This window comes from Cervus elaphus, chromosome 1, assembly GCF_910594005.1.
Source record: "Cervus elaphus chromosome 1, mCerEla1.1, whole genome shotgun sequence".
Lineage (NCBI taxonomy): Eukaryota > Metazoa > Chordata > Mammalia > Artiodactyla > Cervidae > Cervus > Cervus elaphus.
This window is the reverse complement of record NC_057815.1, coordinates 2,894,586-2,966,393: the sequence shown is the minus strand read 5'-3', so window position 1 is coordinate 2,966,393 and position 71,808 is coordinate 2,894,586.

Below are 71,808 nucleotides of genomic sequence, written 5' to 3'. Positions count from 1 at the left end.
GTCCTGATGTCGCTGAACAAACACGGATGTGGAAGGGCAATCCCCGTCGTAACTCGAGAATATACCCCAGGTTCCCGCCGCAACTCGAGAAAAACCATGAGAATTCCCCCTCGCCGCGAGATGAGGCCCGATTCCCCTGCACTGCGTGCAGAGCAATGCCGTGTTGCACATCACACAGGAAAGGAGCCTTAATTTCCTTGATGGCACCCCAGAAAAACCTCAAGAACACTGTTTCAAGGCTAGAGGGATCCTGAGGTCATTGTAGCAAGACGAAAAACCTCCATGGACCAAAAATCAACTCGAGATGAGAGGTTAGTCCCTGGCTTCGACTCCAGAGGAATACCACCTTACCACAAGCACCTCAAGAGGAGGCTTCTCTCAGCTCTATGTATGTGAGAGGGACCCTGAGTTTGCGGCCTCAAGTGGAATGGACACCGCGATGCCCTGACTCGAAATAAGGCCGGATTTCCCTGCAGTGACTTGAATGCAGGGTCGTCTTGCATCTCGCAAGACGAAAGGATGTCTGAATCCCCTGTGGAGCCCTCAGAGAAAGACCTAGTTCCCCACCTCATCGTGACCGGAGGCCTCACATCCTTTGAAAACTCCAGAGGGACGCGGAGATCAGTGCCTCCAAAGGAGACGATGCCTGACTCCTCGTGAAACTTGATAGGAGTCGCAGGATTCCTGTGGCACGTGGAAAGGGACCCTTGGTCTCCCGCCTCAGCTGGAGAGGCATCCCAATTGCCCTGCCAAGCCTCGAGGAGAATCCCTAGTTGTCCCTCGCAACTAGGCAGGAGTCCTGATGTCGCTGAACAAACACGTGTGTGGAAGGGCCATCCCCGTCGTAACTCGAGAATATACCCCAGGTTCCCGCCGCAACTCGAGAAAAACCATGAGAATTCCGCCTCTCCGCGAAATGAGGCCCGATTCCCCTGCATTGCGTGCAGAGCTTTGCCGTGTTGCACATCACCAAGGAAAGGAACCTTGATTTCCTTGATGGCACTCCAGAGAAAGCCCAAGAACACTGTTTCAAGGCTAGAGGGATCCTGAGGTCACTGTAGCAAGACGAAAAACCTCCGTGGACCAAAAATCAACTCGAGATGAGAGGTTAGTCCCTGGCTTCGACTCCAGAGGAATACCACCTTACCACAAGCACCTCAAGAGGAGGCTTCTCTCAGCTCTAGGTATGTGAGAGGAACCCTGAGTTTGCGGCCTCAAGTGGAATGGACACCGCAATGCCCTGACTCGAAATAAGGCCGGATATGCCTGCAGTGACTTGAATGCAGGCTCGTCTTGCATCTCGCAAGATGAAAGGGTGTCTGAATCCCCTGTGGAGACCACAGAGAAAGACCTAGTTCCCCACCTCATCGCGACCGGAGGCCTCACATCCTTTGAAAACTCCAGAGGGACGCGGGGATCAGTGCCTCCAAAGGAGACGATGCCTGACTCCTCGTGAAACTTGATAGGAGTCCCAGGATTCCTGTGGCACGTGGAAAGGGACCCTTGGTCTCCCGCCTCAGCTGGAGAGGCGTCCCAATTGCCCTGCCAAGCCTCGAGGAGAATCCCGAGTTGTCCCTCGCAACTAGGCAGGAGTCCTGACGTCGCTGAACAAACACGTGTGTGGAAGGGCCATCCCCGTCGTAACTCGAGAATATACTCCAGGTTCCCGCCGCAACTTGAGAAAAACCAAGAGACTTTCCCCTCGCCGCGAGATGAGGCCCGATTCCCCTGCACTGCATGCAGAGCAATGCCGTGTTGCACATCACACAGGAAAGGAGCCTTGATTTCCTTGATGGCACTCCACAGAAACCCCAAGAACACTGTTTCAAGGCTAGAGGGATCCTGAGGTCACTGTAGCAACAAGAAAGAGCAGCATGGACCACAAATCAACTCGAGATGCGAGGTTAGTCCCTGGCTTCGACTCCAGAGGAATACCACCTTACCAGAAGCACCTCAAGAGGAGGCTTCTCTCAGCTCTAGGTATGTGAGAGGGACCCTGAGTTTGCGGCCTCAAGTGGAATGGACACCGCGATGCCCTGACTCGAAATAAGGCCGGATATGCCTGCAGTGACTTGAATGCAGGCTCGTCTTGCATCTCGCAAGACGAAAGGATGTCTGAATCCCCTGTGGAGACCACAGAGAAAGACCTAGTTCCCCACCTCATCGCGACCGGAGGCCTCACATCCTTTGAAAACTCCAGAGGGACGCGGAGATCAGTGCCTCCAAAGGAGACGATGCCTGACTCCTCGTGAAACTTGATAGGAGTCCCAGGATTCCTGTGGCACGGGCAAAGGGAACCTTGGTCTCCCGCCTCAGCTGGAGAGTCGTCCCAATTGCCCTGCCAAGCCTCGAGGAGAATCCCGAGTTGTCCCTCGCAACTAGGCAGGAGTCCTGACGTCGCTGAACAAACACGTGTGTGGAAGGGCCATCCCCGTCGTAACTCGAGAATATACCCCAGGTTCCCGCCGCAACTCGAGAAAAACCATGAGAATTCCGCCTCTCCGCGAAATGAGGCCCGATTCCCCTGCACTGTGTGCAGAGCAATGCCGTGTTGCACATCACCAAGGAAAGGAACCTTGATTTCCTTGATGGCACTCCAGAGAAAGCCCAAGAACACTGTTTCAAGGCTAGAGGCATCCTGAGGTCACTGTAGCAAGACGAAAAACCTCCGTGGACCAAAAATCAACTCGAGATGAGAGGTTAGTCCCTGCCTTCGACTCCAGAGGAATACCACCTTACCACAAGCACCTCAAGAGGAGGCTTCTCTCAGCTCTATGTATATGAGAGGGACCCTGAGTTTGCGGCCTCTAGTGGAATGGACACCGCGATGCCCTGACTCGAAATAAGGCCGGATTTCCCTGCAGTGACTTGAATGCAGGCTCGTCTTGCATCTCGCAAGACGAAAGGATGTCTGAATCCCCTGTGGAAACCACAAAGAAAGACCTAGTTCCCCACCTCATTGCGACCGGATGCCTCACACCCTTAGAAAACTCCAGAGGGACGCGGAGATCAGTGCCTCCAAAGGAGACGATGCCGGACGCCTCGTGAAACTTAATAGGATTCCCAGGATTCCTGTGGCACGTGGAAAGGGACCCTTCGTCTCCCGCCTCAGCTGGAGAGGCGTCCCAATTGCCCTGCCAAGCCTCGAGGAGAATCCCGAGTTGTCCCTCGCAACTAGGCAGGACTCCTGACGTCGCTGAACAAACACGTGTGTGGAAGGGCCATCCCCGTCGTAACTCGAGAATATACCCCAGGTTCCCGCCGCAACTCGAGAAAAACCATGAGACTTCCCCCGCGCCGCGAGATGAGGCCCGATTGCCCTGCACTGCGTGCAGAGCAATGCCGTGTTGCACATCACACAGGAAAGGAGCCTTGATTTCCTTGATGGCACTCCAGAGAAACCCCAAGAACACTGTTTCATGGCTAGAGGGATCCTGAGGTCACTGTAGCAAGACGAAAAAGCTCCGTGGACCACAAATCAACTCGAGATGAGAGGTTAGTGCCTGGCTTCGACTCCAGAGGAATACCACCTTAACACAAGCACATCAAGAGGAGGCTACTCTCAGCTCTAGGTATGTGAGAGGGACCCTGAGTTTGCGGCCTCAAGTGGAATGGACATTGCGATGCCCTGACTCGAAATAAGGCCGGATATGCCTGCAGTGACTTGAATGCAGGCTCGTCTTGCATCTCGCAAGACGAAAGGATGTCTGAATCCCCTGTGGAGACCACAGAGAAAGACCTAGTTCCCCACCTCATCGCGACCGGAGGCCTCACATCCTTTGAAAACTCCAGAGGGACGCGGAGATCAGTAACTCCAAAGGAGACGATGCCTGACTCCTCGTGAAACTTGATAGGAGTCCCAGGATTCCTGTGGCACGTGGAAAGGGACCCTTGGTCTCCCGCCTCAGCTGGAGAGGTGTCTCAATTGACCTGCCAAGCCTCGAGGAGAATCCCGAGTTGTCCCTCGCAACTAGGCAGGAGTCCTGACGTCGCTGAACAAACACGTGTGTGGAAGGGCCATCCCCGTCGTAACTCGAGAATATACCCCAGGTTCCCGCCGCAACTCGAGAAAAACCATGAGACTTCCCCCTCGCCGCTAGATGAGGCCCAATTCCCCTGCACTGCGTGCAGAGCAATGCCGTGTTGCACTTCACACAGGAAAGGAGCCTTGATTTCCTTGATGGCACTCCAGAGAAAGCCCAAGAACACTGTTTCAAGGATAGAGGGATGCTGAGGTCACTGTAGCAACACGAAAGAGCTCCATGGACCAAAAATCAACTCGAGATGAGAGGTTAGTCCCTGGCTTCGACTCCAGAGGAATACCACCTTACCACAAGCACCTCAAGAGGAGGCTTCTCTCAGCTCTAGGTATGTGAGAGGGACCCTGAGTTTGCGGCCTCAAGTGGAAAGGACCCCGCTATGCCCTGACTCAAAATAAGGCCGGATATCCCTGCAGTGTCTTGAATGCAGGCTCGTCTTTCATCTCCCAAGACGAAAGGATGTCTGAATCCCCTATGGAGACCACAGAGAAAGACCTAGTTCCCCACCTCATCGCGACCGGAGGCCTCACATCCTTTGAAAACTCCAGAGGGACGCGGAGATCAGTGCCTCCAAAGGAGACGATGCCTGACTCCTCGTGAAACTTGATAGGAGTCCCAGGATTCCTGTGGCACGTGGAAAGGGACACTTGGTCTCCACCCTCAGCTGGAGATGCGTCCCAATTTCCCTGCCAAGCCTCGAGGAGAATCCCGAGTTGTCCCTCTCAACTAGGCAGGAGTCCTGACGTCGCTGAACAAACACATGTGTGGAAGGGCCATCCCCGTCGTAACTCGAGAATATACCGCAGGTTTCCGCCGCAACTCGAGAAAAACCATGAGACTCCCCCCTCGCCGCGAGATGAGGTCCGATTCCCCTGCACTGCGTGCAGAGCAATGCCGTGCTGCACATCACACAGGAAAGAAGCCTTGATTACCTTGATGGCACTCCAGAGAAAGCCGAAGAACACTGTTTCAAGGCTAGAGTGATCCTGAGGTCACTGTAGCAACACGAAAGAACTCAGTGGACCAAAACAACTCGATATGAGAGGTTAGTCCCTGGCTTCGACTCCAGAGGAATACCACCTTACCACAAGCACCTCAAGAGGAAGCTTCTCTCAGCTCTAGGTATGTGGGAGGGAAGCTGAGATTGCGGCCTCAAGTGAAATGGACACCACGATGCCCTGACTCGAAATAAGGCTGGATATCCCTGCAGTGACTTGAATGCAGGCTCGTCTTGCATCTCCCAAGACGAAAGGATGGCTGAATCCCCTGTGGAGACCACAGAGAAAGACCTAGTTCCCCACCTCATCGCGACCGGAGGCCTCACATTCTTTGAAAACTCCAGAGGGATGCGGAGATCAGTGCCTCCAAAGGAGACGATGCCTGACTCCTCGTGAAACTTGATAGGAGGCCCAGGATTCCTGTGGCACGTGGAAAGAGACACTTGGTCTCCCGCCTCAGCTGGAGAGTCGTCCCAATTGCCCTGCCAAGCCTCGAGGAGAATCCCGAGTTGTCCCTCGCAACTAGGCAGGAGTCCTTACGTCGCTGAACAAACACGTGTGTGGAAGGGCCATCCCCGTCGTAACTCGAGAATATACCCTAGGTTCCCGCCGCAACTCGAGAAAAACCATGAGACTTCCCCCTCGCCGCGAGATGAGGCCCGATTCCCCTGCACTGCGTGCAGAGCAATGCCGTGCTGCACATCACACAGGAAAGGAGCCTTGATTTCCTTGATGGCACTCCAGAGAAAGCCCAAGAACACTGTTTCAAGGCTAGAGGGATCCTGAGGTCACTGTAGCAACACGAAAGAGCTCCGTGGACCAAAAATCAACTCGAGATGAAAGGTTAGTCCCTGTCTTCGACTCCAGAGGAATACCACCTTACCACAAGCACCTCAAGAGGAGGCTTCTCTCAGCTCTAGGTATGTGAGAGGGGCCCTGAGTTTGCGGCCTCAAGTGGAATGGACACCGCGATGCCCTGACTCGAAATAAGGCCGGATATGCCTGCACTGACTTGAATGCAGGCTCGTCTTGCATCTCCCAAGACGAAAGGATGTCTGAATCCCCTGTGGAGACCACAGAGAAAGACCAAGTTCCCCACCTCATCACGACCGGAGGCCTCACATCCTTTGAAAACTCCAGAGGGACGCAGAGATCAGTGCCTCCAAAGGAGACGATGCCTGACTCCTCGTGAAACTGGATAGCAGTCCCAGGATTCCTGTGGCACTTGGAAAGGGACACTTGGTCTCCCGCCTCAGCTGGAGAGGCGTCCCAATTGCCCTGCCAAGCCTCGAGGAGAATCCCGAGTTGTCCCTCGCAACTAGGCAGGAGTCCTGACGGCGCTGAACAAACACGTGTGTGGAAGGGCCATCTATGTCGTAACTCGAGAATATACCCCAGGTTCCCGCCGCAACTCGAGAAAAACCATGACACTTCCCCCTCGCCGCGAGATGAGGCCCGATTCCCCTGCACTGCGTGCAGAGCAATGCCGTGTTGCACATCACACAGGAAAGGAGCCTTGATTTCCTTGATGGCACTCCAGAGAAAACCCAAGAACACTGTTTCAAGGCTAGAGGGATACTGAGGTCACTGTAGCAAGACGAAAAAGCTCCGTGGACCAAAATTCAACTCGAGATGAGAGGTTAGTCCCTGGCTTCGACTTCATAGGAATACCACCTTACCACAAGCACCTCAAGAGGAGGCTTCTCTCAGCTCTAGGTATGTGAGAGGGACCCTGAGTTTGCGGCCTCAAGTGGAATGGACACCGCGATGCCCTGACTCGAAAAAAGGCCGGATATCCCTGCAGTGACTTGAATGAAGGCTCGTCTTGCATCTCCCAAGACGAAAGGATGTCTGAATCCCCTGTGGAGACCACAGGGAAAGACCTAGTTCCCCACCTCATCGCGACCGGAGGCCTCACATACTTTGAAAACTCCAGAGGGATGCGGAGATCAGTGCCTCCAAAGGAGACGATGCCTGACTCCTCGTGAAACTTTATAGGAGTCCCAGGATTCCTGTGGCACGTGGAAAGGGACCCTTGGTCTCCCGCCTCAGCTGGAGAGGCGTCCCAATTGCCCTGCCAAGCCTCGAGGAGAATCCCGAGTTGTCCCTCGCAACAAGGAAGGAGTCCTGACGTCGCTGAAGAAACACGTGTGTGGAAGGGCCATCCCCGTCGTAACTCGAGAATATACCCCAGGTTGACGCCGCAACTCGAGAAAAACCATGAGACTAGCCCCTTACCCCGAGATGAGGCCCGATTCCCCTGCACTGCGTGCAGAGCTATGCCTCGTTGCACATCACACAGGAAAGGAGCCTTGATTTCCTTGATGGCACTCCAGAGAAAGCCTAAGAACACTGTTTCACGGCTAGAGGGATCCTGAGGTCACGGTAGCAACACGAAAGAGCTCCGTGGACCACAAATCAACTCGAGATGAGAGGTTAGTCCCTGGCTTCGACTCCAGAAGAATACCACCTTACCACAAGCACCTCAAGAGGAGGCTTCTCTCAGCTCTAGGTATGTGAGAGGGACCCTGAGTTTGCAGCCTCAAGTGGAATGGACACCGCCATGCCCTGACTCAAAATAAGGCCGGATATCCCTGCAGTGACTTGAATGCAGGCTCGTCTTGCATCTCCCAAGACGAAAGGATGTCTGAATCCCCTGTGGAGACCACAGAGAAAGACCTAGTTCCCCACCTCATCGCGACCGGAGGCCTCACATCCTTTGAAAACTCCAGAGGGATGCAGAGATCAGTGCCTCCAAAGGAGACGATGCCTGACTCCTCGTGAAACTTGATAGGAGGCCCAGGATTCCTGTGGCACGTGGAAATGGACCCTTGGTCTCCCGCCTCAGCTGGAGAGGCATCCCAATTGCATTGCCAAGCCTCGAGGAGAATCCCGAGTTGTCCCTCGCAACTAGGTAGGAGTCCTGACGTCGATGAACAAACACGTGTGTGGAAGGGCCATCCCCGTTGTAACTCGAGAATATACACCAGGTTCCCACCGCAACTCGAGAAAAACCATGAGACTTCCCCCTCGGCGCGAGATGAGGCCCGATTCCCCTGCACTGCATGCAGAGCAATGCCGTGTTGCTCATCACAGAGGAAAGTAGACTTGATTTCCTTGATGGCACTCCAGAAAAACCCCAAGAACACTGTTTCAAGGATAGAGAGATCCTGAGGTCACTGTAGCAGCACGAAAGAGCTCCGTGGACCCCAAATCAACTCGACATGAGAGGTTAGTCCCTGGCTCCGACTCCAGAGGAATACCACCTTTCCAAAAGCACCTCAAGAGGAGGCTTCTCTCAGCTCTAGGTATGTGAGAGGGACCCTGAGTTTGCGGCCTCAAGTGGAAAGGACCCCGCTATGCCCTGACTCAAAATAAGGCCGGATATCCCTGCAGTGTCTTGAATGCAGGCTCGTCTTTCATCTCCCAAGACGAAAGGATGTCTGAATCCCCTGTGGAGACCACAGAGAAAGACCTAGTTCCCCACCTCATCGCGATCGGAGGCCTCATATCCTTTGAAAACTCCAGAGGGATGCGGAGATCAGTGCCTCCAAAGGAGACGATGCCTGACTCCTCGTGAAACTTGATAGGAGTCCCAGGATTCCTGTGGCACGTGGAAAGGGACACTTGGTCTCCCCCCTCAGCTGGAGATGCGTCCCAATTGCCCTGCCAAGCCTCGAGTAGAATCCCGAGTTGTCCCTCGCAACTAGGCAGGAGTCCTGACGTCGCTGAACAAACACGTGTGTGGAAGGGCCATCTATGTCGTAACTCGAGAATATACCCCAGGTTCCCGCCGCAACTCGAGAAAAACCATGAGACTCCCCCCTCGCCGCGAGATGAGGCCCGATTCCCCTGCACTGCGTGCAGAGCAATGCCGTGTTGCACATCACACAGGAAAGGAGCCTTGATTTCCTTGATGGCACTCCAGAGAAACCCCATGAACACTGTTTCAAGGCTAGAGTGATCCTGAGGTCACTGTAGCAACACGAAAGAACTCAGTGGACCAAAAGTCAACTCGATATGAGAGGTTAGTCCCTGGCTTCGACTCCAGAGGAATACCACCTTACCACAAGCACCTCAAGAGGAGGCTTCTCTCAGCTCTAGGTATGTGAGAGGGACCCTGAGTTTGCGGCATCAGGTGGAATGGACACCGCGATGCCCTGACTCGAAATAAGGCCGGATATCCCTGCAGTGACTTGAATGCAGGCTCGTCTTGCATCTCCCAAGAAGAAAGGATGTCTGAATCCCCTGTGGAGGCCACAGAGAAAGACCTAGTTCCCCACCTCATCGCGACCGGAGGCCTCACATTCTTTGAAAACTTCAGAGGGACGCGAAGATCAGTGCCTCCAAAGGAGAAGATGCCTGACTCCTCGTGAAACTTGATAGGAGGCCCAGGATTCCTGTGGCACGTGGAAAGAGAAACTTGGTCTCCCGCCTCAGCTGGAGAGTCGTCCCAATTGCCCTGCCAAGCCTCGAGGAGAATCCCGAGTTGTCCCTCGCAACTAGGCAGGAGTCCTTACGTCGCTGAAAAAACACGTGTGTGGAAGGGCCATCCCCGTCGTAACTCGAGAATATACCCTAGGTTCCCGCCGCAACTCGAGAAAAACCATGAGACGTCCCCCTCGCCGCGAGATGAGGCCCGATTCCCCTGCACTGCGTGCAGAGCAATGCCGTGCTGCACATCACACAGGAAAGGAGCCTTGATTTCCTTGATGGCACTCCAGAGAAAGCCCAAGAACACTGTTTCAAGGCTAGAGGGATCCTGAGGTCACTGTAGCAACACGAAAGAGCTCCGTGGACCAAAAATCAACTCGAGATGAAAGGTTAGTCCCTGTCTTCGACTCCAGAGGAATACCACCTTACCACAAGCACCTCAAGAGGAGGCTTCTCTCAGCTCTAGGTATGTGAGAGGGGCCCTGAGTTTGCGGCCTCAAGTGGAATGGACACCGCGATGCCCTGACTCGAAATAAGGCCGGATATGCCTGCACTGACTTGAATGCAGGCTCGTCTTGCATCTCCCAAGACGAAAGGATGTCTGAATCCCCTGTGGAGACCACAGAGAAAGACCAAGTTCCCCACCTCATCGCGACCGGAGGCCTCACATCCTTTGAAAACTCCAGAGGGACGCAGAGATCAGTGCCTCCAAAGGAGACGATGCCTGACTCCTCGTGAAACTGGATAGCAGTCCCAGGATTCCTGTGGCACTTGGAAAGGGACACTTGGTCTCCCGCCTCAGCTGGAGAGGCGTCCCAATTGCCCTGCCAAGCCTCGAGGAGAATCCCGAGTTGTCCCTCGCAACTAGGCAGGAGTCCTGACGGCGCTGAACAAACACGTGTGTGGAAGGGCCATCTATGTCGTAACTCGAGAATATACCCCAGGTTCCCGCCGCAACTCGAGAAAAACCATGACACTTCCCCCTCGCCGCGAGATGAGGCCCGATTCCCCTGCACTGCGTGCAGAGCAATGCCGTGTTGCACATCACACAGGAAAGGAGCCTTGATTTCCTTGATGGCACTCCAGAGAAAACCCAAGAACACTGTTTCAAGGCTAGAGGGATACTGAGGTCACTGTAGCAAGACGAAAAAGCTCCGTGGACCAAAATTCAACTCGAGATGAGAGGTTAGTCCCTGGCTTCGACTTCATAGGAATACCACCTTACCACAAGCACCTCAAGAGGAGGCTTCTCTCAGCTCTAGGTATGTGAGAGGGACCCTGAGTTTGCGGCCTCAAGTGGAATGGACACCGCGATGCCCTGACTCGAAAAAAGGCCGGATATCCCTGCAGTGACTTGAATGAAGGCTCGTCTTGCATCTCCCAAGACGAAAGGATGTCTGAATCCCCTGTGGAGACCACAGGGAAAGACCTAGTTCCCCACCTCATCGCGACCGGAGGCCTCACATACTTTGAAAACTCCAGAGGGATGCGGAGATCAGTGCCTCCAAAGGAGACGATGCCTGACTCCTCGTGAAACTTTATAGGAGTCCCAGGATTCCTGTGGCACGTGGAAAGGGACCCTTGGTCTCCCGCCTCAGCTGGAGAGGCGTCCCAATTGCCCTGCCAAGCCTCGAGGAGAATCCCGAGTTGTCCCTCGCAACAAGGAAGGAGTCCTGACGTCGCTGAAGAAACACGTGTGTGGAAGGGCCATCCCCGTCGTAACTCGAGAATATACCCCAGGTTGACGCCGCAACTCGAGAAAAACCATGAGACTAGCCCCTTGCCCCGAGATGAGGCCCGATTCCCCTGCACTGCGTGCAGAGCTATGCCTCGTTGCACATCACACAGGAAAGGAGCCTTGATTTCCTTGATGGCACTCCAGAGAAAGCCCAAGAACACTGTTTCAAGGCTAGAGGGATCCTGAGGTCACGGTAGCAACACGAAAGAGCTCCGTGGACCACAAATCAACTCGAGATGAGAGGTTAGTCCCTGGCTTCGACTCCAGAAGAATACCACCTTACCACAAGCACCTCAAGAGGAGGCTTCTCTCAGCTCTAGGTATGTGAGAGGGACCCTGAGTTTGCAGCCTCAAGTGGAATGGACACCGCCATGCCCTGACTCAAAATAAGGCCGGATATCCCTGCAGTGACTTGAATGCAGGCTCGTCTTGCATCTCCCAAGACGAAAGGATGTCTGAATCCCCTGTGGAGACCACAGAGAAAGACCTAGTTCCCCACCTCATCGCGACCGGAGGCCTCACATCCTTTGAAAACTCCAGAGGGATGCAGAGATCAGTGCCTCCAAAGGAGACGATGCCTGACTCCTCGTGAAACTTGATAGGAGGCCCAGGATTCCTGTGGCACGTGGAAATGGAACCTTGGTCTCCCGCCTCAGCTGGAGAGGCATCCCAATTGCATTGCCAAGCCTCGAGGAGAATCCCGAGTTGTCCCTCACAACTAGGCAGGAGTCCTGACGTCGATGAACAAACACGTGTGTGGAAGGGCCATCCCCGTTGTAACTCGAGAATATACCCCAGGTTCCCGCCGCAACTCGAGCAAAACCATGAGACTTCCCCCTCGGCGCGAGATGAGGCCCGATTCCCCTGCACTGCGTGCAGAGCAATGCCGTGTTGCTCATCACAGAGGAAAGTAGACTTGATTTCCTTGATGGCACTCCAGAAAAACCCCAAGAACACTGTTTCAAGGATAGAGAGATCCTGAGGTCACTGTAGCAGCACGAAAGAGCTCCGTGGACCCCAAATCAACTCGACATGAGAGGTTAGTCCCTGGCTCCGACTCCAGAGGAATACCACCTTACCAAAAGCACCTCAAGAGGAGGCTTCTCTCAGCTCTAGGTATGTGAGAGGGACCCTGAGTTTGCGGCCTCAAGTGGAAAGGACCCCGCTATGCCCTGACTCAAAATAAGGCCGGATATCCCTGCAGTGTCTTGAATGCAGGCTCGTCTTTCATCTCCCAAGACGAAAGGATGTCTGAATCCCCTGTGGAGACCACAGAGAAAGACCTAGTTCCCCACCTCATCGCGATCGGAGGCCTCATATCCTTTGAAAACTCCAGAGGGATGCGGAGATCAGTGCCTCCAAAGGAGACGATGCCTGACTCCTCGTGAAACTTGATAGGAGTCCCAGGATTCCTGTGGCACGTGGAAAGGGACACTTGGTCTCCCCCCTCAGCTGGAGATGCGTCCCAATTGCCCTGCCAAGCCTCGAGTAGAATCCCGAGTTGTCCCTCGCAACTAGGCAGGAGTCCTGACGTCGCTGAACAAACACGTGTGTGGAAGGGCCATCTATGTCGTAACTCGAGAATATACCCCAGGTTCCCGCCGCAACTCGAGAAAAACCATGAGACTCCCCCCTCGCCGCGAGATGAGGCCCGATTCCCCTGCACTGCGTGCAGAGCAATGCCGTGTTGCACATCACACAGGAAAGGAGCCTTAATTTCCTTGATGGCACTCCAGAGAAACCCCATGAACACTGTTTCAAGGCTAGAGTGATCCTGAGGTCACTGTAGCAACACGAAAGAACTCAGTGGACCAAAAGTCAACTCGATATGAGAGGTTAGTCCCTGGCTTCGACTCCAGAGGAATACCACCTTACCACAAGCACCTCAAGAGGAGGCTTCTCTCAGCTCTAGGTATGTGAGAGGGACCCTGAGTTTGCGGCATCAGGTGGAATGGACACCGCGATGCCCTGACTCGAAATAAGGCCGGATATCCCTGCAGTGACTTGAATGCAGGCTCGTCTTGCATCTCCCAAGAAGAAAGGATGTCTGAATCCCCTGTGGAGGCCACAGAGAAAGACCTAGTTCCCCACCTCATTGCGACCGGAGGCCTCACATTCTTTGAAAACTCCAGAGGGACGCGAAGATCAGTGCCTCCAAAGGAGAAGATGCCTGACTCCTCGTGAAACTTGATAGGAGGCCCAGGATTCCTGTGGCACGTGGAAAGAGAAACTTGGTCTCCCGCCTCAGCTGGAGAGTCGTCCCAATTGCCCTGCCAAGCCTCGAGGAGAATCCCGAGTTGTCCCTCGCAACTAGGCAGGAGTCCTTACGTCGCTGAAAAAACACGTGTGTGGAAGGGCCATCCCCGTCGTAACTCGAGAATATACCCTAGGTTCCCGCCGCAACTCGAGAAAAACCATGAGACGTCCCCCTCGCCGCGAGATGAGGCCCGATTCCCCTGCACTGCATGCAGAGCAATGCCGTGCTGCACATCACACAGGAAAGGAGCCTTGATTTCCTTGATGGCACTCCAGAGAAAGCCCAAGAACACTGTTTCAAGGCTAGAGGGATCCTGAGGTCACTGTAGCAACACGAAAGAGCTCCGTGGACCAAAAATCAACTCGAGATGAAAGGTTAGTCCCTGTCTTCGACTCCAGAGGAATACCACCTTACCACAAGCACCTCAAGAGGAGGCTTCTCTCAGCTCTAGGTATGTGAGAGGGGCCCTGAGTTTGCGGCCTCAAGTGGAATGGACACCGCGATGCCCTGACTCGAAATAAGGCCGGATATGCCTGCACTGACTTGAATGCAGGCTCGTCTTGCATCTCCCAAGACGAAAGGATGTCTGAATCCCCTGTGGAGACCACAGAGAAAGACCTAGTTCCCCACCTCATCGCGACCGGAGGCCTCACATCCTTTGAAAACTCCAGAGGGACGCAGAGATCAGTGCCTCCAAAGGAGACGATGCCTGACTCCTCGTGAAACTTGATAGGAGTCCCAGGATTCCTGTGGCACGTGGAAAGGGAAACTTGGTCTCCCGCCTCAGCTGGAGAGGCGTCCCAATTGCCCTGCCAAGCCTCGAGGAGAATCCCGAGGTCTCCCTCGCAACGAGGCAGGAGTCCTGACGTCGGTGAACAAACAAGTGTGTGAAAGGTCCATCCCCGTCGTAACTCGAGAATATACCCCAGGTTCCCACCGCAACTCGAGAAAAACCATGAGACTTCCCCCTCGCCACAAGATGAGGCCCGATTCCCCTGCACTGCGTGCAGAGCAATGCCGTGTTGCACATCACACAGAAAAGGAGCCTTGACTTCCTTGATGGCACTCCAGAGAAAGCCCAAGAACACTGTTTCAAGGCTAGAGGGATCCTGAGGTCACTGTAGCAACAAGAAAGAGCCCCGTGGACCAAAAATCAGCTCTAGATGAGAGGTTAGTCCCTCGCTTCGACTCCAGAGGAATACCATCTTTCCAGAAGCACCTCAAGAGGAGGCTTCTCTCAGCTCTAGGTATGTGAGAGGGACGCTGTGTTTGCGGCCTCAAGTGGAATGGACACCGTGATGCCCTGACTCGAAATAAGGCCGGATATGGCTGCAGTGACTTGAATGCAGGCTCGTCTTGCATCTCCCAAGACGAAAGGATGTCTGAATCCCCTGTGGAGACCACAGAGAAAGACCTAGTTCCCCACCTCATCGCGACCTGAGGCCTCACATCCTTTGCAAACTCCAGAGGGACGCGGAGATCAGTGCCTCCAAAGGAGACGATGCCTGACTCCTCGTGAAACTTGATAGGAGTCCCAGGATTCCTGTGGCACGTGGAAAGGGACACTTGGTCTCCCGCCTCAGATAGAGAGGCGTCCCAATTGCCCTGCCAAGCCTCGAGGAGAATCCCGAGTTGTCCCTCGCAACTAGGCAGGAGTCCTGACGTCGCTGAACAAACACTTGTGTGGAAGGGCCATCCCCGTCGTAACTCGAGAATATACCAAAGGTTCCCGCCGCAACTCGAGAAAAACCATGAGACTTCCCCCTCGCCGCAAGATGAGGCCCGATTCCCCTGCACTGCGTGCAGAGCAATGCCGTGTTGCTCATCACAGAGGAAAGTAGCCTTGATTTCCTTGATGGCACTCCAGAAAAACCCCAAGAACACTGTTTCAAGGATAGAGGGATCCTGAGGTCACTGTAGCAGCACGAAAGAGCTCCGTGGACCCCAAATCAACTCGACATGAGAGGTTAGTCCCTGGCTTCGACTCCAGAGGAATACCACCTTACCACAAGGACCTCAAGAGGAGGCTTCTCTCAGCTCTAGGTATGTGAGAGGGACCCTGAGTTTGCGGCCTCAAGTGGAATGGACACCGCGATGCGCTGACTCGAAATAAGGCCGGATATCCCTGCAGTGACTTGAATGCAGGCTCGTCTTGCATCTCCCAAGACGAAAGGATGTCTGAATCCCCTGTGGAGACCACAGAGAAAGACCTAGTTCCCCACCTCATCGCGACCGGAGGCCTCACATCCTTTGAAAACTCCAGAGGGACGCGGAGATCAGTGCCTCCAAAGGAGACGATGCCTGACTCCTCGTGAAACTTGATAGGAGTCCCTGGATTCCTTCGGTACGTGAAAAGGGGCCCTTGGTCTCCCGCCTCAGCTGGAGAGGCGTCCCAATTGCCCTGCCAAGCCTCGAGGAGAATCCCGAGTTGTCCCTCGCAACTAGGCAGGAGTCCTGACGTCGCTGAACAAACACGTGTGTGGAAGGGCCATCCCCGTCGTAACTCGAGAATATACCCCAGGTTCCCGCCGCAACTCAAGAAAAACCATGACACTTCCCCCTAGCCGAGAGATGAGGCCCGATTCCCCTGCACTGCGTGCAGAGCAATGCCGTGTTGCCCATCACAAAGGAAAGGAGCCTTTATTTCCTTGATGGCACTCCAGAGAAACCCCAAGAACACTGTTTCAAGGCTAGAGGCATCCTGAGGTCACTGTAGCAAGACGAAAAAGCTCCGTGGACCAAAAATCAACTCGAGATGAGAGGTTAGTCCCTGGCTTCGACTCCATAGGAATACCACATTACCACAAGCACCTCAAGAGGAGGCTTCTCTCAGCTCTAGGTATGTGAGAGGGACCCTGAGTATGCGGCCTCAAGTGGAATGGACCCCGCGATGCCGTGACTCGAAATAAAGCCGGATATCCCTGCAGTGACTTGAATGCAGGCTCGTCTTGCATCTCCCAAGAAGAAAGAATGTCTGAATCCCGTGCAGAGACCACAGAGAAAGACCTAGTTCCCCACCTCATCGCGACCGGAGGCCTCACATCCTTTGAAAACCTCAGAGGGACGCGGAGATCAGTGCCTCCAAAGGAGACGATGCCTGACTCGTCGTGAAACTTGATAGGAGTCCCAGGATTCCTGTGGCACGTGGAAAGAGAAACTTGGTCTCCCGCCTCAGCTGGAGAGGCGTCCCAATTGCCCTGCCAAGCCTCGAGGAGAATCCCGAGTTGTCCCTCGCAACTAGGCAGGAGTCCTGACTTCGCTGAACAAACACGTGTGTGGAAGGGCCATCACCGTCGTAACTCGAGAATATACCCCAGGTTCCCGCCACAACTCGAGAAAAACCATGAGGCTTTCCCCTCGCCGTGAAATGAGGCCCGATTCTCCTGCACTGCGTGCAGAGCAATGCTGTGTGGCACATCACACAGGAAAGGAGCCTTGATTTCCTTGATGGCACTACAGAGAAACCCCAAGAACACTGTTTCAAGGCTAGAGGGATCCTGAGGTCATTGTAGCAAGACGAAAAACCACCATGGACCAAAAATCAACTCGAGATGAGAGGTTAGTCCCTGGCTTCGACTCCAGAGGAATACCACCTTACCACAAGCACCTCAAGAGGAGGCTTCTCTCAGCTCTATGTATGTGAGAGGGACCCTGAGTTTGCGTCCTCAAGTGGAATGGACACCGCGATGCCCTGACTCGAAATAAGGCCGGATTTCCCTGCAGTGACTTGAATGCAGGCTCGTCTTGCATCTCCCAAGACGAAAGGATGTCTGAATCCCCTGTGGAGCCCTCAGAGAAAGACCTAGTTCCCCACCTCATCGTGACCGGAGGCCTCACATCCTTTGAAAACTCCAGAGGGACGCGGAGATCAGTGCCTCCAAAGGAGACGATGCCTGACTCCTCGTGAAACTTGATAGGAGTCGCAGGATTCCTGTGGCACGTGGAAAGGGACCCTTGGTCTCCCGCCTCAGCTGGAGAGGCATCCCAATTGCCCTGCCAAGCCTCGAGGAGAATCCCTAGTTGTCCCTCGCAACTAGGCAGGAGTCCTGATGTCGCTGAACAAACACGTGTGTGGAAGGGCCATCCCCGTCGTAACTCGAGAATATACCCCAGGTTCCCGCCGCAACTCGAGAAAAACCATGAGAATTCCGCCTCTCCGCGAAATGAGGCCCGATTCCCCTGCACTGCGTGCAGAGCTTTGCCGTGTTGCACATCACCAAGGAAAGGAACCTTGATTTCCTTGATGGCACTCCAGAGAAAGCCCAAGAACACTGTTTCAAGGCTAGAGGGATCCTGAGGTCACTGTAGCAAGACGAAAAACCTCCGTGGACCAAAAATCAACTCGAGATGAGAGGTTAGTCCCTGGCTTCGACTCCAGAGGAATACCACCTTACCAGAAGCACCTCAAGAGGAGGCTTCTCTCAGCTCTAGGTATGTGAGAGGGACCCTGAGTTTGCGGCCTCAAGTGGAATGGACACCGCGATGCCCTGACTCGAAATAAGGCCGGATATGCCTGCAGTGACTTGAATGCAGGCTCGTCTTGCATCTCGCAAGACGAAAGGATGTCTGAATCCCCTGTGGAGACCACAGAGAAAGACCTAGTTCCCCACCTCATCGCGACCGGAGGCCTCACATCCTTTGAAAACTCCAGAGGGACGCGGAGATCAGTGCCTCCAAAGGAGACGATGCCTGACTCGTCGTGAAACTTGATAGGAGTCCCAGGATTCCTGTGGCACGTGGAAAGGGACCCTTGGTCTCCCGCCTCAGCTGGAGAGGCGTCCCAATTGCCCTGCCAAGCCTCGAGGAGAATCCCGAGTTGTCCCTCGCAACTAGGCAGGAGTCCTGACGTCGCTGAACAAACACGTGTGTGGAAGGGCCATCCCCGTCGTAACTCGAGAATATACCCCAGGTTCCCGCCGCAACTCGAGAAAAACCATGAGACTTCCCCCTCGCCGCTAGATGAGGCCCGATTCCCCTGCACTGCGTGCAGAGCAATGCCATGTTACACTTCACACAGGAAAGGAGCCTTGATGTCCTTGATGGCACTCCAGAGAAAGCCGAAGAACACTGTTTCAAGGCTAGAGGGATCCTGAGGTCACGGTAGCAACACGAAAGAGCTCCATGGACCAAAAATCAACTCGAGATGAGAGGGTAGTCCCTGGCTTCGACTCCAGAGGAATACCACCTTACCACAAGCACCTCAAGAGGAGGCTTCTCTCAGCTCTAGGTATGTGAGAGGGACCCTGAGTTTGCGGCCTCAAGTGGAAAGGACCCCGCTATGCCCTGACTCAAAATAAGGCCGGATATCCCTGCAGTGTTTTGAATGCTGGCTCGTCTTTCATCTCCCAAGACAAAAGGATGTCTGAATCCCCTATGGAGACCACAGAGAAAGACCTAGTTCCCCACCTCATCACGACCGGAGGCCTCACATCCTTTGAAAACTCCAGAGGGACGCGGAGATCAGTGCCTCCAAAGGAGACGATGCCTGACTCCTCGTGAAACTTGATAGGAGTCCCAGGATTCCTGTGGCACGTGGAAAGGGACACTTGGTCTCCCCCCTCAGCTGGAGATGCGTCCCAATTGCCCTGCCAAGCCTCGAGGAGAATCCCGAGTTGTCCCTCTCAACTAGGCAGGAGTCCTGACGTCGCTAAACAAACACATGTGTGGAAGGGCCATCCCCGTCGTAACTCGAGAATATACCCCAGGTTTCCGCCGCAACTCGAGAAAAACCATGAGACTCCCCCCTCGCCGCGAGATGAGGCCCGATTCCCCTGCACTGCGTGCAGAGCAATGCCGTGCTGCACATCACACAGGAAAGGAGCCTTGATTACCTTGATGGCACTCCAGAGAAAGCCGAAGAACACTGTTTCAAGGCTAGAGGGATCCTGAGGTCACTGTAGCAACACGAAAGAACTCAGTGGACCAAAAGTCAACTCGATATGAGAGGTTAGTCCCTGGCTTCGACTCCAGAGGAATACCACCTTACCACAAGCACCTCAAGAGGAAGCTTCTCTCAGCTCTAGGTATGTGGGAGGGAAGCTGAGATTGCGGCCTCAAGTGAAATGGACACCACGATGCCCTGACTCGAAATAAGGCCGGATATGCCTGCAGTGACTTGAATGCAGGCTCGTCTTGCATCTCCCAAGACGAAAGGATGTCTGAATCCCCTGTGGAGACCACAGAGAAAGACCTAGTTCCCCAGCTCATCGCGACCGGAGGCCTCACATCCTTTGAAAACTCCAGAGGTACGCGGAGATCAGTGCCTCCAAAGGAGACGATGCGTGACTCCTCGTGAAACTTGATAGCAGTCCCAGGATTCCTGTGGCACGTGGAAAGAGAAACTTGGTCTCCCGCCTCAGCTGGAGAGTCGTCCCAATTGCCCTGCCAAGCCTCGAGGAGAATCCCGAGTTGTCCCTCGCAACTAGGCAGGAGTCCTTACGTCGCTGAAAAAACACGTGTGTGGAAGGGCCATCCCCGTCGTAACTCGAGAATATACCCTAGGTTCCCGCCGCAACTCGAGAAAAACCATGAGACGTCCCCCTCGCCGCGAAATGAGGCCCGATTCCCCTGCACTGCGTGCAGAGCAATGCCGTGCTGCACATCACACAGGAAAGGAGCCTTGATTTCCTTGATGGCACTCCAGAGAAAGCCCAAGAACACTGTTTCAAGGCTAGAGGGATCCTGAGGTCACTGTAGCAACACGAAAGAGCTCCGTGGACCAAAAATCAACTCGAGATGAAAGGTTAGTCCCTGGCTTCGACTCCAGAGGAATACCACCTTACCACAAGCACCTCAAGAGGAGGCTTCTCTCAGCTCTAGGTATGTGAGAGGGGCCCTGAGTTTGCGGCCTCAAGTGGAATGGACACCGCGATGCCCTGACTCGAAATAAGGCCGGATATGCCTGCAGTGACTTGAATGCAGGCTCGTCTTGCATCTCCCAAGAAGAAAGGATGTCTGAATCCTCTGTGGAGACCACAGAGAAAGACCTAGTTCCCCACCTCATCGCGACCGGAGGCCTCACATCCTTTGAAAACTCCAGAGGGACGCGGAGATCAGTGCCTCCAAAGGAGACGATGCCTGACTCCTCGTGAAACTTGATAGGAGTCCCAGGATTCCTGTGGCACGTGGAAAGGGACCCTTGGTCTCCCGCCTCAGCTGGAGAGGCGTCCCAATTGCCCTGCCAAGCCTCGAGGAGAATCCCGAGGTGTCCCTTGCAACTAGGCAGGAGTCCTGACGTCGCTGAACAAACACGTGTGTGGAAGGGCCATCCCCGTCGTAACTCGAGAATATACCCCAGGTTCCTGCCGCAACTCGAGAAAAACCATGAGAATTCCGCCTCTCCGCGAGATGAGGCCCGATTCCCCTGCACTGCGTGCAGAGCAATTCTGTGTTGCACATCACACAGGAAAGGAGCCTTGATTTCCTTGATGGCACTCCAGAAAAACCCCAAGAACACTGTTTCAAGGCTAGAGGGATCCTGAGGTTACTGTAGCAAGACGAAAAACCTCCGTGAACCAAAAATCAACTCGAGATGAGAGGTTAGTCCCTGGCTTCAACTCCAGAGGAATACCACCTTACCGCAAGCACCTCAAGAGGAGGCTTCTCTCAGCTCTAGGTATGTGAGAGGGACCCTGAGTTTGCGGCCTCAAGTGGAATGGACACCGCGATGCCCTGACTCGAAATAAGGCCGGATATGCCTGCAGTGACTTGAATGCAGGCTCGTCTTGCATCTCCCAAGACGAAAGGATGTCTGAATCCCCTGTGGAGACCACAGAGAAAGACCTAGTTCCCCACCTCATCACGACCAGAGGCCTCACATCCTTGGAAAACTCCAGAGGGACGCGGAGATCAGTGCCTCCAAAGGAGACGATGCCTGACTCCTCGTGAAACTTGATAGGAGTCCCAGGATTTCTGTGGCACGTGGAAAGGGACCCTTGGTCTCCCGCCTCAGCTGGAGAGTCGTCCCAATTGCCCTGCCAAGCCTCGAGGAGAATCCCGAATTGTCCCTCGCAACTAGGCAGGAGTCCTAACTTCGCTGAACAAACACGTGTGTGGAAGGGCCATCCCCGTCGTAACTCGAGAATATACCCCAGGTTCCCGCCGCAACTCGAGAAACACCATGAGACTTCCCCCTCGCCGCGAGATGAGGCCGGATTCCCCTGCCCTGCGTGCAGAGCTATGCCGTGTTGCACATCACACAGGAAAGGAGTCTTGATTTCCTTGATGGCACTCCAGAGAAACCCCAAGAACACTGTTTCAAGGCTAGAGGGATCCTGAGGTCACTGTAGCAAGACGAAAAAGCTCCGTGGACCAAAAATCAACTCGAGATGAGAGGTTAGGCCCTGGCTTCGACTCCAGAGGAATACCACCTTACCACAAGCACCTCAAGAGGAGGCTTCTCTCAGCTCTAGGTGTGTGGGAGGGACCCTGAGTTTGCGGCCTCAAGTGGAATGGACACCTCGATGCCCTGACTCGAAATAAGGCCGGATATGCCTGCAGTGACTTGAATGCAGGCTCGTCTTGCATCTCCCAAGACGAAAGGATGTCTGAATCCCCTGTGGAGACCACAGAGAAAGACCTAGTTCCCCACCTCATCGCGACCGGAGGCCTCACATCCTTTGAAAACTCCAGAGGGACGCGGAGATCAGTGCCTCCAAAGGAGACGATGCCTGACTCCTCGTGAAACTTGATAGCAGTCCCAGGATTCCTGTGGCACGTGGAAAGGGACACTTGGTCTCCGCCTCAGCTGGAGAGGCGTCCCAATTGCCCTGCCAAGCCTCGAGGAGAATCCCGAGTTGTCCCTCGCAACTAGGCAGGAGTCCTGACGTTGCTGAACAAACACGTGTGTGGAAGGGCCATCCCCGTCGTAACTCGAGTATATACCGCAGGTTCCCGCCGCAACTCGAGAAAAACCATGAGACTTTCCCCTCGCCGTGAGATGAGGCCCGATTTCCCTGCACTGCGTGCAGAGCAATGCAGTGTTGCACATCACACAGGAAAGGAGCCTTGATTTCCTTGATGGCACTCCAGAGAAAGCCCAAGAACACTGTTTCAAGGCTAGAGGGATCCTGAGGTCACTGTAGCAACACGAAAGAGCGCCGTGGACCAAAAGTCAACTCGAGGAGAGAGGTTAGTCCCTGGCTTCGACTCCAGAGGAATACCACCTTACCACAAGCACCTCAAGAGGAGGCTTCTCTCAGCTCTAGGTATGTGAGAGGGACCCTGAGTTTGCGGCCTCAAGTGGAATGGACACCGCGATGCCCTGACTCGAAATAAGGCCGGATATCCCTGCAGTAACTTGAATGCAGGTTCGTCTTGCATCTCCCAAGACGAAAGGATGTCTGAATCCCCTGTGGAGACCACAGAGAAAGACCTAGTTCCCCACCTCATCGCGACCGGAGGCCTCACATCCTTTGAAAACTCCAGAGGGAAGCGGAGATCAGTGCCTCCAAAGGAGACGATGCCTGACTCCTCGTGAAACTTTATAGGAGTCCCAGGATTCCTGTGGCACGTGGAAAGGGACACTTGGTCTCCCGCCTCAGCTGGAGAGGCGTCCCAATTACCCTGCCAAGCCTCGAGGAGAATCCCGAGTTGTCCCTCGTAACTAGGCAGGAGTCCTGACGTCGCTGAACAAACACGTGTGTGGAAGGGCCATCCCCGTCGTAACTCGATAATATACCCCAGGTTCCCGCCGCATCTCGAGAAACACCATGAGACTTCCCCCTCGCCGCGAGATGAGGCCCGATTCCCCTGCCCTGCGTGCAGAGCAATGCGGTGTTTCACATCACACAGGAAAGGAGCCTTGATTTCCTTGATGGCACTCCAGAGAAACCCCAAAAACACTGTTTCAAGGCTAGACGGATCCTGAGGTCACTGTAGCAACACGAAAGAGCTCCGTGGACCACAAATCAACTCGAGATGAGAGTTTAGTCCCTGGCTTCGACTCCAGAGGAATACCACCTTACCACAAGCACCTCAAGAGGAGGCTTCTCTCAGCTCTATGTATGTGAGAGGGACCCTGAGTTTGCGGCCTCAAGTGGAATGGACACCGCGATGCCCTGACTTGAAATAAGGCCGGATATCCCTGAAGTGACTTGAATGCAGGCTCGTCTTGCATCTCCCAAGACGAAAGGATGTCTGAATCCCCTGTGGAGACCACAGAGAACGACCTAGTTCCCCACCTCATCATGACCAGAGGCCTCACATCCTTGGAAAACTCCAGAGGGACGCGGAGATCAGTGCCTCCAAAGGAGACGATGCCTGACTCCTCGTGAAACTTGATAGGAGTCCCAGGATTTCTGTGGCACGTGGAAAGGGACCCTTGGTCTCCCGCCTCAGCTGGAGAGGCGTCCCAATTGCCCTGCCAAGCCTCGAGGAGAATCCCGAATTGTCCCTCGCAACTAGGCAGGAGTCCTGACTTCGCTGAACAAACACGTGTGTGGAAGGGCCATCCCCGTCGTAACTCGAGAATATACCCCAGGTTCCCGCCGCAACTAGAGAAACACCATGAGACTTCCCCCTCGCCCCGAGATGAGGCCGGATTCCCCTGCCCTGCGTGCAGAGCTATGCCGGGTTGCACATCACACAGGAAAGGAGTCTTGATTTCCTTGATGGCACTCCAGAGAAACCCCAAGAACACTGTTTCAAGGCTAGAGAGATCCTGAGGTCACTGTAGCAAGACGAAAAAGCTCCGTGGACCAAAAATCAACTCGAGATGAGAGGTTAGGCCCTGGCTTCGACTCCAGAGGAATACCACCTTACCACAAGCACCTCAAGAGGAGGCTTCTCTCAGCTCTAGGTGTGTGGGAGGGACCCTGAGTTTGCGGCCTCAAGTGGAATGGACACCGCGATGCCCTGACTCGAAATAAGGCCAGATATCCCTGCAGTGACTTGAATGCAGGCTCGTCTTGCATCTCCCAAGACGAAAGGATGTCTGAATCCCCTGTGGAGACCACAGAGAAAGACCTAGTTCCCCACCTCATCGCGACCGGAGGCCTCACATCCTTTGAAAACTCCAGAGGGACGCGGAGATCAGTGCCTCCAAAGGAGACGATGCCTGACTCCTCGTGAAACTTGATAGGAGTCCCAGGATTCCTGTGGCACGTGGAAAGGGACACTTGGTCTCCCGCCTCAGCTGGAGAGGCGTCCCAATTGCCCTGCCAAGCCTCGAGGAGAATCCCGAGTTGTCCCTCGTAACTAGGCAGGAGTCCTGACGTCGCTGAACAAACACGTGTGTGGAAGGGCCATCCCCGTCGTAACTCGATAATATACCCCAGGTTCCCGCCGCAGCTCGAGAAACACCATGAGACTTCCCCCTCGCCGCGAGATGAGTCCCAATTCCCCTGCACAGAGTGCAGAGCAATGCGGTGTTTCACATCACACAGGAAAGGAGCCTTGATTTCCTTGATGGCACTCCAGAGAAAGCCCAAGAACACTGTTTCAAGGCTAGAGGGATCCTGAGGTCACTGTAGCAACACGAAAGAGCTCCGTGGACAACAAATCAACTCGAGATCAGAGGTTAGTCCCTGGATTCGACTCCAGAGGAATACCACCTTACCAAAAGCACCTCAAGAGGAGGCTTCTCTCAGCTCTAGGTATGTGAGAGGGACCCTGAGTTTGCGGCCTCAAGTGGAATGGACACCGCGATGCCCTGTCTCGAAATAAGGCCGGATATCCCTGCAGTGACTTGAATGCAGGCTCATCTTGCATCTCCCAAGACGAAAGGATGTCTGAATCCCCTGTGGAGACCACAGAGAAAGACCTAGTTCCCCACCTCATTGCGAACGGAGGCCTCACAGCCTTTGAAAACTCCAGAGGGACGCAGAGATCAATGCCTCCAAAGGAGAAGATGCCTGAGTCCTCGTGAAACTTGATAGGAGTCCCAGGATTCCTGTGGCACGTGGAAAGGGAACCTTGTTATCCCGCCTCAGCTGGAGAGGCGTCCCAATTGCCCTGCCAAGCCTCGAGGAGAATCCCGAGTTGTCCCTCGCAACTAGGCAGGAGTCCTGACGTCGCTGAACAAACACGTGTGTGGAAGGGCCATCCCCGTCGTAACTCGAGAATATACCCCAGGTTCCCGCCGCAACTCGAGAAAAACCATGAGACTCCCCCCTCGCCGCGAGATGAGGCCCGATTCCCCTGCACTGCGTGCAGAGCAATGCCGTGTTGCACATCACACAGGAAAGGAGCCTTGATTTCCTTGATGGCACTCCAGAGAAAGCCGAAGAACACTGTTTCAAGGCTAGAGTGATCCTGAGGTCACTGTAGCAACACGAAAGAACTCAGTGGACCAAAAGTCAACTCGATATGAGAGGTTAGTCCCTGGCTTCGACTCCAGAGGAATACCACCTTACCACAAGCACCTCAAGAGGAAGCTTCTCTCAGCTCTAGGTATGTGGGAGGGAAGCTGAGGTTGCGGCCTCAAGTGGAATGGACACCACGATGCCCTGACTCGTAATAAGGCCGGATATGCCTGCAGTGACTTGAATGCAGGCTCGTCTTGCATCTCCCAAGACGAAAGGATGTCTGAATCCCCTGTGGAGACCACAGAGAAAGACCTAGTTCCACACCTCATCGCGACCGGAGGCCTCACATTCTTTGAAAACTCCAGAGGGACGCGAAGATCAGTGCCTCCAAAGGAGACGATGCCTGACTCCTCGTGAAACTTGATAGGAGTCCCAGGATTCCTGTGGCACGTGGAAAGGGACCCTTGGTCTCCCGCCTCAGCTGGAGAGGCGTCCCAATTGCCCTGCCAAGCCTCGAGGAGAATCCCGAGGTGTCCCTTGCAACTAGGCAGGAGTCCTGACGTCGCTGAACAAACACGTGTGTGGAAGGGCCATCCCCGTCGTAACTCGAGAATATACCCCAGGTTCCTGCCGCAACTCGAGAAAAACCATGAGAATTCCGCCTCTCCGCGAGATGAGGCCCGATTCCCCTGCACTGCGTGCAGAGCAATTCTGTGTTGCACATCACACAGGAAAGGAGCCTTGATTTCCTTGATGGCACTCCAGAAAAACCCCAAGAACACTGTTTCAAGGCTAGAGGGATCCTGAGGTTACTGTAGCAAGACGAAAAACCTCCGTGAACCAAAAATCAACTCGAGATGAGAGGTTAGTCCCTGGCTTCAACTCCAGAGGAATACCACCTTACCGCAAGCACCTCAAGAGGAGGCTTCTCTCAGCTCTAGGTATGTGAGAGGGACCCTGAGTTTGCGGCCTCAAGTGGAATGGACACCGCGATGCCCTGACTCGAAATAAGGCCGGATATGCCTGCAGTGACTTGAATGCAGGCTCGTCTTGCATCTCCCAAGACGAAAGGATGTCTGAATCCCCTGTGGAGACCACAGAGAAAGACCTAGTTCCCCACCTCATCACGACCAGAGGCCTCACATCCTTGGAAAACTCCAGAGGGACGCGGAGATCAGTGCCTCCAAAGGAGACGATGCCTGACTCCTCGTGAAACTTGATAGGAGTCCCAGGATTTCTGTGGCACGTGGAAAGGGACCCTTGGTCTCCCGCCTCAGCTGGAGAGTCGTCCCAATTGCCCTGCCAAGCCTCGAGGAGAATCCCGAATTGTCCCTCGCAACTAGGCAGGAGTCCTAACTTCGCTGAACAAACACGTGTGTGGAAGGGCCATCCCCGTCGTAACTCGAGAATATACCCCAGGTTCCCGCCGCAACTCGAGAAACACCATGAGACTTCCCCCTCGCCGCGAGATGAGGCCGGATTCCCCTGCCCTGCGTGCAGAGCTATGCCGTGTTGCACATCACACAGGAAAGGAGTCTTGATTTCCTTGATGGCACTCCAGAGAAACCCCAAGAACACTGTTTCAAGGCTAGAGGGATCCTGAGGTCACTGTAGCAAGACGAAAAAGCTCCGTGGACCAAAAATCAACTCGAGATGAGAGGTTAGGCCCTGGCTTCGACTCCAGAGGAATACCACCTTACCACAAGCACCTCAAGAGGAGGCTTCTCTCAGCTCTAGGTGTGTGGGAGGGACCCTGAGTTTGCGGCCTCAAGTGGAATGGACACCTCGATGCCCTGACTCGAAATAAGGCCGGATATGCCTGCAGTGACTTGAATGCAGGCTCGTCTTGCATCTCCCAAGACGAAAGGATGTCTGAATCCCCTGTGGAGACCACAGAGAAAGACCTAGTTCCCCACCTCATCGCGACCGGAGGCCTCACATCCTTTGAAAACTCCAGAGGGACGCGGAGATCAGTGCCTCCAAAGGAGACGATGCCTGACTCCTCGTGAAACTTGATAGCAGTCCCAGGATTCCTGTGGCACGTGGAAAGGGACACTTGGTCTCCGCCTCAGCTGGAGAGGCGTCCCAATTGCCCTGCCAAGCCTCGAGGAGAATCCCGAGTTGTCCCTCGCAACTAGGCAGGAGTCCTGACGTTGCTGAACAAACACGTGTGTGGAAGGGCCATCCCCGTCGTAACTCGAGTATATACCGCAGGTTCCCGCCGCAACTCGAGAAAAACCATGAGACTTTCCCCTCGCCGTGAGATGAGGCCCGATTTCCCTGCACTGCGTGCAGAGCAATGCAGTGTTGCACATCACACAGGAAAGGAGCCTTGATTTCCTTGATGGCACTCCAGAGAAAGCCCAAGAACACTGTTTCAAGGCTAGAGGGATCCTGAGGTCACTGTAGCAACACGAAAGAGCGCCGTGGACCAAAAGTCAACTCGAGGAGAGAGGTTAGTCCCTGGCTTCGACTCCAGAGGAATACCACCTTACCACAAGCACCTCAAGAGGAGGCTTCTCTCAGCTCTAGGTATGTGAGAGGGACCCTGAGTTTGCGGCCTCAAGTGGAATGGACACCGCGATGCCCTGACTCGAAATAAGGCCGGATATCCCTGCAGTAACTTGAATGCAGGTTCGTCTTGCATCTCCCAAGACGAAAGGATGTCTGAATCCCCTGTGGAGACCACAGAGAAAGACCTAGTTCCCCACCTCATCGCGACCGGAGGCCTCACATCCTTTGAAAACTCCAGAGGGAAGCGGAGATCAGTGCCTCCAAAGGAGACGATGCCTGACTCCTCGTGAAACTTTATAGGAGTCCCAGGATTCCTGTGGCACGTGGAAAGGGACACTTGGTCTCCCGCCTCAGCTGGAGAGGCGTCCCAATTGCCCTGCCAAGCCTCGAGGAGAATCCCGAGTTGTCCCTCGTAACTAGGCAGGAGTCCTGACGTCGCTGAACAAACACGTGTGTGGAAGGGCCATCCCCGTCGTAACTCGATAATATACCCCAGGTTCCCGCCGCATCTCGAGAAACACCATGAGACTTCCCCCTCGCCGCGAGATGAGGCCCGATTCCCCTGCCCTGCGTGCAGAGCAATGCGGTGTTTCACATCACACAGGAAAGGAGCCTTGATTTCCTTGATGGCACTCCAGAGAAACCCCAAAAACACTGTTTCAAGGCTAGACGGATCCTGAGGTCACTGTAGCAACACGAAAGAGCTCCGTGGACCACAAATCAACTCGAGATGAGAGTTTAGTCCCTGGCTTCGACTCCAGAGGAATACCACCTTACCACAAGCACCTCAAGAGGAGGCTTCTCTCAGCTCTATGTATGTGAGAGGGACCCTGAGTTTGCGGCCTCAAGTGGAATGGACACCGCGATGCCCTGACTTGAAATAAGGCCGGATATCCCTGAAGTGACTTGAATGCAGGCTCGTCTTGCATCTCCCAAGACGAAAGGATGTCTGAATCCCCTGTGGAGACCACAGAGAACGACCTAGTTCCCCACCTCATCATGACCAGAGGCCTCACATCCTTGGAAAACTCCAGAGGGACGCGGAGATCAGTGCCTCCAAAGGAGACGATGCCTGACTCCTCGTGAAACTTGATAGGAGTCCCAGGATTTCTGTGGCACGTGGAAAGGGACCCTTGGTCTCCCGCCTCAGCTGGAGAGGCGTCCCAATTGCCCTGCCAAGCCTCGAGGAGAATCCCGAATTGTCCCTCGCAACTAGGCAGGAGTCCTGACTTCGCTGAACAAACACGTGTGTGGAAGGGCCATCCCCGTCGTAACTCGAGAATATACCCCAGGTTCCCGCCGCAACTAGAGAAACACCATGAGACTTCCCCCTCGCCCCGAGATGAGGCCGGATTCCCCTGCCCTGCGTGCAGAGCTATGCCGGGTTGCACATCACACAGGAAAGGAGTCTTGATTTCCTTGATGGCACTCCAGAGAAACCCCAAGAACACTGTTTCAAGGCTAGAGGGATCCTGAGGTCACTGTAGCAAGACGAAAAAGCTCCGTGGACCAAAAATCAACTCGAGATGAGAGGTTAGGCCCTGGCTTCGACTCCAGAGGAATACCACCTTACCACAAGCACCTCAAGAGGAGGCTTCTCTCAGCTCTAGGTGTGTGGGAGGGACCCTGAGTTTGCGGCCTCAAGTGGAATGGACACCGCGATGCCCTGACTCGAAATAAGGCCAGATATCCCTGCAGTGACTTGAATGCAGGCTCGTCTTGCATCTCCCAAGACGAAAGGATGTCTGAATCCCCTGTGGAGACCACAGAGAAAGACCTAGTTCCCCACCTCATCGCGACCGGAGGCCTCACATCCTTTGAAAACTCCAGAGGGACGCGGAGATCAGTGCCTCCAAAGGAGACGATGCCTGACTCCTCGTGAAACTTGATAGGAGTCCCAGGATTCCTGTGGCACGTGGAAAGGGACACTTGGTCTCCCGCCTCAGCTGGAGAGGCGTCCCAATTGCCCTGCCAAGCCTCGAGGAGAATCCCGAGTTGTCCCTCGTAACTAGGCAGGAGTCCTGACGTCGCTGAACAAACACGTGTGTGGAAGGGCCATCCCCGTCGTAACTCGATAATATACCCCAGGTTCCCGCCGCAGCTCGAGAAACACCATGAGACTTCCCCCTCGCCGCGAGATGAGTCCCAATTCCCCTGCACAGAGTGCAGAGCAATGCGGTGTTTCACATCACACAGGAAAGGAGCCTTGATTTCCTTGATGGCACTCCAGAGAAAGCCCAAGAACACTGTTTCAAGGCTAGAGGGATCCTGAGGTCACTGTAGCAACACGAAAGAGCTCCGTGGACAACAAATCAACTCGAGATCAGAGGTTAGTCCCTGGATTCGACTCCAGAGGAATACCACCTTACCAAAAGCACCTCAAGAGGAGGCTTCTCTCAGCTCTAGGTATGTGAGAGGGACCCTGAGTTTGCGGCCTCAAGTGGAATGGACACCGCGATGCCCTGTCTCGAAATAAGGCCGGATATCCCTGCAGTGACTTGAATGCAGGCTCATCTTGCATCTCCCAAGACGAAAGGATGTCTGAATCCCCTGTGGAGACCACAGAGAAAGACCTAGTTCCCCACCTCATTGCGAACGGAGGCCTCACAGCCTTTGAAAACTCCAGAGGGACGCAGAGATCAATGCCTCCAAAGGAGAAGATGCCTGAGTCCTCGTGAAACTTGATAGGAGTCCCAGGATTCCTGTGGCACGTGGAAAGGGAACCTTGTTATCCCGCCTCAGCTGGAGAGGCGTCCCAATTGCCCTGCCAAGCCTCGAGGAGAATCCCGAGTTGTCCCTCGCAACTAGGCAGGAGTCCTGACGTCGCTGAACAAACACGTGTGTGGAAGGGCCATCCCCGTCGTAACTCGAGAATATACCCCAGGTTCCCGCCGCAACTCGAGAAAAACCATGAGACTCCCCCCTCGCCGCGAGATGAGGCCCGATTCCCCTGCACTGCGTGCAGAGCAATGCCGTGTTGCACATCACACAGGAAAGGAGCCTTGATTTCCTTGATGGCACTCCAGAGAAAGCCGAAGAACACTGTTTCAAGGCTAGAGTGATCCTGAGGTCACTGTAGCAACACGAAAGAACTCAGTGGACCAAAAGTCAACTCGATATGAGAGGTTAGTCCCTGGCTTCGACTCCAGAGGAATACCACCTTACCACAAGCACCTCAAGAGGAAGCTTCTCTCAGCTCTAGGTATGTGGGAGGGAAGCTGAGGTTGCGGCCTCAAGTGGAATGGACACCACGATGCCCTGACTCGTAATAAGGCCGGATATGCCTGCAGTGACTTGAATGCAGGCTCGTCTTGCATCTCCCAAGACGAAAGGATGTCTGAATCCCCTGTGGAGACCACAGAGAAAGACCTAGTTCCACACCTCATCGCGACCGGAGGCCTCACATTCTTTGAAAACTCCAGAGGGACGCGAAGATCAGTGCCTCCAAAGGAGAAGATGCCTGACTCCTCGTGAAACTTGATAGGAGTCCCAGGATTCCTGTGGCACGTGGAAAGAGAAACTTGGTCTCCCGCCTCAGCTGGAGAGTCGTCCCAATTGCCCTGCCAAGCCTCGAGGAGAATCCCGAGTTGTCCCTCGCAACTAGGCAGGAGTCCTTACATCGCTGAAAAAACACGTGTGTGGAAGGGCCATCCCCGTCGTAACTCGAGAATATACCCTAGGTTCCCGCCGCAACTCGAGAAAAACCATGAGACGTCCCCCTCGCTGCGAGATGAGGCCCGATTCCCCTGCACTGCGTGCAGAGCAATGCTGTGTTACACATCACACAGGAAAGGAGCCTTGATTTCCTTGATGGCACTCCAGAGAAACCCCAAGAGCACTGTTTCAAGGCTAGAGGGATCCTGAGGTCACTGTAGCAACACGAAAGAGCTCCGTGGACCAAAAGTCAACTCGAGATGAGAGGTTAGTCCCTGGCTTCGACTCCAGAGGAATACCACCTTACCTCAAGCACCTCAAGAGGAGGCTTCTCTCAGCTCTAGGTATGTGAGAGGGACCCTGAATTTGCGGCCTCAAGTGGAATGGACACCGCGATGCCCTGACTCGAAATAAGGCCGGATATCCCTGCAGTGACATGAATGCAAGCTCGTCTTGCATCTCCCAAGACGAAAGGATGTCTGAATCCCCTGTGGAGACCACAGAGAAAGACCTAGTTCCCCACCTCTTCGCTACCGGAGGCCTCACATCCTTTGAAAACTCCAGAGGGACGCGGAGATCAGTGCCTCCAAAGGAGACGATGCCTGACTCCTCGTGAAACTTGATAGGATTCCCAGGATTCCTGTGGCACGTGGAAAGGGACCCTTGGTCTCCCGCCTCAGCTGGAGAGGCGTCCCAATTGCCCTGCCAAGCCTCGAGGATAATCCCTAGTTGTCCCTCGCAACTAGGCCGGAGTCTTGACGTCGCTGAACAAACAGGTGTGTGGAAGGTTCATCCCCGTCGTAACTCGAGAATATACCCCAGGTTCCCGCCGCAACTCGAGAAAAACCATGAGACTTCCCCCTCGCCGCGAGATGAGTCCCGATTCCCCTGCACAGAGTGCAGAGCAATGCCGTGTTGAACATCACACAGGAAAGGAGCCTTGATTTCCTTGATGGCACTCCAGAGAAACCCCAAGAACACTGTTTCAAGGCTAGAGGGATCCTGAGGTCACTGTACCAACACGAAAGAGCTCCGTGGACCAAAAGGCAACTCGAGATGAGAGGTTAGTCCCTGGCTTCGACTCCAGAGGAATACAACCTTACCACAAGCACCTCAAGAGGAGGCTTCTCTCAGCTCTAGGTATGTGAGAGGGACCCTGAGTTTGCGGCCTCAAGTGGAATGGACACCGCGATGCCCTGACTCGAAATAAGGCCGGATATGCCTGCAGTGACTTGAATGCAGGCTCGTCTTGCATCTCCCAAGACGAAAGGATGTCTGAATCCCCTGTGGAGACCACAGAGAAAGACCTAGTTCCGCACCTCATCGCGACCGGAGGCCTCACATCCTTTGAAAACTCCAGAGGGACGCGGAGATCAGTGCCTCCAAAGGAGACGATGCCTGACTCCTCGTGAAACTTGATAGGAGTCCCAGGATTCCTGTGGCACGTGGAAAGGGACACTTGGTCTCCCGCCTCAGCTGGAGAGGCGTCCCAATTGCCCTGCCAAGCCTCGAGGAGAATCCCGAGTTGTCCCTCGTAACTAGGCAGGAGTCCTGACGTCGCTGAACAAACACGTGTGTGGAAAGGCCATCCCCGTCGTAACTCGATAATATACCCCAGGTTCCCGCCGCAGCTCGAGAAACACCATGAGACTTCCCCCTCGCCGCGAGATGAGGCCCGATTCCCCTGCCCTGCGTGCAGAGCAATGCGGTGTTTCACATCACACAGGAAAGGAGCCTTGATTTCCTTGATGGCACTCCAGAGAAACCCCAAAAACACTGTTTCAAGGCTAGACGGATCCTGAGGTCACTGTAGCAAGACGAAAAAGCTCCGTGGACCAAAATTCAACTCGAGATGAGAGGTTAGGCCCTGGCTTCGACTCCAGAGGAATACCACCTTACCACAAGCACCTCAAGAGGAGGCTTCTCTCAGCTCTAGGTATGTGAGAGGGACCCTGAGTTTGCGGCCTCAAGTGGAATGGACACCGCGATGCCCTGACTCGAAATAAGGCCGGATATCCCTGCAGTAACTTGAATGCAGGTTCGTCTTGCATCTCCCAAGACGAAAGGATGTCTGAATCCCCTGTGGAGACCACAGAGAAAGACCTAGTTCCCCACCTCATCGCGACCGGAGGCCTCACATCCTTTGAAAACTCCAGAGGGAAGCGGAGATCAGTGCCTCCAAAGGAGACGATGCCTGACTCCTCGTGAAACTTGATAGGATTCCCAGGATTCCTGTGGCACGTGGAAAGGGACACTTGGTCTCCCGCCTCAGCTGGAGAGGCGTCCCAATTGCCCTGCCAAGCCTCGAGGAGAATCCCGAGTTGTCCCTCGCAACTAGGCAGGAGTCCTGACGTCGCTGAACAAACACGTGTGTGGAAGGACCAACCCCGTCGTAACTCGAGAATATACCCCAGGTTCCCGCCGCAACTCGAGAAAAACCATGAAACTTCCCCCTCGCCGCGAGATGAGGCCCGGTTCCCCTGCGCAGAGTGCAGAGCAATGCCGTGTTGCACATCACACAGGAAAGGAGCCTTGATTTCCTTGATGGCACTCGAGAGAAACCCCAAGAACACTGTTTCAAGGCTAGAGGGATCCTGAGGTCACTGTAGCAACACGAAAGAGCTCCGTGGACCACAAATCAACTCGAGATCAGAGGTTAGTCCCTGGATTCGACTCCAGAGGAATACCACCTTACCAAAAGCACCTCAAGAGGAGGCTTCTCTCAGCTCTAGGTATGTGAGAGGGACCCTGAGTTTGCGGCCTCAAGTGGAATGGACACCGCGATGCCCTGTCTCGAAATAAGGCCGGATATCCCTGCAGTGACTTGAATGCAGGCTCATCTTGCATCTCCCAAGACGAAAGGATGTCTGAATCCCCTGTGGAGACCACAGAGAAAGACCTAGTTCCCCACCTCATTGCGAACGGAGGCCTCACAGCCTTTGAAAACTCCAGAGGGACGCAGAGATCAGTGCCTCCAAAGGAGACGATGCCTGAGTCCTCGTGAAACTTGATAGGAGTCCCAGGATTCCTGTGGCACGTGGAAAGGGAACCTTGTTATCCCGCCTCAGCTGGAGAGGCGTCCCAATTGCCCTGCCAAGCCTCGAGGAGAATCCCGAGTTGTCCCTCGCAACTAGGCAGGAGTCCTGACGTCGCTGAACAAACACGTGTGTGGAAGGGCCATCTATGTCGTAACTCGAGAATATACCCCAGGTTCCCGCCGCAACTCGAGAAAAACCATGAGACTCCCCCCTCGCCGCGAGATGAGGCCCGATTCCCCTGCACTGCGTGCAGAGCAATGCCGTGTTGCACATCACACAGGAAAGGAGCCTTGATTTCCTTGATGGCACTCCAGAGAAAGCCGAAGAACACTGTTTCAAGGCTAGAGTGATCCTGAGGTCACTGTAGCAACACGAAAGAACTCAGTGGACCAAAAGTCAACTCGATATGAGAGGTTAGTCCCTGGCTTCGACTCCAGAGGAATACCACCTTACCACAAGCACCTCAAGAGGAAGCTTCTCTCAGCTCTAGGTATGTGGGAGGGAAGCTGAGGTTGCGGCCTCAAGTGGAATGGACACCACGATGCCCTGACTCGTAATAAGGCCGGATATGCCTGCAGTGACTTGAATGCAGGCTCGTCTTGCATCTCCCAAGACGAAAGGATGTCTGAATCCCCTGTGGAGACCACAGAGAAAGACCTAGTTCCACACCTCATCGCGACCGGAGGCCTCACATTCTTTGAAAACTCCAGAGGGACGCGAAGATCAGTGCCTCCAAAGGAGAAGATGCCTGACTCCTCGTGAAACTTGATAGGAGGCCCAGGATTCCTGTGGCACGTGGAAAGAGAAACTTGGTCTCCCGCCTCAGCTGGAGAGTCGTCCCAATTGCCCTGCCAAGCCTCGAGGAGAATCCCGAGTTGTCCCTCGCAACTAGGCAGGAGTCCTTACGTCGCTGAAAAAACACATGTGTGGAAGGGCCATCCCCGTCGTAACTCGAGAATATACCCTAGGTTCCCGCCGCAACTCGAGAAAAACCATGAGACGTCCCCCTCGCCGCGAGATGAGGCCCGATTCCCCTGCACTGCGTGCAGAGCAATGCCGTGTTACACATCACACAGGAAAGGAGCCTTGATTTCCTTGATGGCACTCCAGAGAAACCCCAAGAGCACTGTTTCAAGGCTAGAGGGATCCTGAGGTCATTGTAGCAACACGAAAGAGCTCCGTGGACCAAAAGTCAACTCGAGATGAGAGGTTAGTCCCTGGCTTCGACTCCAGAGGAATACCACCTTACCTCAAGCACCTCAAGAGGAGGCTTCTCTCAGCTCTAGGTATGTGAGAGGGACCCTGAATTTGCGGCCTCAAGTGGAATGGACACCGCGATGCCCTGACTCGAAATAAGGCCGGATATCCCTGCAGTGACATGAATGCAAGCTCGTCTTGCATCTCCCAAGACGAAAGGATGTCTGAATCCCCTGTGCAGACCACAGAGAAAGACCTAGTTCCCCACCTCTTCGCTACCGGAGGCCTCACATCCTTTGAAAACTCCAGAGGGACGCGGAGATCAGTGCCTCCAAAGGAGACGATGCCTGACTCCTCGTGAAACTTGATAGGATTCCCAGGATTCCTGTGGCACGTGGAAAGGGACCCTTGGTCTCCCGCCTCAGCTGGAGAGGCGTCCCAATTGCCCTGCCAAGCCTCGAGGATAATCCCTAGTTGTCCCTCGCAACTAGGCCGGAGTCTTGACGTCGCTGAACAAACAGGTGTGTGGAAGGTTCATCCCCGTCGTAACTCGAGAATATACCCCAGGTTCCCGCCGCAACTCGAGAAAAACCATGAGACTTCCCCCTCGCCGCGAGATGAGTCCCGATTCCCCTGCACAGAGTGCAGAGCAATGCCGTGTTGAACATCACACAGGAAAGGAGCCTTGATTTCCTTGATGGCACTCCAGAGAAACACCAAGAACACTGTTTCAAGGCTAGAGGGATCCTGAGGTCACTGTAGCAACACGAAAGAGCTCCGTGGACCACAAATCAACTCGAGATCAGAGGTTAGTCCCTGGATTCGACTCCAGAGGAATACCACCTTACCAAAAGCACCTCAAGAGGAGGCTTCTCTCAGCTCTAGGTATGTGAGAGGGACCCTGAGTTTGCGGCCTCAAGTGGAATGGACACCGCGATGCCCTGTCTCGAAATAAGGCCGGATATCCCTGCAGTGACTTGAATGCAGGCTCATCTTGCATCTCCCAAGACGAAAGGATGTCTGAATCCCCTGTGGAGACCACAGAGAAAGACCTAGTTCCCCACCTCATTGCGAACGGAGGCCTCACAGCCTTTGAAATCTCCAGAGGGACGCAGAGATCAGTGCCTCCAAAGGAGACGATGCCTGAGTCCTCGTGAAACTTGATAGGAGTCCCAGGATTCCTGTGGCACGTGGAAAGGGAACCTTGTTATCCCGCCTAAGCTGGAGAGGCGTCCCAATTGCCCTGCCAAGCCTCGAGGAGAATCCCGAGTTGTCCCTCGCAACTAGGCAGGAGTCCTGACGTCGCTGAACAAACACGTGTGTGGAAGGGCCATCTATGTCGTAACTCGAGAATATACCCCAGGTTCCCGCCGCAACTCGAGAAAAACCATGAGACTCCCCCCTCGCCGCGAGATGAGGCCCGATTTCCCTGCACTGCGTGCAGAGCAATGCCGTGTTGCACATCACACAGGAAAGGAGCCTTGATTTCCTTGATGGCACTCCAGAGAAAGCCGAAGAACACTGTTTCAAGGCTAGAGTGATCCTGAGGTCACTGTAGCAACACGAAAGAACTCAGTGGACCAAAAGTCAACTCGATATGAGAGGTTAGTCCCTGGCTTCGACTCCAGAGGAATACCACCTTACCGCAAGCACCTCAAGAGGAGGCTTCTCTCAGCTCTAGGTATGTGAGAGGGACCCTGAGTTTGCGGCCTCAAGTGGAATGGACACCGCGTTCCCCTGACTCGAAATAAGGCCGGATATGCCTGCAGTGACTTGAATGCAGGCTCGTCTTGCATCTCCCAAGACGAAAGGATGTCTGAATCCCCTGTGGAGACCACAGAGAAAGACCTAGTTCCCCACCTCATCGCGACCGGAGGCCTCACATCCTTGGAAAACTCCAGAGGGACGCGGAGATCAGTGCCTCCAAAGGAGACGATGCCTGACTCCTCGTGAAACTTGATAGGAGTCCCAGGATTCCTGTGGCACGTGGAAAGGGACCCTTGGTCTACCGCCTCAGGTGGAGAGGCGTCCCAATTGACCTGCCAAGCCTCGAGGAGAATCCCGAGTTGTCCCTCGTAACTAGGCAGGAGTCCTGACGTCGCTGAACAAACACGTGTGTGGAAGGGCCATCCCCGTCGTAACTCGATAATATACCCCAGGTTCCCGCCGCAGCTCGAGAAACACCATGAGACTTCCCCCTCGCCGCGAGATGAGTCCCGATTCCCCTGCACAGAGTGCAGAGCAATGCGGTGTTTCACATCACACAGGAAAGGAGCCTTGATTTCCTTCATGGCACTCCAGGGAAACCCCAAAAACACTGTTTCAAGGCTAGAGGGATCCTGAGGTCACTGTAGCAACACGAAAGAGCTCCGTGGACCACAAATCAACTCGAGATGAGAGTTTAGTCCCTGGCTTCGACTCCAGAGGAATACCACCTTACCACAAGCACCTCAAGAGGAGGCTTCTCTCAGATCTAGGTATGTGAGAGGGACCCTGAGTTTGCGGCCTCAATTGGAATGGACACCGCGATGCCCTGACTAGAAATAAGGCCGGATATCCCTGCAGTGACTTGAATGCAGGCTCGTCTTGCATCTCCCAAGACGAAAGGATGTCTGAATCCCCTGTGGAGACCACAGAGAAAGACCTAGTTCCCCACCTCATCACGACCAGAGGCCTCACATCCTTGGAAAACTCCAGAGGGACGCGGAGATCAGTGCCTCCAAAGGAGACGATGCCTGACTCCTCGTGAAACTTGATAGGAGTCCCAGGATTTCTGTGGCACGTGGAAAGGGACCCTTGGTCTCCCGCCTCAGCTGGAGAGTCGTCCCAATTGCCCTGCCAAGCCTCGAGGAGAATCCCAAATTGTCCCTCGCAACTAGGCAGGAGTCCTGACTTCGCTGAACAAACACGTGTGTGGAAGGGCCATCCCCGTCGTAACTCGAGAATATACCCCAGGTTCCCGCCGCAACTAGAGAAACACCATGAGACTTCCCCCTCGCCGCGAGATGAGGCCGGATTCCCCTGCCCTGCGTGCAGAGCTATGCCGTGTTGCAAATCACACAGGAAAGGAGCCTTGATTTCCTTGATGGCACTCCAGAGAAACCCCAAGAACACTGTTTCAAGGCTAGAGGGATCCTGAGGTCACTGTAGCAAGAAGAAAAAGCTCCGTGGACCAAAAATCAACTCGAGATGAGAGGTTAGGCCCTGGCTTCGACTCCAGAGGAATACCACCTTACCACAAGCACCTCAAGAGGAGGCTTCTCTCAGCTCTAGGTGTGTGGGAGGGACCCTGAGTTTGCGGCCTCAAGTGGAATGGACACCTCGATGCCCTGACTCGAAATAAGGCCGGATATGCCTGCAGTGACTTGAATGCAGGCTCGTCTTGCATCTCCCAAGACGAAAGGATGTCTGAATCCCCTGTGGAGACCACAGAGAAAGACCTAGTTCCCCACCTCATCGCGACCGGAGGCCTCACATCCTTTGAAAACTCCAGAGGGACGCGGAGATCAGTGCCTCCAAAGGAGACGATGCCTGACTCCTCGTGAAACTTGATAGGAGTCCCAGGATTCCTGTGGCACGTGGAAAGGGACCCTTGGTCTCCCGCCTCAGCTGGAGAGGCGTCCCAATTGCCCTGCCAAGCCTCGAGGAGAATCCCGAGTTGTCCCTTGCAACTAGGCAGGAGTCCTGACGTCGCTGAACAAACACGTGTGTGGAAGGGCCATCCCCGTCGTAACTCGAGAATATACCCCAGGTTCCTGCCGCAACTCGAGAAAAACCATGAGAATTCCGCCTCTCCGTGAGATGAGGCCCGATTCCCCTGCACTGCGTGCAAAGCAATGCCGTGTTACACATCACACAGGAAAGGAGCCTTGATTTCCTTGATGCCACTCCAGAGAAAGCCCAAGAACACTGTTTCAAGGCTAGAGGGATCCTGAGGTCACTGTAGCAACACGAAAGAGCGCCGTGGACCAAAAGTCAACTCGAGGAGAGAGGTTAGTCCCTGGCTTCGACTCCAGAGGAATACCACCTTACCACAAGCACCTCAAGAGGAGGCTTCTCTCAGCTCTAGGTATGTGAGAGGGACCCTGAGTTTGCGGCCTCAAGTGGAATGGACACCGCGATGCCCTGACTCGAAATAAGGCCGGATATCCCTGCAGTAACTTGAATGCAGGTTCGTCTTGCATCTCCCAAGACGAAAGGATGTCTGAATCCCCTGTGGAGACCACAGAGAAAGACCTAGTTCCCCACCTCATCGCGACCGAAGGCCTCACATCCTTTGAAAACTCCAGAGGGAAGCGGAGATCAGTGCCTCCAAAGGAGACGATGCCTGACTCCTCGTGAAACTTTATAGGAGTCCCAGGATTCCTGTGGCACGTGGAAAGGGACACTTGGTCTCCCGCCTCAGCTGGAGAGGCGTCCCAATTACCCTGCCAAGCCTCGAGGAGAATCCCGAGTTGTCCCTCGTAACTAGGCAGGAGTCCTGACGTCGCTGAACAAACACGTGTGTGGAAGGGCCATCCCCGTCGTAACTCGATAATATACCCCAGGTTCCCGCCGCAGCTCGAGAAACACCATGAGACTTCCCCCTCGCCGCGAGATGAGGCCCGATTCCCCTGCCCTGCGTGCAGAGCAATGCGGTGTTTCACATCACACAGGAAAGGAGCCTTGATTTCCTTGATGGCACTCCAGAGAAACCCCAAAAACACTGTTTCAAGGCTAGACGGATCCTGAGGTCACTGTAGCAACACGAAAGAGCTCCGTGGACCACAAATCAACTCGAGATGAGAGTTTAGTCCCTGGCTTCGACTCCAGAGGAATACCACCTTACCACAAGCACCTCAAGAGGAGGCTTCTCTCAGCTCTATGTATGTGAGAGGGACCCTGAATTTGCGGCCTCAAGTGGAATGGACACCGCGATGCCCTGACTTGAAATAAGGCCGGATATCCCTGAAGTGACTTGAATGCAGGCTCGTCTTGCATCTCCCAAGACGAAAGGATGTCTGAATCCCCTGTGGAGACCACAGAGAACGACCTAGTTCCCCACCTCATCACGACCAGAGGCCTCACATCCTTGGAAAACTCCAGAGGGACGCGGAGATCAGTGCCTCCAAAGGAGACGATGCCTGACTCCTCGTGAAACTTGATAGGAGTCCCAGGATTCCTGTGGCACGTGGAAAGGGACCCTTGGTCTCCCGCCTCAGCTGGAGAGGCGTCCCAATTGCCCTGCCAAGCCTCGAGGAGAATCCCGAGTTGTCCCTTGCAACTAGGCAGGAGTCCTGACGTCGCTGAACAAACACGTGTGTGGAAGGGCCATCCCCGTCGTAACTCGAGAATATACCCCAGGTTCCTGCCGCAACTCGAGAAAAACCATGAGAATTCCGCCTCTCCGCGAGATGAGGCCCGATTCCCCTGCACTGCGTGCAGAGCAATGCCGTGTTACACATCACACAGGAAAGGAGCCTTGATTTCCTTGATGGCACTCCAGAAAAACCCCAAGAACACTGTTTCAAGGCTAGAGGGATCCTGAGGTTACTGTAGCAAGACGAAAAACCTCCGTGAACCAAAAATCAACTCGAGATGAGAGGTTAGTCCCTGGCTTCGACTCCAGAGGAATACCACCTTACCGCAAGCACCTCAAGAGGAGGCTTCTCTCAGCTCTAGGTATGTGAGAGGGACCCTGAGTTTGCGGCCTCAAGTGGAATGGACACCGCGATGCCCTGACTCGAAATAAGGCCGGATATGCCTGCAGTGACTTGAATGCAGGCTCGTCTTGCATCTCCCAAGACGAAAGGATGTCTGAATCCCCTGTGGAGACCACAGAGAAAGACCTAGTTCCCCACCTCATCGCGACCGGAGGCCTCACATCCTTTGAAAACTCCAGAGGGACGCGGAGATCAGTGCCTCCAAAGGAGACGATGCCTGACTCCTCGTGAAACTTGATAGGAGTCCCAGGATTCCTGTGGCACGTGGAAAGGGACCCTTGGTCTACCGCCTCAGGTGGAGAGGCGTCCCAATTGACCTGCCAAGCCTCGAGGAGAATCCCGAGTTGTCCCTCGTAACTAGGCAGGAGCCCTACGTCGCTGAACAAACACGTGTGTGGAAGGGCCATCCCCGTCGTAACTCGATAATATACCCCAGGTTCCCGCCGCAGCTCGAGAAACACCATGAGACTTCCCCCTCGCCGCGAGATGAGTCCCGATTCCCCTGCACAGAGTGCAGAGCAATGCGGTGTTTCACATCACACAGGAAAGGAGCCTTGATTTCCTTCATGGCACTCCAGAGAAACCCCAAAAACACTGTTTCAAGGCTACAGGGATCCTGAGGTCACTGTAGCAACACGAAAGAGCTCCGTGGACCACAAATCAACTCGAGATGAGAGTTTAGTCCCTGGCTTCGACTCCAGAGGAATACCACCTTACCACAAGCACCTCAAGAGGAGGCTTCTCTCAGCTCTAGGTATGTGAGAGGGACCCTGAGTTTGCGGCCTCAAGTGGAATGGACGCCGCGAAGCCCTGACTAGAAATAAGGCCGGATATCCCTGCAGTGACTTGAATGCAGGCTCGTCTTGCATCTCCCAAGACGAAAGGATGTCTGAATCCCCTGTGGAGACCACAGAGAAAGACCTAGTTCCCCACCTCATCACGACCAGAGGCCTCACATCCTTGGAAAACTCCAGAGGGACGCGGAGATCAGTGCCTCCAAAGGAGACGATGCCTGACTCCTCGTGAAACTTGATAGGAGTCCCAGGATTTCTGTGGCACGTGGAAAGGGACCCTTGGTCTCCCGCCTCAGCTGGAGAGTCGTCCCAATTGCCCTGCCAAGCCTCGAGGAGAATCCCGAATTGTCCCTCGCAACTAGGCAGGAGTCCTGACTTCGCTGAACAAACACGTGTGTGGAAGGGCCATCCCCGTCGTAACTCGAGTATATACCACAGGTTCCCGCCGCAACTCGAGAAAAACCATGAGACTTCCCCCTCGCCGTGAGATGAGGCCCGATTTCCCTGCACTGCGTGCAGAGCAATGCAGTGTTGCACATCACACAGGAAAGGAGCCTTGATTTCCTTGATGACACTCCAGAGAAAGCCCAAGAACACTGTTTCAAGGCTAGAGGGATCCTGAGGTCACTGTAGCAACACGAAAGAGCGCCGTGGACCAAAAGTCAACTCGAGGAGAGAGGTTAGTCCCTGGCTTCGACTCCAGAGGAATACCACCTTACCACAAGCACCTCAAGAGGAGGCTTCTCTCAGCTCTAGGTATGTGGGAGGGAAGCTGAGGTTGCGGCCTCAAGTGGAATGGACACCACGATGCCCTGACTCGTAATAAGGCCGGATATGCCTGCAGTGACTTGAATGCAGGCTCGTCTTGCATCTCCCAAGACGAAAGGATGTCTGAATCCCCTGTGGAGACCACAGAGAAAGACCTAGTTCCGCACCTCATCGCGACCGGAGGCCTCACATCCTTTGAAAACTCCAGAGGGACGCGGAGATCAGTGCCTCCAAAGGAGACGATGCCTGACTCCTCGTGAAACTTGATAGGAGTCCCACGATTCCTGTGGCACGTGGAAAGGGACCCTTGGTCTCCCGCCTCAGCTGGAGAGGCGTCCCAATTGCCCTGCCAAGCCTCGAGGAGAATCCCGAGTTGTCCCTCGTAACTAGGCAGGAGTCCTGACGTCGCTGAACAAACACTTGTGTGGAAGGGCCATCCCCGTCGTAACTCGATAATATACCCCAGGTTCCCGCCACAGCTCGAGAAACACCATGAGACTTCCCCCTCGCCGCGAGATGAGGCCCGATTCCCCTTCCCTGCGTGCAGAGCAATGCGGTGTTTCACATCACACAGGAAAGGAGCCTTGATTTCCTTGATGGCACTCCAGAGAAACCCCAAAAACACTGTTTCAAGACTAGACGGATCCTGAGGTCACTGTAGCAAGACGAAAAAGCTCCGTGGACCAAAAATCAACTCGAGATGAGAGGTTAGGCCCTGGCTTCGACTCCAGAGGAATACCACCTTACCACAAGCACCTCAAGAGGAGGCTTCTCTCAGCTCTAGGTATGTGAGAGGGACCCTGAGTTTGCGGCCTCAAGTGGAATGGACACCGCGATGCCCTGACTCGAAATAAGGCCGGATATCCCTGCAGTAACTTGAATGCAGGTTCGTCTTGCATCTCCCAAGACGAAAGGATGTCTGAATCCCCTGTGGAGACCACAGAGAAAGACCTAGTTCCCCACCTCATCGCGACCGGAGGCCTCACATCCTTTGAAAACTCCAGAGGGACGCGGAGATCAGTGCCTCCAAAGGAGACGATGCCTGACTCCTCGTGAAACTTGATAGGAGTCCCAGGATTCCTGTGGCACGTGGAAAGGGACCCTTGGTCTCCCGCCTCAGCTGGAGACGCGTCCCAATTGCCCTGCCAAGCCTCGAGGAGAATCCCGAGTTGTGCCTCGTAACTAGGCAGGAGTCCTGACGTCGCTGAACAAACACTTGTGTGGAAGGGCCATCCCCGTCGTAACTCGATAATATACCCCAGGTTCCCGCCGCAGCTCGAGAAACACCATGAGACTTCCCCCTCGCCGCGAGATGAGGCCCGATTCCCCTGCACAGAGTGCAGAGCAATGCGGTGTTTCACATCACACAGGAAAGGAGCCTTGATTTCCTTGATGGCACTCCAGAGAAACCCCAAAAACACTGTTTCAAGGCTAGACGGATCCTGAGGTCACTGTAGCAAGACGAAAAAGCTCCGTGGACCAAAAATCAACTCGAGATGAGAGGTTAGGCCCTGGCTTCGACTCCAGAGGAATACCACCTTACCACAAGCACCTCAAGAGGAGGCTTCTCTCAGCTCTAGGTATGTGAGGGGGACCCTGAGTTTGCGGCCTCAAGTGGAATGGACACCGCGATGCCCTGACTCGAAATAAGGCCGGATATCCCTGCAGTAACTTGAATGCAGGTTCGTCTTGCATCTCCCAAGACGAAAGGATGTCTGAATCCCCTGTGGAGACCACAGAGAAAGACCTAGTTCCCCACCTCATCGCGACCGGAGGCCTCACATCCTTTGAAAACTCCAGAGGGAAGCGGAGATCAGTGCCTCCAAAGGAGACGATGCCTGACTCCTCGTGAAACTTGATAGGATTCCCAGGATTCCTGTGGCACGTGGAAAGGGACACTTGGTCTCCCGCCTCAGCTGGAGAGGCGTCCCAATTGCCCTGCCAAGCCTCGAGGAGAATCCCGAGTTGTCCCTCGCAACTAGGCAGGAGTCCTGACGTCGCTGAACAAACACGTGTGTGGAAGGACCAACCCCGTCGTAACTCGAGAATATACCCCAGGTTCCCGCCGCAACTCGAGAAAAACCATGAAACTTCCCCCTCGCCGCGAGATGAGGCCCGGTTCCCCTGCGCAGAGTGCAGAGCAATGCCGTGTTGCACATCACACAGGAAAGGAGCCTTGATTTCCTTGATGGCACTCGAGAGAAACCCCAAGAACACTGTTTCAAGGCTAGAGGGATCCTGAGGTCACTGTAGCAACACGAAAGAGCTCCGTGGACCACAAATCAACTCGAGATCAGAGGTTAGTCCCTGGATTCGACTCCAGAGGAATACCACCTTACCAAAAGCACCTCAAGAGGAGGCTTCTCTCAGCTCTAGGTATGTGAGAGGGACCCTGAGTTTGCGGCCTCAAGTGGAATGGACACCGCGATGCCCTGTCTCGAAATAAGGCCGGATATCCCTGCAGTGACTTGAATGCAGGCTCATCTTGCATCTCCCAAGACGAAAGGATGTCTGAATCCCCTGTGGAGACCACAGAGAAAGACCTAGTTCCCCACCTCATTGCGAACGGAGGCCTCACAGCCTTTGAAAACTCCAGAGGGACGCAGAGATCAGTGCCTCCAAAGGAGACGATGCCTGAGTCCTCGTGAAACTTGATAGGAGTCCCAGGATTCCTGTGGCACGTGGAAAGGGAACCTTGTTATCCCGCCTCAGCTGGAGAGGCGTCCCAATTGCCCTGCCAAGCCTCGAGGAGAATCCCGAGTTGTCCCTCGCAACTAGGCAGGAGTCCTGACGTCGCTGAACAAACACGTGTGTGGAAGGGCCATCTATGTCGTAACTCGAGAATATACCCCAGGTTCCCGCCGCAACTCGAGAAAAACCATGAGACTCCCCCCTCGCCGCGAGATGAGGCCCGATTCCCCTGCACTGCGTGCAGAGCAATGCCGTGTTGCACATCACACAGGAAAGGAGCCTTGATTTCCTTGATGGCACTCCAGAGAAAGCCGAAGAACACTGTTTCAAGGCTAGAGTGATCCTGAGGTCACTGTAGCAACACGAAAGAACTCAGTGGACCAAAAGTCAACTCGATATGAGAGGTTAGTCCCTGGCTTCGACTCCAGAGGAATACCACCTTACCACAAGCACCTCAAGAGGAAGCTTCTCTCAGCTCTAGGTATGTGGGAGGGAAGCTGAGGTTGCGGCCTCAAGTGGAATGGACACCACGATGCCCTGACTCGTAATAAGGCCGGATATGCCTGCAGTGACTTGAATGCAGGCTCGTCTTGCATCTCCCAAGACGAAAGGATGTCTGAATCCCCTGTGGAGACCACAGAGAAAGACCTAGTTCCCCACCTCATCGCGACCGGAGGCCTCACATCCTTTGAAAACTCCAGAGGGATGCGGAGACCAGTGCCTCCAAAGGAGACGATGCCTGACTCCTCGTGAAACTTGATAGGAGTCCCAGGATTCCTGTGGCACGTTGAAAGGGACACTTGGTCTCCCGCCTCACCTGGAGAGGCGTCCCAATTGCCCTGCCAAGCCTCGAGGAGAATCCCGAGTTGTCCCTCGCAACTAGGCAGGAGTCCTGACGTCGCTGAACAAACACGTGTGTGGAAGGGCCATCCCCGTCATAACTCGGGAATATACCCCAGGATCCTGCCGCAACTCGAGAAAAACCATGAGACTTCCCCCTCGCCGCGAGATGAGGCCCGATTCCCCTGCACTGCGTGCAGAGCAATGCCGTGTTGCACATCACACAGGAAAGGAGCCTTGATTTCCTTGATGGCACTCCAGAGAAACCCCAAGAACACTGTTTCAAGGCTAGAGGGATCCTGAGGTCACTGTAGCAGCACAAAAGAGCTCCGTGGACCCCAAATCAACTCGACATGAGAGGTTAGTGCCTGGCTTCGACTCCAGAGGAATACCACCTTACCACAAGACCTCAAGAGGAGGCTTCTGTCAGCTCTAGGTATGTGAGAGGAACCCTGAGTTTGCGGCCTCAAGTGGAATGGACACCGTGATGCCCTGACTCGAAATAAGGCCGGATATGCCTGCAGTGACTTGAATGCAGGCTCGTCTTGCATCTCCCAAGACGAAAGGATGTCTGAATCCCCTGTGGAGACCACAGAGAAAGACCTAGTTCCCCAGCTCATCGCGACCGGAGGCCTCACATCCTTTGAAAACTCCAGAGGTACGCGGAGATCAGTGCCTCCAAAGGAGACGATGCCTGACTCCTCGTGAAACTTGATAGCAGTCCCAGGATTCCTGTGGCACGTGGAAAGAGAAACTTGGTCTCCCGCCTCAGCTGGAGAGTCGTCCCAATTGCCCTGCCAAGCCTCGAGGAGAATCCCGAGTTGTCCCTCGCAACTAGGCAGGAGTCCTTTCGTCGCTGAAAAAACACGTGTGTGGAAGGGCCATCCCCGTCGTAACTCGAGAATATACCCCAGGTTCCCGCCGCAACTAGAGAAACACCATGAGACTTCCCCCTCGCCGCGAGATGAGGCCGGATTCCCCTGCCCTGCGTGCAGAGCTATGCCGTGTTGCACATCACACAGGAAAGGAGTCTTGATTTCCTTGATGGCACTCCAGAGAAACCCCAAGAACACTGTTTCAAGGCTAGAGGGATCCTGAGGTCACTGTAGCAAGACGAAAAAGCTCCGTGGACCAAAAATCAACTCGAGATGAGAGGTTAGGCCCTGGCTTCGACTCCAGAGGAATACCACCTTACCACAAGCACCTCAAGAGGAGGCTTCTCTCAGCTCTAGGTGTGTGGGAGGGACCCTGAGTTTGCGGCCTCAAGTGGAATGGACACCTCGATGCCCTGACTCGAAATAAGGCCGGATATGCCTGCAGTGACTTGAATGCAGGCTCGTCTTGCATCTCCCAAGACGAAAGGATGTCTGAATCCCCTGTGGAGGCCACAGAGAAAGACCTAGTTCCCCACCTCATCGCGACCGGAGGCCTCACATCCTTTGAAAACTCCAGAGGGACGCGGAGATCAGTGCCTCCAAAGGAGACGATGCCTGACTCCTCGTGAAACTTGATAGGAGTCCCAGGATTCCTGTGGCACGTGGAAAGGGACACTTGGTCTCCCGCCTCAGCTGGAGAGGCGTCCCAATTGCCCTGCCAAGCCTCGAGGAGAATCCCGAGTTGTCCCTCGCAACTAGGCAGGAGTCCTGACGTTGCTGAACAAACACGTGTGTGGAAGGGCCATCCCCGTCGTAACTCGAGTATATACCGCAGGTTCCCGCCGCAACTCGAGAAAAACCATGAGACTTCCCCCTCGCCGTGAGATGAGGCCCAATTTCCCTGCACTGCGTGCAGAGCAATGCAGTGTTGCACATCACACAGGAAAGGAGCCTTGATTTCCTTGATGGCACTCCAGAGAAAGCCCAAGAACACTGTTTCAAGGCTAGAGGGATCCTGAGGTCACTGTAGCAACACGAAAGAGCGCCGTGGACCAAAAGTCAACTCGAGGAGAGAGGTTAGTCCCTGGCTTCGACTCCAGAGGAATACCACCTTACCACAAGCACCTCAAGAGGAGGCTTCTCTCAGCTCTAGGTATGTGAGAGGGACCCTGAGTTTGCGGCCTCAAGTGGAATGGACACCGCGATGCCCTGACTCGAAATAAGGCCGGATATCCCTGCAGTAACTTGAATGCAGGTTCGTCTTGCATCTCCCAAGACGAAAGGATGTCTGAATCACCTGTGGAGACCACAGAGAAAGACCTAGTTCCCCACCTCATCGCGACCGGAGGCCTCACATCGTTTGAAAACTCCAGAGGGAAGCGGAGATCAGTGCCTCCAAAGGAGACGATGCCTGACTCCTCGTGAAACTTGATAGGAGTCCCAGGATTCCTGTGGCACGTGGAAAGGGACCCTTGGTCTCCCGCCTCAGCTGGAGAGGCGTCCCAATTGCCCTGCCAAGCCTCGAGGAGAATCCCGAGTTGTCCCTTGCAACTAGGCAGGAGTCCTGACGTCGCTGAACAAACACGTGTGTGGAAGGGCCATCCCCGTCGTAACTCGAGAATATACCCCAGGTTCCTGCCGCAACTCGAGAAAAACCATGAGAATTCCGCCTCTCCGCGAGATGAGGCCCGATTCCCCTGCACTGCGTGCAGAGCAATGCCGTGTTACACATCACACAGGAAAGGAGCCTTGATTTCCTTGATGGCACTCCAGAAAAACCCCAAGAACACTGTTTCAAGGCTAGAGGGATCCTGAGGTCACTGTAGCAACACGAAAGAGCTCCGTGGACCACAAATCAACTCGAGATGAGAGTTTAGTCCCTGGCTTCGACTCCAGAGGAATACCACCTTACCGCAAGCACCTCAAGAGGAGGCTTCTCTCAGCTCTAGGTGTGTGAGAGGGACCCTGAGTTTGCGGCCTCAAGTGGAATGGACACCGCGATGCCCTGACTCGAAATAAGGCCGGATATGCCTGCAGTGTCTTGAATGCAGGCTCGTCTTGCATCTCCCAAGACGAAAGGATGTCTGAATCCCCTGTGGAGACCACAGAGAAAGACCTAGTTCCCCACCTCATCGCGACCGGAGGCCTCACATCCTTTGAAAACTCCAGAGGGACGCGGAGATCAGTGCCTCCAAAGGAGACGATGCCTGACTCCTCGTGAAACTTGATAGGAGTCCCAGGATTCCTGTGGCACGTGGAAAGGGACCCTTGGTCTACCGCCTCAGGTGGAGAGGCGTCCCAATTGACCTGCCAAGCCTCGAGGAGAATCCCGAGTTGTCCCTCGTAACTAGGCAGGAGTCCTGACGTCGCTGAACAAACACGTGTGTGGAAGGGCCATCCCCGTCGTAACTCGATAATATACCCCAGGTTCCCGCCGCAGCTCGAGAAACACCATGAGACTTCCCCCTCGCCGCGAGATGAGTCCCGATTCCCCTGCACAGAGTGCAGAGCAATGCGGTGTTTCACATCACACAGGAAAGGAGCCTTGATTTCCTTCATGGCACTCCAGAGAAACCCCAAAAACACTGTTTCAAGGCTAGAGGGATCCTGAGGTCACTGTAGCAACACGAAAGAGCTCCGTGGACCACAAATCAACTCGAGATGAGAGTTTAGTCCCTGGCTTCGACTCCAGAGGAATACCACCTTACCACAAGCACCTCAAGAGGAGGCTTCTCTCAGCTCTAGGTATGTGAGAGGGACCCTGAGTTTGCGGCCTCAAGTGGAATGGACACCGCGATGCCCTGACTAGAAATAAGGCCGGATATCCCTGCAGTGACTTGAATGCAGGCTCGTCTTGCATCTCCCAAGACGAAAGGATGTCTGAATCCCCTGTGGAGACCACAGAGAACGACCTAGTTCCCCACCTCATCACGACCAGAGGCCTCACATCCTTGGAAAACTCCAGAGGGACGCGGAGATCAGTGCCTCCAAAGGAGACGATGCCTGACTCCTCGTGAAACTTGATAGGAGTCCCAGGATTTCTGTGGCACGTGGAAAGGGACCCTTGGTCTCCCGCCTCAGCTGGAGAGTCGTCCCAATTGCCCTGCCAAGCCTCGAGGAGAATCCCGAATTGTCCCTCGCAACTAGGCAGGAGTCCTGACTTCGCTGAACAAACACGTGTGTGGAAGGGCCATCCCCGTCGTAACTCGAGAATATACCCCAGGTTCCCGCCGCAACTAGAGAAACACCATGAGACTTCCCCCTCGCCGCGAGATGAGGCCGGATTCCCCTGCCCTGCGTGCAGAGCTATGCCGTGTTGCACATCACACAGGAAAGGAGCCTTGATTTCCTTGATGGCACTCCAGAGAAACCCCAAGAACACTGTTTCAAGGCTAGAGGGATCCTGAGGTCACTGTAGCAAGACGAAAAAGCTCCGTGGACCAAAAATCAACTCGAGATGAGAGGTTAGGCCCTGGCTTCGACTCCAGAGGAATACCACCTTACCACAAGCACCTCAAGAGGAGGCTTCTCTCAGCTCTAGGTGTGTGGGAGGGACCCTGAGTTTGCGGCCTCAAGTGGAATGGACACCGCGATGCCCTGACTCGAAATAAGGCCGGATATGCCTGCAGTGACTTGAATGCAGGCTCGTCTTGCATCTCCCAAGACGAAAGGATGTCTGAATCCCCTGTGGAGACCACAGAGAAAGACCTAGTTCCCCACCTCATCGCGACCGGAGGCCTCACATCCTTTGAAAACTCCAGAGGGACGCGGAGATCAGTGCCTCCAAAGGAGACGATGCCTGACTCCTCGTGAAACTTGATAGGAGTCCCAGGATTCCTGTGGCACGTGGAAAGGGACACTTGGTCTCCCGCCTCAGCTGGAGAGGCGTCCCAATTGCCCTGCCAAGCCTCGAGGAGAATCCCGAGTTGTCCCTCGCAACTAGGCAGGAGTCCTGACGTTGCTGAACAAACACGTGTGTGGAAGGGCCATCCCCGTCGTAACTCGAGTATATACCGCAGGTTCCCGCCGCAACTCGAGAAAAACCATGAGACTTCCCCCTCGCCGTGAGATGAGGCCCGATTTCCCTGCACTGCGTGCAGAGCAATGCAGTGTTGCACATCACACAGGAAAGGAGCCTTGATTTCCTTGATGGCACTCCAGAGAAAGCCCAAGAACACTGTTTCAAGGCTAGAGGGATCCTGAGGTCACTGTAGCAACACGAAAGAGCGCCGTGGACCAAAAGTCAACTCGAGGAGAGAGGTTAGTCCCTGGCTTCGACTCCAGAGGAATACCACCTTACCACAAGCACCTCAAGAGGAGGCTTCTCTCAGCTCTAGGTATGTGAGAGGGACCCTGAGTTTGCGGCCTCAAGTGGAATGGACACCGCGATGCCCTGACTCGAAATAAGGCCGGATATCCCTGCAGTAACTTGAATGCAGGTTCGTCTTGCATCTCCCAAGACGAAAGGATGTCTGAATCCCCTGTGGAGACCACAGAGAAAGACCTAGTTCCCCACCTCATCGCGACCGGAGGCCTCACATCCTTTGAAAACTCCAGAGGGAAGCGGAGATCAGTGCCTCCAAAGGAGACGATGCCTGACTCCTCGTGAAACTTTATAGGAGTCCCAGGATTCCTGTGGCACGTGGAAAGGGACACTTGGTCTCCCGCCTCAGCTGGAGAGGCGTCCCAATTGCCCTGCCAAGCCTCGAGGAGAATCCCGAGTTGTCCCTCGTAACTAGGCAGGAGTCCTGACATCGCTGAACAAACACGTGTGTGGAAGGGCCATCCCCGTCGTAACTCGATAATATACCCCAGGTTCCCGCCGCAGCTCGAGAAACACCATGAGACTTCCCCCTCGCCGCGAGATGAGGCCCGATTCCCCTGCCCTGCGTGCAGAGCAATGCGGTGTTTCACATCACACAGGAAAGGAGCCTTGATTTCCTTGATGGCACTCCAGAGAAACCCCAAAAACACTGTTTCAAGGCTAGACGGATCCTGAGGTCACTGTAGCAACACGAAAGAGCTCCGTGGACCACAAATCAACTCGAGATGAGAGTTTAGTCCCTGGCTTCGACTCCAGAGGAATACCACCTTACCACAAGCACCTCAAGAGGAGGCTTCTCTCAGCTCTATGTATGTGAGAGGGACCCTGAGTTTGCGGCCTCAAGTGGAATGGACACCGCGATGCCCTGACTAGAAATAAGGCCGGATATCCCTGAAGTGACTTGAATGCAGGCTCGTCTTGCATCTCCCAAGACGAAAGGATGTCTGAATCCCCTGTGGAGACCACAGAGAACGACCTAGTTCCCCACCTCATCACGACCAGAGGCCTCACATCCTTGGAAAACTCCAGAGGGACGCGGAGATCAGTGCCTCCAAAGGAGACGATGCCTGACTCTTCGTGAAACTTGATAGGAGTCCCAGGATTTCTGTGGCACGTGGAAAGGGACCCTTGGTCTCCCGCCTCAGCTGGAGAGTCGTCCCAATTGCCCTGCCAAGCCTCGAGGAGAATCCCGAATTGTCCCTCGCAACTAGGCAGGAGTCCTGACTTCGCTGAACAAACACGTGTGTGGAAGGGCCATCCCCGTCGTAACTCGAGAATATACCCCAGGTTCCCGCCGCAACTAGAGAAACACCATGAGACTTCCCCCTCGCCGCGAGATGAGGCCGGATTCCCCTGCCCTGCGTGCAGAGCTATGCCGTGTTGCACATCACACAGGAAAGGAGTCTTGATTTCCTTGATGGCACTCCAGAGAAACCCCAAGAACACTGTTTCAAGGCTAGAGGGATCCTGAGGTCACTGTAGCAAGACGAAAAAGCTCCGTGGACCAAAAATCAACTCGAGATGAGAGGTTAGGCCCTGGCTTCGACTCCAGAGGAATACCACCTTTCCACAAGCACCTCAAGAGGAGGCTTCTCTCAGCTCTAGGTGTGTGGGAGGGACCCTGAGTTTGCGGCCTCAAGTGGAATGGACACCGCGATGCCCTGACTCGAAATAAGGCCAGATATGCCTGCAGTGACTTGAATGCAGGCTCGTCTTGCATCTCCCAAGACGAAAGGATGTCTGAATCCCCTGTGGAGACCACAGAGAAAGACCTAGTTCCCCACCTCATCGCGACCGGAGGCCTCACATCCTTTGAAAACTCCAGAGGGACGCGGAGATCAGTGCCTCCAAAGGAGACGATGCCTGACTCCTCGTGAAACTTGATAGGAGTCCCAGGATTCCTGTGGCACGTGGAAAGGGACCCTTGGTCTCGCGCCTCAGCTGGAGAGGCGTCCCAATTGCCCTGCCAAGCCTCGAGGAGAATCCCGAGTTGTCCCTCGTAACTAGGCAGGAGTCCTGACGTCGCTGAACAAACACGTGTGTGGAAGGGCCATCCCCGTCGTAACTCGATAATATACCCCAGGTTCCCGCCGCAGCTCGAGAAACACCATGAGACTTCCCCCTCGCCGCGAGATGAGTCCCGATTCCCCTGCACAGAGTGCAGAGCAATGCGGTGTTTCACATCACACAGGAAAGGAGCCTTGATTTCCTTGATGGCACTCCAGAGAAACCCCAAAAACACTGTTTCAAGGCTAGAGGGATCCTGAGGTCACTGTAGCAACACAAAAGAGCTCCGTGGACCACAAATCAACTCGAGATGAGAGTTTAGTCCCTGGCTTCGACTCCAGAGGAATACCACCTTACCACAAGCACCTCAAGAGGAGGCTTCTCTCAGCTCTAGTTATGTGAGAGGGACCCTGAGTTTGCGGCCTCAAGTGGAATGGACACCGCGATGCCCTGACTTGAAATAAGGCCGGATATCCCTGCAGTGACTTGAATGCAGGCTCGTCTTGCATCTCCCAAGACGAAAGGATGTCTGAATCCCCTGTGGAGACCACAGAGAAAGACCTAGTTCCCCACCTCATCACGACCAGAGGCCTCACATCCTTGGAAAACTCCAGAGGGACGCGGAGATCAGTGCCTCCAAAGGAGACGATGCCTGACTCCTCGTGAAACTTGATAGGAGTCCCAGGATTTCTGTGGCACGTGGAAAGGGACCCTTGGTCTCCCGCCTCAGCTGGAGAGTCGTCCCAATTGCCCTGCCAAGCCTCGAGGAGAATCCCGAATTGTCCCTCGCAACTAGGCAGGAGTCCTGACTTCGCTGAACAAACACGTGTGTGGAAGGGCCATCCCCGTCGTAACTCGAGAATATACCCCAGGTTCCCGCCGCAACTAGAGAAACACCATGAGACTTCCCCCTCGCCGCGAGATGAGGCCGGATTCCCCTGCCCTGCGTGCAGAGCTATGCCGTGTTGCACATCACACAGGAAAGGAGTCTTGATTTCCTTGATGGCACTCCAGAGAAACCCCAAGAACACTGTTTCAAGGCTAGAGGGATCCTGAGGTCACTGTAGCAAGACGAAAAAGCTCCGTGGCCCAAAAATCAACTCGAGATGAGAGGTTAGGCCCTGGCTTCGACTCCAGAGGAATACCACCTTACCACAAGCACCTCAAGAGGAGGCTTCTCTCAGCTCTAGGTGTGTGGGAGGGACCCTGAGTTTGCGGCCTCAAGTGGAATGGACACCTCGATGCCCTGACTCGAAATAAGGCCGGATATGCCTGCAGTGACTTGAATGCAGGCTCGTCTTGCATCTCCCAAGACGAAACGATGTCTGAATCCCCTGTGGAGACCACAGAGAAAGACCTAGTTCCCCACCTCATCGCGACCGGAGGCCTCACATCCTAGGAAAACTCCAGAGAGACGCGGAGATCAGTGCCTCCAAAGGAGACGATGCCTGACTCCTCGTGAACCTTGATAGGAGTCCCAGGATTCCTGTGGCACGTGGAAAGGGACACTTGGTCTCCCGCCTCAGCTGGAGAGGCGTCCCAATTGCCCTGCCAAGCCTCGAGGAGAATCCCGAGTTGTCCCTCGCAACTAGGCAGGAGTCCTGACGTTGCTGAACAAACACGTGTGTGGAAGGGCCATCCCCGTCGTAACTCGAGTATATACCGCAGGTTCCCGCCGCAACTCGAGAAAAACCATGAGACTTCCCCCTCGCCGTGAGATGAGGCCCGATTTCCCTGCACTGCGTGCAGAGCAATGCAGTGTTGCACATCACACAGGAAAGGAGCCTTGATTTCCTTGATGGCACTCCAGAGAAAGCCCAAGAACACTGTTTCAAGGCTAGAGGGATCCTGAGGTCACTGTAGCAACACGAAAGAGCGCCGTGGACCAAAAGTCAACTCGAGGAGAGAGGTTAGTCCCTGGCTTCGACTCCAGAGGAATACCACCTTACCACAAGCACCTCAAGAGGAGGCTTCTCTCAGCTCTAGGTATGTGAGAGGGACCCTGAGTTTGCGGCCTCAAGTGGAATGGACACCGCGATGCCCTGACTCGAAATAAGGCCGGATATCCCTGCAGTAACTTGAATGCAGGTTCGTCTTGCATCTCCCAAGACGAAAGGATGTCTGAATCCCCTGTGGAGACCACAGAGAAAGACCTAGTTCCCCACCTCATCGCGACCGGAGGCCTCACATCCTTTGAAAACTCCAGAGGGAAGCGGAGATCAGTGCCTCCAAAGGAGACGATGCCTGACTCCTCGTGAAACTTTATAGGAGTCCCAGGATTCCTGTGGCACGTGGAAAGGGACACTTGGTCTCCCGCCTCAGCTGGAGAGGCGTCCCAATTGCCCTGCCAAGCCTCGAGGAGAATCCCGAGTTGTCCCTCGCAACTAGGCAGGAGTCCTGACGTCGCTGAACAAACACGTGTGTGGAAGGGCCATCCCCGTCGTAACTCGATAATATACCCCAGGTTCCCGCCGCAGCTCGAGAAACACCATGAGACTTCCTCCTCGCCGCGAGATGAGGCCCGATTCCCCTGCCCTGCGTGCAGAGCAATGCGGTGTTTCACATCACACAGGAAAGGAGCCTTGATTTCCTTGATGGCACTCCAGAGAAACCCCAAAAACACTGTTTCAAGGCTAGACGGATCCTGAGGTCACTGTAGCAACACGAAAGAGCTCCGTGGACCACAAATCAACTCGAGATGAGAGTTTAGTCCCTGGCTTCGACTCCAGAGGAATACCACCTTACCACAAGCACCTCAAGAGGAGGCTTCTCTCAGCTCTATGTATGTGAGAGGGACCCTGAGTTTGCGGCCTCAAGTGGAATGGACACCGCGATGCCCTGACTTGAAATAAGGCCGGATATCCCTGAAGTGACTTGAATGCAGGCTCGTCTTGCATCTCCCAAGACGAAAGGATGTCTGAATCCCCTGTGGAGACCACAGAGAACGACCTAGTTCCCCACCTCATCACGACCAGAGGCCTCACATCCTTGGAAAACTCCAGAGGGACGCGGAGATCAGTGCCTCCAAAGGAGACGATGCCTGACTCCACGTGAAACTTGATAGGAGTCCCAGGATTTCTGTGGCACGTGGAAAGGGACCCTTGGTCTCCCGCCTCAGCTGGAGAGTCGTCCCAATTGCCCTGCCAAGCCTCGAGGAGAATCCCGAATTGTCCCTCGCAACTAGGCAGGAGTCCTGACTTCGCTGAACAAACACGTGTGTGGAAGGGCCATCCCCGTCGTAACTCGAGAATATACCCCAGGTTCCCGCCGCAACTAGAGAAACACCATGAGACTTCCCCCTCGCCGCGAGATGAGGCCGGATTCCCCTGCACTGCGTGCAGAGCTATGCCGTGTTGCACATCACACAGGAAAGGAGTCTTGATTTCCTTGATGGCACTCCAGAGAAACCCCAAGAACACTGTTTCAAGGCTAGAGGGATCCTGAGGTCACTGTAGCAACACGAAAGCGTCTGTGGACCCCAAATCAACTCGACATGAGAGGTTAGTCCCTGGCTTCGACTCCAGAGGAATACCACCTTACCACAAGCACCTCAAGAGGAGGCTTCTCTCAGCTCTAGGTATGTGAGAGGGACCCTGAGTTTGCGGCCTCAAGTGGAATGGACACCGCGATGCCCTGACTCGAAATAAGGCCGGATTTCCCTGCAGTGACTTGAATGCAGGCTCGTCTTGCATCTCCCAAGACGAAAGGATGTCTGAATCCCCTGTGGAGACCACAGAGAAAGACCTAGTTCCCCACCTCATTGCGACCGGAGGCCTCACATCCTTAGAAAACTCCAGAGGGACGCGGAGATCAGTGCCTCCAAAGGAGACGATGCCGGAGTCCTCGTGAAACTTAATAGGAGTCCCAGGATTCCTGTGGCACGTGGAAAGGGACACTTGGTCTCCCGCCTCAGCTGGAGAGGCGTCCCAATTGCCCTGCCAAGCCTCGAAGGGAATCCCGAATTGTCCTTCGCAACTAGGCAGGAGTCCTGACGTCGCTGAACAAACACGTGTGTGGAAGGGCCATCCCAGTCGTAACTCGGGAATATACCCCAGGTTCCTGCCGCAACTCGAGAAAAACCATGAGACTTCCCCCTCGCCTCGAGATGAGGCCCGATTCCCCTGCACTGCATGCAGAGCAATGCCGTGTTGCACATCACACAGGAAAGGAGCGTTGATTTCCTTGATGGCACTCCAGAGAAACCCCAAGAACACTGTTTCAAGGCTAGAGGGATCCTGAGGTCACTGTAGCAGCACGAAAGAGATTCGTGGACCCCAAATCAACTCGACATGAGAGGTTAGTCCCTGGCTTCGACTCCAGAGGAATACCAACTTAACACAAGCACATCAAGAGGAGGCTTCTCTCAGCTCTAGGTATGTGAGAGGGACCCTGAGTTTGCGGCCTCAAGTGGAATGTTCACCGCGATGCCCTGACTCGAAATAAGGCCGGATATGCCTGCAGTGACTTGAATGCAGGCTCTTCTTGCATCTCCCAAGACGAAAGGATGTCTGAATACCCTGTGGAGAACACAGAGAAAGACCTAGTTCCCAATCTCATCGCGACTGGAGGCCTCACATCCTTTCAAAACTCCAGAGGGACGCGGAGATCAGTGCCTCCAAAGGAGACGATGCCTGACTCCTCGTGAAACTTGATAGGAGTCCCAGGATTCCTGTGGCAGGTGGAAAGGGACACTTGGTCTCCCGCCTCAGCTGGAGAGGCGTCCCAATTGCCCTGCCAAGCCTCGAGGAGAATCCCGAGTTGTCCCTCGCAACTAGGCAGGAGTCCTGATGTCGCTGAACAAACACGTGTGTGGAAGGGCCATCCCCGTCGTAACTCGAGACTATACCCCAGGTTCCCGCCGGAACTCGAGAAAAACGATGAGACTTCCCCCTCACCGCGAGATGAGGCACGATTCCCCTGCACTGCATGCAGAGCAATGCCGTGTTGCACATCACACATGAAAGGAGCCTTGATTTCCTTGATGGTACTCCAGAGAAACCCCAAGAACACTGTTTCAAGGCTAGAGGGATCCTGAGGTCACTGTAGCAAGACGAAAGAGCTCCGTGGACCAAAAATCAACTCGAGATGAGAGGTTAGTCCCTGGCTTCGACTCCAGAGGAATACCACCTTACCACAAGCACCTCAAGAGGAGGCTTCTCTCAGCTCTAGGTATGTGAGAGGGACCCTGAGTTTGCGGCCTCAAGTGGAATGGACATCGCGATGCCCTGACTCGAAATAAGGCCGGATATGCCTGCAGTGAATTGAATGCAGGCTCGTCTTGCATCTCCCAAGACGAAAGGATGTCTGAATCCCCTGGGGAGACCACAGAGAAAGACAAAGTTCCCCACCTCATCGCGACCGGAGGCCTCACATCCTTTGAAAACTCCAGAGGGACGCGGAGATCAGTGCCTCCAAAGGAGACGATGCCTGACTCCTCGTGAAACTTGATAGGATTTCCAGGATTCCTGTGGCACGTGGAAAGGGACCCTAGGTCTCCCGCCTCAGCTGGAGAGGCGTCCCAATTGCCCTGCCAAGCCTCGAGGAGAATCCCGAGTTGTCCCTCGCAACTAGGCAGGAGTCCTGACGTCGCTGAACAAACACGTGTGTGGAAGGGCCATCCCCGTCGTAACTCGAGAATATACCCCAGGTTCCCGCCGCAACTCGAGAAAAACCATGAGACTTCCCCCTCGCCGCGAGATGAGGCCCGATTCCCCTGCACTGCGTGCAGAGCAATGCCGTGTTGCACATCACACAGGAAAGGAGCCTTGATTTCCTTGATGGCACTCCAGAGAAACCCCAAGAACACTGTTTCAAGGCTAGAGGGATCCTGAGGTCACTGTAGCAACACGAAAGAGCTCCGTGAACCAAAAATCAACTCGAGATGAGAGGTTAGTCCCTGGCTTCGACTCCAGAGGAATACCACCTTACCACAAGCACCTCAAGAGGAGGCTTCTCTCAGCTCTAGGTATGTGAGAGGGACCCTGAGTTTGCGGCCTCAAGTGGAATGGACATCGCGATGCCCTGACTCGAAATAAGGCCGGATATCCCTGCAGTGACTTGAATGCAGGCTCGTCTTGCATCTCCCAAGACGAAAGGATGTCTGAATTCCCTTTGGAGACCACAGGGAAAGACCTAGTTCCCCACCTCATCGCGACCGGAGGCCTCACATCCTTTGAAAACTCCAGAGGGACGCGGAGATCAGTGCCTCCAAAGGAGACGATGCCTGACTCCTCGTGAAACTTGATAGGAGTCCCAGGATTCCTGTGGCCCGTGGAAAGGGACCCTTGGTCTCCCTCCTCAGCTGGAGAGGCGTCCCAATTGCCCTGCCAAGCCTCGAGGAGAATCCCGAGTTGTCCGTCGCAACTAGGCAGGAGTCCTGACGTCGCTGAACAAACACGTGTGTGGAAGGGCCATCCCCGTCGTAACTCGAGAATATACCCCAGGTTCCCGCCGCAACTCGAGAAAAACCATGAGACTTCCCCCTCGCCGCGAGATGAGGCCCGATTCCCCTGCACTGCGTGCCGAGCAATTCCGTGTTGCCCATCACACAGGAAAGGAGCCTTGATTTCCTTGATGGCACTCCAGAGAAACCCCAAGAACACTGTTTCAAGGCTAGAGGGATCCTGAGGTCACTGTAGCAACACGAAAGAGCTCCGTGGACCACAAATCAACTGGACATGAGAGGTTAGTCCCTGGCTTCGACTCCAGAGGAATACCACCTTACCACAAGCTCCTCAAGAGGAGGCTTCTCTCAGCTCTAGGTATGTGAGAGGGACCCTGAGTTTGCGGCCTCAAGTGGAATGGACACCGCGATGCCCTGACTCGAAATAAGGCCAGATATGCCTGCAGTGACTTGAATGCAGGCTCGTCTTTCATCTCCCAAGGCGAAAGGATGTCTGAATCCCCTGTGGAGACCACAGAGAAAGACCTAGTTCCCCACCTCATCGCGACCGGAGGCCTCACATCCTTTGAAAACTCCAGAGGGACGCGGAGATCAGTGCCTCCAAAGGAGATGATGCCTGACTCCTCGTGAAACTTGATAGGAGTCCCAGGATTCCTGTGGCACGTGGAAAGGGACCCTTGGTCACCCGCCTCAGCTGGAGAGGCGTCCCAATTGCCCTGCCAAGCCTCGAGGAGAATCCCGAGTTGTCCCTCGCAACTACGCAGGAGTCCTGACGTCGCTGAACAAACACGTTTGTGGAAGGGCCATCCCCGTCGTAACTCGAGAATATACCCCAGGTTCCCGTCGCAACTCGAGAAAAACCATGAGACTTCCCCCTCGCCACGAGATGAGGCCCGATTCCCCTGCCCTGCGTGCAGAGCAATGCCGAGTTGCACATCACACAGGAAAGGAGCCTTGATTTCCTTGATGACACTCCAGAGAAAACCCAAGAACACTGTTTCAAGGCTAGAGGGATCCTGAGGTCAATGTAGCAACACGAAAGAGCTCCGTGGACCAAAAATCAACTCGAGATGAGAGGTTAGTCCCTGGCTTCGACTCCAGAGGAATACCACCTTACCACAAGCACCTCAAGAGGAGACTTCTCTCAGCTCTAGATATGTGAGAGGGACCTTGAGTTTGCGGCCTCAAGTGGAATGGACACGGCAATGCCCTGACTCGAAATAAGGCCGGATATCCATGTAGTGACTTGAATGCAGGCTCGTCTTGCATCTCCCAAGACGAAAGTATGTCTGAATCCCCTGTGGAGACCACAGAGAAAGACCTAGTCCCCCACCTCATCACGACCGGAGGCCTCACATCCTTTGAAAACTCCAGAGGGACGCGGAGATCAGTGCCTCCAAAGGAGACGATGCCTGACTCCTCATGAAACTTGATAGGCGTCCCAGGATTCCTGTGGCACGTGGAAAGGGACCCTAGGTCTCCCGCCTCAGCTGGAGAGGCGTCCCAATTGCCCTGCCAAGCCTCGAGGAGAATCCCAAGTTATCCCTCGCAACTAGGCAGGAGTCCTGACGTCGCTGAACAAACACGTGTGTGGAAGGGCCATCCCCGTCGTAACTCGATAATATACCCCAGGTTCCCGCCGCAACTCGAGAAAAACCATGAGACTTCCCCCTCGCCGCGAGATGAGGCCCGATTCCCCTGCACTGCGTGCAGAGCAATGCCGTGTTGCACATCACAAAGGAAAGGAGCCTTGATTTCCTTGATGGCACTCCAGAGAAACCCCAAAAACACTGTTTCAAGGCTAGAGGGATCCTGAGGTCACTGTAGCAACACGAAAGAGTCTGTGGACCCCATATCAACTCGACATGAGAGGTTAGTCCCTGGATTCGATTCCAGAGGAATACCACCTTACCAGAAGGACCTCAAGAGGAGGCTTCTCTCAGCTCTAAGTATGGGAGAGGGACCCTGAGTTTGAGGCCTCAAGTGGAATGGACACCGCGATGCCCTGACTCGAAATAAGGCCGGATATCCCTGCAGTAACTTGAATGCAGGCTCGACTTGCATCTCCCAAGACGAAAGGGTGTCTGAATCCCCTGTGGAGACCACAGAGAAAGACCTAGTTCCCCACCTCATCGCAACCGGAGGCCTCACATCCTTTGAAAACTGCAGAGGGACGCGGAAATCAGTGCCTCCAAAGGAGACGATGCCTGACTCCTCGTGAAACTTGATAGGAGTCCCAGAATTCCTGTGGCCCGTGGAAAGGGACCCTTGGTCTCCCACCTCAGCTGGACAGGCGTCCCAATTGCCTTGCCAAGCCTCGAGGAGAATCCCGAGTTGTCCCTCGCAACTAGGCAGGAGTCCTGACGTTGCTGAACAAACACGTGTGGAAGGGCCATCCCCGTCGTAACTCGAGAATATACCCCAGGTTCCCGCCGCAACTCGAGAAAAACCATGAGACTTCCCCCTCGCCGCGAGATGAGGCCCGATTCCCCTGCACTGCGTGCAGAGCAATGCCGTGTTGCACATCACCAAGGAAAGGAACCTTGATTTCCTTGATGGCACTCCAGAGAAAGCCCAAGAACACTGTTTCAAGGCTAGAGGGATCCTGAGGTCACTGTAGCAAGACGAAAAACCTCCGTGGACCAAAAATCAACTCGAGATGAGAGGTTAGTCCCTGGCTTCGACTCCAGAGGAATACCACCTTACCACAAGCACCTCAAGAGGAGGCTTCTCTCAGCTCTAGGTATATGAGAGGGACCCTGAGTTTGCGGCCTCAAGTGGAATGGACACCGCGATGCCCTGACTCGAAATAAGGCCAGATATCCCTGCAGTGACTTGAATGCAGGCTCGTCTTGCATTTCCCAAGACGAACGGATGTCTGAATCCCCTGTGGAGACCACAGAGAAAGACCTAGTTCCCCACCTCATCGCGACCGGAGGCCTCAGACCCTTAGAAAACTCCAGAGGGACGCGGAGATCAGTGCCTCCAAAGGAGACGATGCCGGATGCCTCGTGAAACTTGATAGGATTCCCAGGATTCCTGTGGCACGGGGAAAGGGACCCTTGGTCTCCCGCCTCAGCTGGAGAGGCGTCCCAATTGCCCTGCCAAGCCTCGAGGAGAATCCCGAGTTGTCCCTCGCAACTAGGCAGGAGTCCTGACGTCGCTGAACAAACACGTGTGTGGAAGGGCCATCCCCGTCGTAACTCGAGAATATACCCCAGGTTCCCGCCGCAACTCGAGAAAAACCTTGAGACTTCCCCCTCGCCGCGAGATGAGGCCCGATTCCCCTGCACTGCGTGCAGAGCAATTCCGTGTTGCACATCACACAGGAAAGGAGCCTTGATTTCCTTGATGGCACTCCAGAGAAAGCCGAAGAACACTGTTTCAAGGCTAGAGGGATCCTGAGGTCACTGTAGCAACACGAAAGAGCTCCGTGGACCACAAATCAACTCGAGATGAGAGGTTAGTCCCTGGCTTCGACTCCAGAGGAATACCACCTTACCACAAGCACCTCAAGAGGAGGCTTCTCTCAGCTCTAGCTATGTGAGAGGGACCCTGAGTTTGCGGCCTCAAGTGAAATGGACACCGCGATGCCCTGGTTCGAAATAAGGCCGGATATGCCTGCAGTGACTTGAATGCAGGCTCGTCTTGCATCTCCCAAGACGAAAGGATGACTGAATCCCCTGTGGAGACCACAGAGAAAGACCTAGTTCCCCACCTCATCGCGACCGGAGGCCTCACATCCTTTGAAAACTCCAGAGGAACGCGGAGATCAGTGCCTCCAAAGGAGACGATGCCTGACTCCTCGTGAAACTTGATAGGAGTCCCAGGATTCCTGTGGCACGTGGAAAGGGACACTTGGTCTCCCGCCTCAGCTGGAGAGGCGTCCCAATTGCATTGCCAAGCCTCGAGGAGAATCCCGAGTTGTCCCTCTCAACTAGGCAGCAGTCCTGACGGCGCTGAACAAACACGTGTGTGGAAGGGCCATCCCCGTCGTAACTCGAGAATATACCCCAGGTTCCCGCCGCAACTCGTGAAAAACCATGAGACTTCCCCCTCTCCACGAGATGAGGCCCGATTCCCATGCACTGGGTGCAGATCAATGCCGTGTTGCACATCACACAGGAAAGGAGCCTTGATTTCCTTGATGGCACTCCAGAGAAAGCCCAAGAACACTGTTTCAAGGATAGAGGGATCCTGAGGTCATGGTAGCAACACGAAAGAACTCTGTGGACCAAAAATAAACTCGAGATGAGAGGTTAGTCCCTGGCTTCGACTCCAGAGGAATACCACCTTACCACAAGCACCACAAGAGGAGGCTTCTCTCAGCTCTAGGTATGTGAGAGGGACCCTGAGTTTGCGGCCTCAAGTGGAATGGACACCGCGATGCCCTGACTCAAAATAAGGCCGGATATGCCTGCAGTGACTTGAATGCAGGCTCATCTTGCATCTCCCAAGAGGAAAGGATGTCTGAATCCCCTGTGTAGACCACAGAGAAAGACCTAGTTCCCCACCTCATCGCGACCGGAGGCCTCACATCCTTTGAAAACTCCAGAGGGACGCGGAGATCAGTGCCTCCAAAGGAGACGATGCCTGACTCCTTGTGAAACTTGATAGGAGTCCCAGGATTCCTGTGGCACGTGGAAAGGGACCCTTGGTCTACCGCCTAAGCTGGAGAGGCATCCCAATTGCCCTGTCAAGCCTCGAGGAGAATCCCGAGTTGTCCCTCCCAACTAGGCAGGACTCCTGACGTCGCTGAACAAACACGTGTGTGGAAGGGCCATCCCCGTCGTAACTCGAGAATATACCCCAGGTTCCCGCCGCAACTCGAGAAAAACCATGAGACTTCCCCCTTGCCCCGAGATGAGGCCCGATTCCCCTGCACTGCGTGCAGAGCAATGCCGTGTTGCACATCACACAGGAAAGGAGCCTTGATTTCCTTGATGGCACTCCAGAGAAAGCCCAAGAACACTGTTTCAAGGATAGAGGGATCCTGAGGTCACTGTAGCAACACAACAGAGCTCCGTGGACCACAAATCAACTCGAGATGAGAGGTTAGTCCCTGGCTTCGACTCCAGAGGAATACCACCTTACCACAAGCACCTCAAGAGGAGGCTTCTCTCAGCTCTAGGTATGTGAGAGGGACCCTGAGTTTGCGGCCTCAAGTGGAATGGACACCGCGATGCCCTGACTCGAAATAAGGCCGGATATCCCTGCAGTGACTTGAATGCAGGCTCGTCTTGCATCTCCCAAGACGAAAGGATGTCTGAATCCCCTGTGGAGACCACAGAGAAAGACCTAGTTCCCCACCTCATCGCGACCGGAGGCCTCACATCCTTTGAAAACTCCAGAGGGACGCGGAGATCAGTGCCTCCAAAGGAGACGATGCCTGACTCCTCGTGAAACTTGATAGGAGTCCCAGGATTCCTGTGGCACGTGGAAAGGGACCCTTGGTCTACCGCCTCAGCTGGAGAGGCGTCCCAATTGCCCTGCCAAGCCTCGAGGAGAATCCCGAGTTGTCCCTCGCAGCAAGGCAGGAGTCCTGACGTCGCTGAACAAACACGTGTGTGGAAGGGGCATCCCCGTCGTAACTCGAGAATATACCCCAGGATCCCGCCGCAACTCGAGAAAAACCATGAGACTTCCCCCTTGCCCCGAGATGAGGCCCGATTCCCCTGCACTGCGTGCAGAGCAATGCCGTGTTGCCCATCACACAGGAAAGGATCCTTGATTTCCTTGATGGTACTCCAGAGAAACCCCAAGAACACTGTTTCAAGGCTAGAGGGATCCTGAGGTCACTGTAGCAAGACGAAAGAGCTCCGTGGACCAAAAATCAACTCGAGATGAGAGGTTAGTCCCTGGCTTCGACTCCAGAGGAATACCACCTTACCACAAGCACCTCAAGAGGAGGCTTCTCTCAGCTCTAGGTATGTGAGAGGGACCCTGAGTTTGCGGCCTCAAGTGGAATGGACATCGCGATGCCCTGACTCGAAATAAGGCCGGATATGCCTGCAGTGAATTGAATGCAGGCTCGTCTTGCATCTCCCAAGACGAAAGGATGTCTGAATCCCCTGGGGAGACCACAGAGAAAGACCAAGTTCCCCACCTCATCGCGACCGGAGGCCTCACATCCTTTGAAAACTCCAGAGGGACGCGGAGATCAGTGCCTCCAAAGGAGACGATGCCTGACTCCTCGTGAAACTTGATAGGATTTCCAGGATTCCTGTGGCACGTGGAAAGGGACCCTAGGTCTCCCGCCTCAGCTGGAGAGGCGTCCCAATTGCCCTGCCAAGCCTCGAGGAGAATCCCGAGTTGTCCCTCGCAACTAGGCAGGAGTCCTGACGTCGCTGAACAAACACGTGTGTGGAAGGGCCATCCCCGTCGTAACTCGAGAATATACCCCAGGTTCCCGCCGCAACTCGAGAAAAACCATGAGACTTCCCCCTCGCCGCGAGATGAGGCCCGATTCCCCTGCACTGCGTGCAGAGCAATGCCGTGTTGCACATCACACAGGAAAGGAGCCTTGATTTCCTTGATGGCACTCCAGAGAAACCCCAAGAACACTGTTTCAAGGCTAGAGGGATCCTGAGGTCACTGTAGCAAGACGAAAGAGCTCCTTGAACCAAAAATCAACTCGAGATGAGAGGTTAGTCCCTGGCTTCGACTCCAGAGGAATACCACCTTACCACAAGCACCTCAAGAGGAGGCTTCTCTCAGCTCTAGGTATGTGAGAGGGACCCTGAGTTTGCGGCCTCAAGTGGAATGGACATCGCGATGCCCTGACTCGAAATAAGGCCGGATATCCCTGCAGTGACTTGAATGCAGGCTCGTCTTGCATCTCCCAAGACGAAAGGATGTCTGAATTCCCTTTGGAGACCACAGGGAAAGACCTAGTTCCCCACCTCATCGCGACCGGAGGCCTCACATCCTTTGAAAACTCCAGAGGGACGCGGAGATCAGTGCCTCCAAAGGAGACGATGCCTGACTCCTCGTGAAACTTGATAGGAGTCCCAGGATTCCTGTGGCCCGTGGAAAGGGACCCTTGGTCTCCCTCCTCAGCTGGAGAGGCGTCCCAATTGCCCTGCCAAGCCTCGAGGAGAATCCCGAGTTGTCCGTCGCAACTAGGCAGGAGTCCTGACGTCGCTGAACAAACACGTGTGTGGAAGGGCCATCCCCGTCGTAACTCGAGAATATACCCCAGGTTCCCGCCGCAACTCGAGAAAAACCATGAGACTTCCCCCTCGCCGCGAGATGAGGCCCGATTCCCCTGCACTGCGTGCCGAGCAATTCCGTGTTGCCCATCACACAGGAAAGGAGCCTTGATTTCCTTGATGGCACTCCAGAGAAACCCCAAGAACACTGTTTCAAGGCTAGAGGGATCCTGAGGTCACTGTAGCAACACGAAAGAGCTCCGTGGACCACAAATCAACTGGACATGAGAGGTTAGTCCCTGGCTTCGACTCCAGAGGAATACCACCTTACCACAAGCTCCTCAAGAGGAGGCTTCTCTCAGCTCTAGGTATGTGAGAGGGACCCTGAGTTTGCGGCCTCAAGTGGAATGGACACCGCGATGCCCTGACTCGAAATAAGGCCGGATATGCCTGCAGTGACTTGAATGCAGGCTCGTCTTTCATCTCCCAAGGCGAAAGGATGTCTGAATCCCCTGTGGAGACCACAGAGAAAGACCTAGTTCCCCACCTCATCGCGACCGGAGGCCTCACATCCTTTGAAAACTCCAGAGGGACGCGGAGATCAGTGCCTCCAAAGGAGATGATGCCTGACTCCTCGTGAAACTTGATAGGAGTCCCAGGATTCCTGTGGCACGTGGAAAGGGACCCTTGGTCTCCCGCCTCAGCTGGAGAGGCGTCCCAATTGCCCTGCCAAGCCTCGAGGAGAATCCCGAGTTGTCCCTCGCAACTACGCAGGAGTCCTGACGTCGCTGAACAAACACGTTTGTGGAAGGTCCATCCCCGTCGTAACTCGAGAATATACCCCAGGTTCCCGTCGCAACTCGAGAAAAACCATGAGACTTCCCCCTCGCCACGAGATGAGGCCCGATTCCCCTGCCCTGCGTGCAGAGCAATGCCGAGTTGCACATCACACAGGAAAGGAGCCTTGATTTCCTTGATGACACTCCAGAGAAAACCCAAGAACACTGTTTCAAGGCTAGAGGGATCCTGAGGTCAATGTAGCAACACGAAAGAGCTCCGTGGACCAAAAATCAACTCGAGATGAGAGGTTAGTCCCTGGCTTCGACTCCAGAGGAATACCACCTTACCACAAGCACCTCAAGAGGAGACTTCTCTCAGCTCTAGATATGTGAGAGGGACCTTGAGTTTGCGGCCTCAAGTGGAATGGACACGGCAATGCCCTGACTCGAAATAAGGCCGGATATCCATGTAGTGACTTGAATGCAGGCTCGTCTTGCATCTCCCAAGACGAAAGTATGTCTGAATCCCCTGTGGAGACCACAGAGAAAGACCTAGTCCCCCACCTCATCACGACCGGAGGCCTCACATCCTTTGAAAACTCCAGAGGGATGCGGAGATCAGTGCCTCCAAAGGAGACGATGCCTGACTCCTCTTGAAACTTGATAGGCGTCCCAGGATTCCTGTGGCACGTGGAAAGGGACCCTAGGTCTCCCGCCTCAGCTGGAGAGGCGTCCCAATTGCCCTGCCAAGCCTCGAGGAGAATCCCAAGTTATCCCTCGCAACTAGGCAGGAGTCCTGACGTCGCTGAACAAACACGTGTGTGGAAGGGCCATCCCCGTCGTAACTCGATAATATACCCCAGGTTCCCGCCGCAACTCGAGAAAAACCATGAGACTTCCCCCTCGCCGCGAGATGAGGCCCGATTCCCCTGCACTGCGTGCAGAGCAATGCCGTGTTGCACATCACAAAGGAAAGGAGCCTTGATTTCCTTGATGGCACTCCAGAGAAACCCCAAAAACACTGTTTCAAGGCTAGAGGGATCCTGAGGTCACTGTAGCAACACGAAAGAGTCTGTGGACCCCATATCAACTCGACATGAGAGGTTAGTCCCTGGATTCGATTCCAGAGGAATACCACCTTACCAGAAGGACCTCAAGAGGAGGCTTCTCTCAGCTCTAAGTATGGGAGAGGGACCCTGAGTTTGAGGCCTCAAGTGGAATGGACACCGCGATGCCCTGACTCGAAATACGGCCGGATATCCCTGCAGTAACTTGAATGCAGGCTCGACTTGCATCTCCCAAGACGAAAGGGTGTCTGAATCCCCTGTAGAGACCACAGAGAAAGACCTAGTTCCCCACCTCATCGCAACCGGAGGCCTCACATCCTTTGAAAACTGCAGAGGGACGCGGAAATCAGTGCCTCCAAAGGAGACGATGCCTGACTCCTCGTGAAACTTGATAGGAGTCCCAGAATTCCTGTGGCCCGTGGAAAGGGACCCTTGGTCTCCCACCTCAGCTGGACAGGCGTCCCAATTGCCTTGCCAAGCCTCGAGGAGAATCCCGAGTTGTCCCTCGCAACTAGGCAGGAGTCCTGACGTTGCTGAACAAACACGTGTGGAAGGGCCATCCCCGTCGTAACTCGAGAATATACCCCAGGTTCCCGCCGCAACTCGAGAAAAACCATGAGACTTCCCCCTCGCCGCGAGATGAGGCCCGATTCCCCTGCACTGCGTGCAGAGCAATGCCGTGTTGCACATCACCAAGGAAAGGAACCTTGATTTCCTTGATGGCACTCCAGAGAAAGCCCAAGAACACTGTTTCAAGGCTAGAGGGATCCTGAGGTCACTGTAGCAAGACGAAAAACCTCCGTGGACCAAAAATCAACTCGAGATGAGAGGTTAGTCCCTGGCTTCGACTCCAGAGGAATACCACCTTACCACAAGCACCTCAAGAGGAGGCTTCTCTCAGCTCTAGGTATATGAGAGGGACCCTGAGTTTGCGGCCTCAAGTGGAATGGACACCGCGATGCCCTGACTCGAAATAAGGCCAGATATCCCTGCAGTGACTTGAATGCAGGCTCGTCTTGCATCTCCCAAGACGAACGGATGTCTGAATCCCCTGTGGAGCCCACAGAGAAAGACCTAGTTCCCCACCTCATCGCGACCGGAGGCCTCAGACCCTTAGAAAACTCCAGAGGGACGCGGAGATCAGTGCCTCCAAAGGAGACGATGCCGGATGCCTCGTGAAACTTGATAGGATTCCCAGGATTCCTGTGGCACGGGGAAAGGGACCCTTGGTCTCCCGCCTCAGCTGGAGAGGCGTCCCAATTGCCCTGCCAAGCCTCGAGGAGAATCCCGAGTTGTCCCTCGCAACTAGGCAGGAGTCCTGACGTCGCTGAACAAACACGTGTGTGGAAGGGCCATCCCCGTCGTAACTCGAGAATATACCCCAGGTTCCCGCCGCAACTCGAGAAAAACCTTGAGACTTCCCCCTCGCCGCGAGATGAGGCCCGATTCCCCTGCACTGCGTGCAGAGCAATTCCGTGTTGCACATCACACAGGAAAGGAGCCTTGATTTCCTTGATGGCACTCCAGAGAAAGCCGAAGAACACTGTTTCAAGGCTAGAGGGATCCTGAGGTCACTGTAGCAACACGAAAGAGCTCCGTGGACCACAAATCAACTCGAGATGAGAGGTTAGTCCCTGGCTTCGACTCCAGAGGAATACCACCTTACCACAAGCACCTCAAGAGGAGGCTTCTCTCAGCTCTAGCTATGTGAGAGGGACCCTGAGTTTGCGGCCTCAAGTGAAATGGACACCGCGATGCCCTGGTTCGAAATAAGGCCGGATATGCCTGCAGTGACTTGAATGCAGGCTCGTCTTGCATCTCCCAAGACGAAAGGATGACTGAATCCCCTGTGGAGACCACAGAGAAAGACCTAGTTCCCCACCTCATCGCGACCGGAGGCCTCACATCCTTTGAAAACTCCAGAGGAACGCGGAGATCAGTGCCTCCAAAGGAGACGATGCCTGACTCCTCGTGAAACTTGATAGGAGTCCCAGGATTCCTGTGGCACGTGGAAAGGGACACTTGGTCTCCCGCCTCAGCTGGAGAGGCGTCCCAATTGCATTGCCAAGCCTCGAGGAGAATCCCGAGTTGTCCCTCTCAACTAGGCAGCAGTCCTGACGGCGCTGAACAAACACGTGTGTGGAAGGGCCATCCCCGTCGTAACTCGAGAATATACCCCAGGTTCCCGCCGCAACTCGTGAAAAACCATGAGACTTCCCCCTCTCCACGAGATGAGGCCCGATTCCCATGCACTGGGTGCAGATCAATGCCGTGTTGCACATCACACAGGAA